Consider the following 72,089-nt stretch of genomic DNA (forward strand, 5'->3'; position numbering starts at 1 on the left):
TTGTCTAAAGATATAAATTTGAAGGTTTTGAGAAGTTTGACCGGAAGTGAACTTTATGATATCAGGGTCAGATTTCGATTCCGGAAGTTAGAGTAGGTCCATAATGTCAAATATGACTTGTGTGCAAAATTTGAGGTCAATCGGACGTGATTTGGTATGTTTTGGCATCGAATGTAGAAGCTTGAAATTCTTAAGTTCATTAAGATTGGATTGGAGGTTGATTCATGATTTTGGCGTTGTTTGATATGATTTGAGGCCTCGAGCAAGTCCGTAATGTGTTTTGGGACTGGTTGGTGTGATTGGACTGGTCCCGAGGTCCTCAAGTAGATTCCGGATGGTTAACGGATCAAATTTGGAGTTTGAAGAAGGGCTTCAGCAGCAGGTATCTAATGTAACCACACCTGTGAGGTTTTGGCCGCAGGTGCGGAGCTGCAGAAGCGGCTAGGAGAGATGCGGATGCGGTTCTGGGCCAGAAGTGAAGAGACCGTTGATGATGTTATGTAGCCGCAAAAGCGGGACCGCACCTGCGGTGGTTGAGGCGTAGAAGCGGAAAGGGAAGCCTGGTGAGAAACCGCAGAAGCGGGTAGTGGGTCGCACCTGCGAAACCGCAGAAGCGGTCAAGTGAGCGTAGGTGCGGAAATGCTGGAGGCAGTGAGTTCCTTTAAATCGGGGGTTGGGTTCATTTCAACCCCATGTCTTCCATTGGTGCCGATTTTGGAGAGCTTCAAGTGGGGGTTTTCATCATCAACGGCAAGGTAAGCTAACCCCACCTATCTTGAATTAAATATATTGATTGTGTATGTATTTTAGCATGTAAATTGGTAGAAATTTTGGGGTTTGAGGAAAACCTAGAAAATTCGTATTCTTGGATTTTGACCACGATTTTGGGTGAGGAATTAAGAGAAAATCATGTATTTGAGTTCGTGAGTTCATGGGTAAACTTTATCTTTGAGAAATTTCGGAATCCAGCCATATGGGCCCGAGGGCAATTTTGTCAACTTTTCGATCATGGTTATGAATTGTTATAAATGGGATTGTGATGAGTAATTGACTATATATTAATAGATTTCCATAATTATTGGATAGTTTTGGAGCATTGTGCATCGATTCGAGTCTTCGGAAGGGCGTCGAATGCCGGTTATGGATCTTCGGAGCAAGGTGAGTCTCCTTTCTAACCTTGTAAGAGGGAATTGTCCCCATAGGTAAAATAATTGGTTATGTGCTACTATTTGTGGGGGCTACGTACGCACGAGGTGACGAGAGTCCGTGTGTAGCTACTATTATGTGTAAGTTCAGGTAGTCTAGGACCCAAAATCATGCTATACTTGGAATATTTGTGACCTTATTGACAGATGAATTGCTTAAATCCTATCGAATTGGTAAATGAATCTCTAAAAGGATATACTTCATTTTTACAAAAATTGTTAAAAGAGAATTGGCTTTTCTTTGGATAATTGTTCCCTGTTGACTTCTTGATTGACTGTCTGTATGTGTTTAATTTCGAAATGGGCCGAATGCCTCGGTAGATTGAATAGATGCATCTATGGTTCGCGCCATTCGACCCTCCGGCAGTGCACAATTTAAATATTGTTGGATCGGGCCATACTACCTCGACATTATTTGCACATGGTTGTATTGCTTGCCTTGAGATTTATAGAAATTGATATTTGCTTTCCCTTACTTGAGATAAATTGATAATTAATAGATTATGAATTCCGAGACTTTTAATATAAAAAGGAACGTTTACCTGTTTCGTGACTTATTTGAATTTACTGTTGTTTTTAATAAAACCCTGATTATTCATATTAATAATATATTACTATTGGACCCCTAGTAAGTGTCGAAGTTGACCTCTCGTCTATACTTCTTCGATATTAGATGGGATACTCATTGTGCAGATGTTGTTTTCGTACTCATACTACACTTGCTGTGCATTTTTGTTGCACAGGTTCATATGTGGCTAGTGGCTTAGTGGCATAACGACATGGTTGATATGGAGACTTAGGTGAGCTGTATTTATCGAGACGACCTGCTGCCAGTAGAGTCCCCTTCAGAGTATTGTACTGTATTTTTTTCATTTCTGTTCACTTTGTATTCGGGACAGTTACCGTATTTTATTTAGTTCCCTAGTAAATGCTCATGCACTTGTGACACCGGGTTCTGGGATGATTATGGGGTATCTTGTATTAACTGCTTAATATTCATATTTGATTTAAAACGATTATGTTTTACTGGTAAAATTGAAGGAAAATTATAGTTTTCAAAATTATTAAAACAATAATTTAATTAAGTATTTTGGTTGGCTTGCTTGACAGCGGTGTCCGGCGCTATTACGACCCTTAGTGGAATTTGGGTCGTGACAATATGGTATCAGAGCACTAGGTTCCCTTAGGTCTCATGAGTCATGAGCAAGTCTAGTAGAGTCTCGCGGATCGGCACAAAGACGTCTGTACTTATTTTCGAGAGGCTACAAGACTGTTAAGAGCACCTCCCTTCTTGATTCCTCATCGTACGGTTTGATTCGTTTGAGGCTTATGCCATTGTTTCTTTCCTACTCAATCTTATGCGACATGAAGTGCCTATTATAAATTGGGAATTGAGAAAATGTAATGGTACTACAGATGTGGTGCGGGATGTTTCTCCCTGCGTAGTTGTTTAGGCTATTGTCGTCACCTTGCAGAAGGTCGTTCTGTCGTTTCAGTTCAGTATCAATATTACCTAAGGTTTTAAGATTTGTCATAAATTGTTGTGATGATTCGTGTGTTGTTATCGCACAATATTGGTGTAATGGTAGAGTGTTTGTCTATGCATTGAAGCATTGAATGCCTTGGAAGGATGTTTACTCAATGCAAGATTCAGAGATTCATAATTTATTTTCCGGCAGAAGAGAGGCAATCGAGCTATAAATGTTCAAGTTTTGTTTGATGGAGCAACGAGACTTGGTATTTTCGAGCGTGATTGAATTTTCATCTGTGACGTGGTATCGTTGTCCTCGATTGAATATGTTGAGTTCGCCGGTGTTATGGTTTTCTTCAATTCTCATTTGGGGCAAGATATTGTGAAATAATAATGGAGAGGCGACTGTCAGTGATCGCGATCTGCGGTGGTTTAGGATTGAATCGGTATATCTAGTGTTGATGGCCCGAGAAAGATGACCTCGGGATTTAAAGTTACTAGCGGTTTGTGGGTTCAAGCGCTATGAAAATGGATTTTATTTAAGGCAACAACTGAGTAGCAAAGGATGAGGAAGGACATGTGGGGAGTGTCAGACAGTGGTTAAAACTTCTAGAAGGCCAAGTATAAGAAGCAAAAGTGGAGTAGTCGATTAAAGGGGTGAGTTCCGCCAAAGTGGGAGAGTGGTGGAGTTGCATGTAGGCTTTGCGGTAGGATGACTACACACTTTAAGGAGAGTTTGGAATGATTTGGGAATTTTAGATATTGGTGATTGGGGCCTACGAATTTAATTTGGAGCATGGGCTATTATGCGGTAGGAGATTTAATATAATGGAAGGGAGTTGCTTGAAACGAAGAAGGATACAACATAACTTTGAATTGGAAGGATGTTGTCGCATATCTATTTGATGTCCACGAGGGGTGAATGGACTTGTGCAGCTAGAGAGTGAGCTCGGACTCAGGATGGGTTATTGATGTCGTAGTGATTGTACCCCATGCAACAGCGTTGGAAGATGTCAGAAAGAGATTTTCACAGGTGGGTTATTCCCTGCGAGTAGGTTAGCGGTTGCGTGGTTGGCGAAGCTTCAGCGAAGGATTTTACTGGCCATTCCGGTAAGAGGTCGAATATGTGAATGTTGATGGAAATTCATAGTGTTCATGAAATGCTAACAGAAGGATCTTGAGGAATTTGGTGGTGGATTGCGCAAGGTTATGTCAATGAGAGATAAAGAATCTTGGCGGGTTCTGGAGTTGTGTAATAGTGGCTTCAAGCTAAGTGGGAGAGTCCCACCGCCTACGGTTGGATTGCATGGTCGTTATTTGTGAGATTTTAATTTTTTGGAATATGGATGGGTTATTTCAGCTAAGGGAAAGGAACATAAGAGGTAATTTGAGCAAAGGAATTGTTAAAGATGTGCTATAGTTGGCCTTATTGACTCATGTTCAGACTTGGGGAAGGGTACATGATTTATGCCTTGTGTAGATGCGAGTTTCAAAGAAAGTGATTTGGCCGGGTGCTTAGTCGAGAGAGTGTTCATGTGCTAGAAGATTCATGGAGTTGATTATGTTCGGGACCAAGTCAGAGTGGGTGGATCTTAACAACGATCCTAGTGAATTCAAAGGATTTAAAAATGCGGTGCTTAAGGGTTCAAGCCCGCAGTATGGTTAAGAACCGATCTTTTGTAGCAGATTATGATAAGAGGCTCGGAATGATCTATGGTGTTTTTGACTTGCAATGTAGCATCGGGAGGGGAAAAAAGGGAAAAAGACTTTGGATTCGTATAGAGATTATCAGAATGGGTACACTAGTTGAGGATGCGAATGTGCGCACAAGGGAGGTATGAAATAGTTCGTGAAATTTGAGACAATGTTGTCTCATGGAATAGGGTCACTCAAGATGAGTGAGGATTTAGATTGGTGATATAAGGAATGGAGCTAATATTATCTCTAAGGCAAGTTAAGAATGAATTAGAGGAAGTTAGATTGGTCAGCCATCGTTGAATTGGCATAGTGGTGGCGGTGCGCGTGAGGCTCGACGGCCGCCGTAATTGATTATATTCAAAAGTATTCTACTGTTATGGCCGGTTATGTGTAGGTAGATCCCGAAAGGGCTATGGTGGCTTAGACCACTACTTAGAGATTTGCATATTTTACGGTTATGAGAATTCACTTGTGTGTTGCTATGGTTCTCCGGAAATGAGCTAAGTGAAAAGTTTCTATATGATAAAGTATTAATCTATTAGTGGTTCCGGAGTTATAATGAAGATCGTGTTCTATCGTATATTGGCATGTTGGGTGCAGGGAGTGGTATGGAATTTGAAGTGAGGATCAAGGTTGCAGTTTGGTGTTGACAAGGATGTCACAAGCTCGGATGAGCAGGAAAGGGGTCTTGATGTTTAAAGCAAGTTGGTATTGTCTTCAATGTTACTTGAGATCGGTGTTTTGTGAAAAAGGCTTTGTGTCCTGGTTAAGGACTCTTGATCGCTTTTCAGCGTTAGTGCGGCCGGTGGTTTGGATGTACAGACCTGTCATCTATTACAGAAGGTTGTGGGAGCGTGCCCCATGGGAAGGTTGTATAAGTGTGGCATGTAGTCACTTGATTGATTGAGGAGTTAAACCAAGTATGAAGATTGTAGTGATGTCGTCGAATTGAGAATTCATGCCTGAAGGGCACTCAGTTGTTAGAGTTGTTGACTGTGGAGGATTACTCCGGTCATGATGGTAGTTCTCTTGTGTATGAGAAAAAAAGGAGTTATTATGGACCTTTGAAAGGTTATTAGCCTAGTTCAGTGCGATCAGAATCAGCTTGAGATATATGGATGGATCTAAATGTGAATATGGGCTCTATATCAGACCAGATGTGTTCATTTCAGCAATGCGCTCCTTATGAAAGAATAGTCGGGGTATTATTTCGTCGTCAGCAATTTCATGTAATGATATATTGCGCCGTATGAGTTGTGAGATGGCTTGGTGAATTTCTTATATGTTGAGGTTCCGCATAGAGATGATGTTATATGAGCATGATGGCTTTCGAGATTTAGATCGTATATCGCACCTCAGTTGTGCTTGAGTTTTGTAGCCTATGGCGCTATATGTCTCCCCAGGGATGGAATTATGCACTTAGCATGCTTGTGACCAATATTTGGTATTTTGTTGTAATGAGCAATCTATCTCGGTGTGTATCTTCTTATATGAATTTTATGTGTGGATCGGGTGGCATGCCGCCATGGTTTTATTGTTTGGATTGGGTTGCGCGCCATAATAGTGTGATGTCGAGTTCAGTTCCCAATATCTGTTTTATGCGTTTTGTTTCCTATTTTTCTAAGGAAAACTCCTATTTGCTGTGTGACCGCGTCGCATGTATGATTCGCGAGTGGGGTGTCTGTTTAATTATGTTGACCGTGTCGCATGTATGATTTGCAAGCAGGGTAATTGGATTTCCTTTTCAGAGTTCGTTTTCCTTTTGCATCGCGTTGGAATTGGTATTCTATTGGCACATTGTGGCATCATATGAGACTTTTGGTCATGTCTGAGTGGTTTATTTGCTGAGCAGTTCCTTCTGGGTGAGACGAGATTATTGGACCTAAGATCAGTGCAATCAGATTATATGAAGAATATTAAAGGGCAAATACCATTATTTGGTGCAGAATAAGGTGATGGTTCTTGTCAGGGGTATAGACTCAATGAATTATTGACTCGACAGTTGGTTGTGAATTTCTACGCGCATATTCCGTCATAGTGGTATTGTAAAAGTTAGAGCATGATATATGTGGGTCGTGAGATGCATTGGGAGTGTCAGATTCATGGAATTTTGACTAATTATGATCAGAGGATATTATTATGGTTGTGTGAGTTGTGCAGGGCATAGTGTGAATTCAGCAAAGGTATGCAATCTTGTATCGGTGCATCGTGGGGTGATTGATGCGGTGTTCATATGTTGAAAGCAGGCCTGGTAGAGAGTTCCGGATGTTGGAACTGGGCTCTAAGCTTATTTGCTTGAATAAAAGAGAACATCTTCATATTTGCTCGAGCTAATGTGCTCAACCGAGTTGTGGTAGCACGGGTAGGTGCATGAGGTGTTAAGCAATGATTTTAGACAACTCCAGCAGTTCTTAGCAAGTTCGAGGACGAACGTATGTTTAAGTGGGAGAGAATGTAACGACCCGACCGGTCGTTTTGAGCTCTAGCGCATCGTTCAGCAGTTTGAGGCCATGAGCAGCTTCACTTTAGGTATTATGACTTGTATGCATGGCGGGAATTGAATTCCGGGGAATTCAGAGTTGATTTGGAAAGAGAATTCTCATTTCGGAAGCTTTAAGTTGAAAGAATTAACTAAAATTGGATTTTTGAGTAAACGACCTCGGAATCAGTATTCGAAGGTTCGAACAGGTTCATATGATGATTTCGGACTTGGGCGTATGCCCGGATTGGGGTATGGAAGACCCGGGAATGTTTCAACACCTATTGTAGAAGTTAGCATTTTTGGAAGAATTTCATAAGTTTGGGTTGAAGTGCATTTTAGTGTTATCGATATCCGTTTGGGATTCCGAATCTAGGAGTAGCTCCGTATGGTGATTCTGGTGTTGGAAGAATGATCAGAAGTGAATTCGGAGGTTCGTGGGTCATTTTGGAGTCATTTGTCTAAAGATAGAAATTTGAAGGTTTTAAGAAGTTTGACCGTAAGTGGACTTTTTGATATCAGGGTTGGATTCCGATTCTGGAAGTTGGAGTAGGTTCGTAATGTCAAATATGACTTGTGTGCAAAATGTGAGTTCAATTGGACGTGATTTGATATGTTTTGGCATCGAATGTAGAAGTTTAAAATTCTTAAGTTCATTAAGCTTGGATTGGAGGTCGATTCATAATTTTAGCGTTGTTTGATATGATTTGAGGCCTCGAGCAAGTCCGTAATGTGTTTTGGGATTTGTTGGTGTGATTCGATGGGGTCCTGGGGTCCTCAGGTGGATTACGGATGGTTAACGGATCAAATTTGGAGTTTGAAGAAGGGCTTCAGCAGCTGGTATCTGGTGTAACTGCACCTGCGAGGTTTTGGCCGCAGGTGCGGAGCTGTAGAAGCGGCTAGGAGGGACACAGATGCAGTTCTGGGCCAGAAGTGAAGAGACCGCAGATGCGATCATGTAGCCGCAGAAGCGGGACCGCACCTGTGGTGGTTGAGGCTCAGAAGCGGAAAGGGCAGCCTGGTGAGAAACCGCAGAAGCGGGTAGTGGGTCGCAAGTGCGGAACTGCAGAAGCGGTCAAGTGACCGCATGTGCGGAAATGCTGGAGGCAGTGAGTTCCTTTAAATCGGGGGTTGGCTTCATTTCAACCCCATTTCTTCCATTGGAAATGATTTTGGGAGCTTCAAGTGGGATTTTTAATCATCAACGGAAAGGTAAGCTAACCCCACCTATCTTGAGTTAAATATATTGATTATGTATGGATTTTAGCATGTAAATTGGTACAAATTTGGGGGTTTGAGGAAAACCTAGAAAATTCGTATTCTTGGATTTTGACCACGATTTTGGGTGAGGAATTAAAAGAAAATCATGTATTTGAGTTCATGAGTACATGGGTAAACTTTATCTTCGAGGAATTTCAGAATCCGGGCATGTGGGCCCGATGGCAATTTTGTCCACTTTTTGATCGGGATTAGGAATTGTTTTAAATCGGATTGTGATGAGTAATTGAGCATATATTAATAGATTTGCATAATTATTGGCTAGTTTTGGAGCATTGTGCATCGATCGAGTCTTCAGAAGGGCGTGGAATGCCGGTTATGGATCTTCGGAGCAAGGTGAGTCTCCTTTCTAACCTTGTAAGAGGGAATTGTCCCCATAAGTGAAATAATTGGTTATGTGATCCTATTTGTGGGGGCTACGTACGCACGAGGTGATGAGAGTCCTTAGTAGCTACTATTATGTGTAAGTCCAGGTAGTCTAGGACTTAAAAGCATGCTATACTTGGAATATTTGCGACCTTATTGACATATGAATTGCTTAAATCCTATCGAATTGGTAAATGAATCTATAAAAGGATTAAACTTCATTTTTATAAAAAATTTTAAAAGAGAATTGGCTTTTCTTTGGATAATTGTTCCTTGTTGACTTCTTGATTGACTATCTGTATGTGTTTGATTTCGGAACGGGCCGAACGCCTCGGTAGATTGAATAGATGCATCTATGGTTCACGCCATTTCACCTCTGGCAGTGAACAGTTTAAATATTGTTGGATCGGGCCGTACGACCTCGGCATGATTTGCGCATGCTTGTATTGCTTGCCTTAAGATTTATAGAAATTGATATTTGCTCTCCCTGACTTGAGATAAATTGATAATTAATAGATTATGAATTCGGAGACTTTTAATATAAAAAGGAACGTTTACCTATTTTGTGACTTATTTGAATTTACTGCCGTTTTTAATAAAACACTGATTATTCGTATTATTGAGATAACATCATTGAACCACTAGTAAGTGTCGAAGTCGACCTCTCGTCTCTACTTCTTCGAGATTAGACGGGATACTCATTGGGTACACATTGTTTTCATACTCATACTACACTTGCTGTGCATTTTTGTTGCATAGGTTCATATGTGGCTAGTGGCTTAGTGGCATAACGGCATGGTTGATATGAAGACTTAGGTGAGCTGCATTTATCGAGACGACCAGCAACTAGCAGAGTCCCCTTCAGAGTATTTTACTGTGTTTTTTTCAGTTCTGTCCACTTTGTATTCAGGACAGTTACCGTATTTTATTTCGTTCCTTAGTAAATGCTCATGCACTTGTGATACCGGGTTCTGGGATGATTATGGGGTAACTTATATTAACTGCTTAATATTCATATTTGATTTGAAATGATTATCTTTTACCGGTAAAATTGAAGGAAAATTATAGTTTTCAAAATTATTAAAACGAGAATTTAATTAAGTATTTTGGTTGGCTTGCCTGACAGTGGTGTCCGATGCCATCACGACCCTTAGTGGAATTTGGGTCGTGACAAAGAGCTCCACAATCGCCGACCCAAAGTGCAAATGAGAGAAAAAAGCCTAAGTTCCAATATCAATGCACCCTTCTGCCCTCAGCGGTTTTTGCTTTTACTGAAATTTCGCCGCTTTTTCGGTTCTGCATCTGTGGAAATTACATCGCAGATGCGGTCCTCACCAAGCTGGTGACCTTCCATTTCTATGAAGCCTTCTTCACATATGCGGGCTCGTAGATGCGTTCGATTCATTGCACCTGCGTCCCTCCCCCATCAGCTCATGTCCGCTTCTACGAATTTCAACTGCTTCTGAGGTATTGCACCTACGCCCCGACGTCTACACCTGCAGACTCAATACACCTTGATAAAACCCGTACCTGCGGCTAGTCAGCCACTTCTGTAGTGCCTCACCTGCGGCCAATTCTTCGCTGGTGCGAAAACACCAGATCCTAGCTGCCTTGAGCAATTCTCCTAAGTTCAAACATGTTCTGCACATTGTCTGAATAGCACCCGAGGCCCCTGGGACCTCATCCAAACATACCAACAAGCTCTTAAACATAACACGGACCTACTCGAACTCTCGAAAAGCATAAAACCACATTAAAACTAAGAATCGTACCCCAAAACCAAATTCAGTCAAATTATGAACTTCAAGTTTTTCCAACTTACTCTGAATGCGCTGAATCTTACTTAGACTAGGAATGATACCAAATTTTGCGTACAAGTCTTAAATCACTATGCAGAACTATTCCCAAGCTTGGAATCCCAAATGGACCTCAATAACTGCATAATCTACTCTAAACCAAATTTAAAGAACTTGAAAACCTCCAATGTGCCAACTTTCAGCATTAAGCACTGAAACACTCTTGGATCATCTGAAACCCGATTTGAACACACGCCCAAGTCCAAAATTATCATATGAACCTAATGGAATTGTCAAATCCCATTTACGAGATCATTTACTAAAAATGTTGACTCAAGTCAAACTTAGCCATCTTAGGCTACTATTAAGGACTAAGTATTGAAGTTTAACCCGAACCTTCCAAACCCAAGTCAACCATCCCTACAAATTATAAAATAGTACTGGCACATACGGGAAATATTATTTAGGGGAACGAGGATCTAGAAAGCAAAACGACCTATTGGGTCGTTACATTTTCTACCTCTTAAACAAACGTTCTTCCTCGAACTGGTCTAGAATCATACCTAGAGTGTTGAATAGGTGTAGAAATATTCTCCGCATGTCCTCCTCGGTCTCCCAAGTTGCCTCCTCAACTGTTGATCCTTCTAGTGGACCTTTACTACAAAAATCTTCTTAGACCTCAAAGGGCGAACCTGCCTGTCAACAATGGCAATTGGCTCCTCCTCATAACCCAAGCTCTCATTTAGATGAACCATGCTATAGTATAACACATGTGACCTGTCGGCATGGTACCCCCAGAGCATAGACATATGGAAGACTGGATGAAATACCGATAGACTGTGAGAAAAAGTAAGCTCATAAGCAACCTCCCCCAACTCACCTCAACACCTCAAATAGGCCAATGAACCTTGGGCTCAACTTGCCCTTCTTGCCAAACCTCACGATTCCCTTCATCGGTGGAACTTTCAAGAGAACCTTCTCGCCCACCATAAATGATAAATCACGAGCCTTCTGATCCGCATAACTCTTCTATCTGGACTGTGTTGTGCGAAGTCGCTCCTGAATCAACTTTACCTTCTCCAAGGCATCCTTCACTAAATTTGTGCCATATAACCTGTCCTCGCTAGTTTGGAACCATCCGATGGGCGAATTACATCACCGACCATATAAAGCATGAAATGAAGCCATCTCGATGCTAGACTGATAACTGGTGTTATAGGCAAATTCGGAAAAATGCAAGAATCGATCCCACTACCCTTTGAAGTCAATCACACATGCTCTAAGCATATCCTCTAGGATCTTAACTGTTTGTTCTAACTACCCGTCGATCTGGAAGGTTGTGCTGAGCTCTACCCAGGTACCCAACTCGCTCTGTACCGCTCTCTAGAAATGTGAAATGAACTGAGGGCCTCTATCTGAAATGATGGAAACAAGCACACCATGCTACCAAACAATCTCCTAAATGTAAATCTGGGCCAATCTCTCGGACGAGTACGTAATCATCACTGGAATGAAGTGTGCCAACTTGGTCAGCCTGTCAACAATTACCCAAATGGCATCAAACTTCCTCAAGGTCCACGGCAACCCAACTACAAAGTCCATAGTAATTCATTCCCATTTCCACTCTGGTATAGTCATCTGCTAAAGTAGGCCACCTGTCCTCTGGTGCTCATATTTAACTTGCTGGTAATTTAGACACCTAAATACATACTCAACTATGTCCTTTTTTCATTCGTCGCCACCAATAATGTTGCCTCAAGTCACGATACATCTTAGTAGCACCTAGATGAACATAATACCGAGAACTCTGTGGCTCCTCTAGAATCTTCTCCCTCAATCCATCAACATTAGGAACACATAGACAACCTTGGAGTCTCAGAACACCATTCTCACCGATAGTAACCTCCTTGGCACCACCCCGTAGTATCATCTCTTTAATAACCAGCAAATGCGGATCATTGTATTGACGAACCTTGATCCACTGAAATAATAAAGTCTGAAACACAACACATGCAAGAACTTGACTGTTAGTGAAGAACTGAATGTCCAAATTCAATGTCCTCTCCTCCGTTGAAATGAATGCCAAGCTACCCATACTCTCGGCCTTTCTGCTCAAGGCATTCGCAGCCACATTCGCCTTGTCCAGATGATAAAAGATGGTAATATTATAGTCTTTTAGTAACTCAAACCACCTGTGCTGCCTCAAATTGAGATCCCTTTACTTGAATAAATGCTGCAAACTACGATGATCGGTGTAAACCTCATAAGACACCCATAAAGATAATGCCTCTAGATATTGAGGGCATGAACTATCACGACCAACTCCAAATCATGTATGGGGTAATTCTTCTCTTAGGGCTTCAGCTGTCGTGAAGCATATGCAATAACTCGCCCCTCTTGCATCAATACACAACCCAAACCAACGCGTGAAGCGTTACAATACACAGTATATATCCCTAAATCAGAAGGCAATACTAACACCGGTGTTGTCGTCAATGCGGTCTTGAGCTTCTAAAAGCCCACCTTGCAATCATCACACCATTGGAATAGAGCACCCTTCTGGGTGAGTCTAGTTAAAGGTGCCGCAATAGATGAGAATCCCTTCAAGAACCGGTGATAATAACTTTCTAACCCCATGAAGCTCCTGATCTCGGTCGCTGTGGTAGGACGAGGCAAACTCTAGACTAACTCAATGTTCCTGGGATCTACCTTAGTACCCTTGCCTGATACAAAATGCCCCTAGGAATGCGATATAATCTAACCAGAACCCACACTTGGAGAACTTAGCATATAGCTTATGTTCTCACAAGGTCTGGAGCACAACTCTCAAATGTTGCTCGTGCTCCTCCATACTACGCGAGTAGATCAATATGTCATCAATGAAGACAATGACAAATGAGTCAATATATGGCCTGAACACCCGGTTCATCAAATCCATAAATTCCGTGGGTTGGTCAAGCTGAAGGACGTCACTAGAAACTCATAGTGGCCATATCTAGTCAGGAAAGTCGTCTTCGTAACATCCGAAACATGAATATTCAGTTGATGATACACAGATCTCATTTCGATCTTAGAGAACACCCTTGAACCCTGTAAATGGTCAAACAAATCATCAATACGCGACAATGGATACTTGTTCTGTCACGACCCAAATTTTCCTCTTTTGGGTGTCGTGATGGCACCTAGTCTTAGAGACTAGGTAAGTCTAACATTTATTGAAACTACAATAATATTTAAATAATATCTAACAATTTGAAATAGAAATCTCTTTAAAAATTTACAACACCAAAACCATAGTACAAGTCATAAGCTCTACAAAGTTTGCTAGAAAACCTCTAAAATACAACTGTCTCGAAATACAGTGAACAATGTAAATACAAAATAACAAGGTGACTCCGAAGCCTGCGAACACAGCAGTAGGTTTACCTTGAGTCTCCACCACAAGATCGGTATAGAAAATAGAGATCGACTGACTCCGCAATACCCAGATCTGCACAAAAATGTGCAGATGTGTAGTATGTGTACACCACAGCGGTACCCAACATGTATCAAGACTAACCTCAGTGGAGTAGTGACAAGGACCAATCAAGACACCTACTGGACTAAATAACCTGAAAAAGTATAAGGGTAGAAACAACAGAGTATGATATCTATATAACGGCTATGCATAATGACAAAATGACATGGAAATTTGCAGTAAGAAAGGAAAACAACAACTAGCAGTGGGACACTATAGTAATGACACAATAGAATAAACGGAACACATGTTAAATCCGATGACCGCAACATATAGGAAGGCAAGTAACAACTCAACCAAAAACGACCGCTTTCACACTAGGTTTTAGCCAATAAACTTCACGAGGCATCGAACCTCCGAATATTCATAATTCATGGGTACAAATTCTGAAACCCTAAGAACTTGACATCCTGTTCCCTCTTTACAAATTTAATACTCAGAATATCAAGATCTATCCTTTTAACCGATGAGAGTAATTAACTATGTGTATGCTTGTGCAAGTGTTCTAACATAGTTCATGCCTGCAAGTAAGTATAGAGAAAATTAACATTACGTAAAATGTGTTCTCCACAATTTTACACAAAATAAAACTCACACAGGTAAGTGCACCACTACACAGATATCAACAACAAGAATGCCCCTGGTCCATCACAAGTCATCACAAATCAATCCTTGATACAACCCACCTTGTCTCGCCATGTGTGCAATTATAAAGTAAGTGCCCTCCTTGTCTCGCCACACATGTATAATAATGTTCCCAACTTGTCTCGACATATGTGCAACCCACAAATATATATTCCGCCTTGTCACGCCGCATGTGCAATTATCAAAAGTAACAAAAGCACGGTAGAAAACATGTGCAACCCAATAACACCCGCACGACAGAAACCTCGTGTATCACAATAACAACAAACCACACGGCAAAAACCTCGCGCATCACAATAACAAGTACAACTGCAACAATGACAATAAATACAAGAGTACGCCGAGTAGATCAACTCAGGGACTTTTGATCAAAGGAATTGGTAGAACTAGTTCACAAGGAATAACCGCAATAGGGAATACTAGGCGTAATAAGAACAACTCAACAAGGGAGAAAATAATATGTAAAAAGGATCCTATAATATACAGTTTCAACAACAAGGGAGCTAACACGAGTCAAATAACTCCAAATAAGGACATGTCAACTAAGATATAGGATATCTAAACTTCTTTTAAGGTTGGGCAATTTATGAAAGAGATACAACACCTTCAATTAAGGATAAGCAGCAGAAAGATAATCATAACCTCAATTAAGGCTAAACAATTACATGAGAGATAATAATAATTTCATATAAAGATAAGAAGTTATGAAAAGATAGCATGACAAAAGAAGAGGTAAAAATCTTCAGTTAAGTCAAATAAGCAACGGGAGTGGATCATGAAGCAATTAAATCCAATTAAAGCAGGTAGGGGTGAAACTAGTAAGTAAGAAACTTAATCATAACAAAAACAACTTCATACTCAGTGAATGTAAGGACCCAAGAACCCTAAAAGGCCAACTTTCCACAAATAAGCCCGAGCACGTACTCGTCACCTCACATACACGAACTACAATCAGCATAGAAGACTCAAATCCTAAGGGTAGTTCCCCCACACGAAGTTAGACAAGATACTTACCTCAAAGAAGATAGATAGATACTCTAAAATGAACTTCTGGGGTGAAATGACCTCTGGACCGCTCAAATCTAGCCAAAATAACTTCAAAGCATAAATAAAACTCATAAGAAACTATTCCGGATCATAAAGCCTCAATCTTCATCGAAATTCAAAAATCAACCCAAAAGTCCACCCCGGGCCCGCACCTTGAAACTCAGCAAATTTCACAAAATCCGAACACCCATTTCGATATGAGTTCAACCATACTAAAATGAACAAATACCGATACCATTTTGTCCCTCAAATAATCATTTTAGATTTTGAAAGTTTTCTTAAAAATTCCCATTTTTCCTCAAGCCAAAATACTAATTAAATGATAAAACTAAAGATAATATCATGGAATATAATAGATTCTAGGTGAAGAACACTTACCCAATCGTTTTGCTTTAAGAAAACACAAAGAATCGCTCAAAACCGAGCTCTAGAACTCCAAATATGGTGAAAATGGCAAACCATCGAAATCGAGTACTATTTATTCTGCCCAGGTCTGAAAGCATCACGAACATAGAAGGTTGATCGTGTTCGCGAAGAAGAAAAAGTGAATCGAACTTAATAACTTTCAAATCTTCCAACTTCTAAAACTCGCACTGAAACCTATCAAATCAACCCGGAATGACGCCAAATGTTTGCAAACAAGTCCCAAATGATATAACAGAATTGTTCCAACTCTCGGGATCGATTCCGACCCCGATATCACCAAGGTCAACTCTTGGTCAAACTTTTCCATCTTCCAAACTTTAGCTTTTCCAACTTTTACCGAAATGCTTCAAATTAACCTACGGACCTCCAAATCCAAATCCGGACGCATGCCTAAGTCCCAAATCACCATACAAAGATGTTGAAATCATCCAAAACCCATTCCAGAGTTGTTTACACAAAAGTCAAAATTTTGGTCAACTCTCACCGCTTAAGCTTCCAAAAGTAGAATCATTCTTCCAATTTGACCCCGAATCATCTGGTAACTGAAGTCGACCACGCACACAAGTCATGACACATAATACGAAGTTACTCAAGACCTTATGCTACTGAACGAAAGTTAAATTCTCAAAACGATCGGTCAGGTTGTTACATCCCCCCCTTCTTAGACAAACATTTGTCCTTGAACATGCCAAGATTCGCCTTGAAGTTATCATTGAATGCATACTTCCAACATAGACCCGCAAGTGACCCCACATCACCCAAATCCACATAAGCCTAATGACACCATCTCAACTATAATTTACCCCTTTCACTAATACCAAAAAGCCTGAGAGTCAAAATTCTCACCTTCCGTTCATCTCCAAAAGATCTGATTCTTACATTCACACCCAGTATCAGTCTCAAATAGCTACAAGAACTTATGCCTACACCCACAAGGTACAACCACACAACGTGACACACAATACATAGGCCCATAATAACATTTCTGATCACAGTAGCTGCCCGAAATCAAATCCAGCACCGGTAATTAGCCTCATATCCGTTAGAACTCTGTTTCAAACCTCCACAACACTGGAAGGCGATGCAAGGAACACGAATACCTCCTAACTATACACCCGAATCATTAAGTCACAGCTAACACCATGGGGCACACACCCCGCAAGCTAAAACTTAAGAAGCACATAACGAAAATGACTGAATATGTAAGGAGAAACACATAAGAGAATTATCAAACAAGCTGGACAGGCACAACTCTCTATCAATACTATTCTACAAATGGATTTACAAGGAAAAATCAAAGCATATGAACAATCACAAGGTTATCATCCTGATATAACTTTCACCGTGGCATACAGCCCGGTTCAAACACATCAAATCACAAGAAATCGTGAGAGTCCCACCCTCAACTCTGAATCACAAGTAGAATATTCATCAAACCATCTGAAACCTTACACTAGATCAATTCCGTCGCAAAATTACAACAAGTACTGGCTCCCACACCGGTGGAGCATCTAAATCATAGATCATAACCAAATTACTCAGGAACCACATCAAAACCTACCGTAATGGACAACAGGAATCCACTACTATTCTCGTAACTCTCAATAACGAATAGAAACAAACGATAGACACGGGATACCACTCATAGAATCTCCCAACAGAGGCAAACATATAAACAAAATACTAAGTCATGAACTCACCCTTGGGTGGAGCAATAAATAGGGGAACTTACCTCGATAAGCAGAACTGTAACAAAACACGAATGACACTCCTCTATATCCAACCGAAAACATACTTGTATGATATCATCTATCGAGATGACCTCAAGTATACTATATGAAACACATCAACAGGTCGGACATCCCTTTCTTGGGCTCCCTCTACACTCTTGAATATCTCGTTGTGGCATATCTGCCCAGTGTTTGGGACAATCTCTCACCATGTGGCTAGTATCTCCATACTCAAAGCAACCACTCTGCTGATGTGGCTGTGGGAATTCTGTGGTATGGGTACTTTGAGACCCATGGGAACCTGAAACACCGTGTGAAGCTTGAAGTGCAAACTGAACTAGCTGACCCACAAAACCTCTACCATGCCGCACCCTAAATCTGAAATAAGGACCAGTGGATCTCTCCGGTCTACGAGGACTCCTCGCCTCCCTATCCTCTCTCTTTCCTAATCTTGCCTGCCCTATCTCTCCTGGCCCTGCTTGACCTCTCTATCCTGACCTCGTCTGCCCTCTCTCTTCTGGCCTTGCCTGTCCTCTCTCTCCTGGTCTTACATATCCTCTATACGGCGAGTGATCCCTACCACCTATTTAAATGAAACATTAGACTCCAACTCATGAGACATGCTGAACCAAATATCATGCCTAAGCCCCTCAATGAACCTATGGACTTGCTCCCTAACTGTAGCAACCAAAGCAGGGACATGTCTGGCCAAATCATTGAATCTAACGGCATACTCTGATACTGACAAAGTGCCCTGGCACAACTGCTCAAGCTCCATGCGCCATGTATTTTGAAGGGACTGAGGTACAAACTCTCTCAAGAATATCTCTGAAAACTGTACCCATGTAAGTGAACCTGCATCCTCTGGGCTACCCAACTTATATGCCCGCCACCACTTATAAGCCGCTCCCTTAAGCTGGAACATGGTAAAAATAACCCACTCGTCCCCACAATACCCATAGTGCGTCGAATGCGATGGCACTCCTCTATAAACACTACGCACCTGAAGCCAAACCATTGAAAGTAGGAGGATCATATTTCTTGAACCTTGCAAGTCTAACCTGCTCTTCCTTAGATGTTGTTGCTCTAACTACAAGCTGAACTGGAACCATAGGATGTGTCGCCATGGCACCTGGAACCTGACCAACATGAACTCGTTGCTCTAGAGTGTGGGCGGCGGGAGTCTGAGTTCCTCCCCTAGTGTGTGAAGTAGCTGGTGCAACCAGAATCAACCTTGCCTGAGCTAATGTACCAAACATGCTCAGGAACTATGCTAAGATTTCCTGAAGTCTGAGGGTAACAATAGGTGCCTCCGGTACCTGTCCCCCAATCGGAGCTACTGGCGGTTCCTCAACTGCTACTTTGGTAGGTGCTCTAGCTGCGGTACGTGCTCCTCGTCGACCTCTGCTTCTGCCTCTAGCGACACCTGCTCCGGGAGCAGCGTCATCAATAACTCTAGCTTGTATCCTCACCATCTATGAGAGAATAGAATGATAAATGTTCAAACTCTGAGATCAATAAGATCGCACAATAGGAATGAAAAAAGTGAAACTGTCCTAATAGTTCTGTAGCGTCTCAAAGATAACCACAGATGTCTCCATACTGATCCTTAAGACTTTACTAAACTTGCTTATGACTCATAGCACCTACGAACCTAGAGCTCTGATACCAACTTCCCACGACCCAAATTTCCCCCGTTGGGTGTCGTGATGTCACCTAGTCTTAGGAACTAGGTAAGCCTAACATTAATTGAAACAACAACAATATTTAAATAACATCTAACAATTTGAAATAGAAATCTCTTTAAAAATTTACAACCCCAAAACCGAAAGTACAAGTCATAAGCTCTACAGAGTTTGCTAGAAAACCTCTAAATACAAAATAAGAAGGTGACTCCGAAGCCAGCAAACAGAGCAGCAGGTTTACCTTGAGTCTCCAGCACAAGATCTGTACATCAAGCTAGTGATGGACTAATTCCGCAATACCTGGATCTACACAAAAATGTGCAAAAGTGTAGTATGAGTACTCAACAGCAGTATCTAGCAAGTATTAAGACTAACCTTAGTGGAGTAGTGATGAGGACCAATCAATACACCTACTGGACTAAATAACCTAAAAATGTATAAGGGTAGAAACAACAGAGTACGATATCTATATAATGGCTACGCATAATGACAAAATCACACGAAAATTTATAGTAAGAAATGAAAATAACGACTAGCAGCGGAACACCATAATAATGGCACAGTAGAATAAATGGAATACAGTTTAAATCTGGTGACTGCAGCATAAGGGAAGCCAAGTAACAACTCAACCAAAAACGAGCTTCACAATATGTTTTAGTCAATAAACTTCACTAGGTACCGAACCTCAGAATATTCACAATTCATGGGTCCAAATTCCGAAACCCTAAGTACTTGGCATCCTGTGCCCTCTTTACCAATTTAATACTCAATAATATCAAGATCCATCCTTTTAACCGATGAGAGTGATTAACTATGTGTATGCTTGTGCAAGTGTTCTAACATAGTTCATGCCTGCAAGTAAGTATAGAGAAAATTAACATTACGTAAAATGTGTTCTCCACAATTTTACACAAAATAAAACTCACACAGGTAAGTGCACCACTACAGAGATATCAACAACACGAATGCCCCTAGTACATCACAAGTCATCACAAATCAATCCCTGACACAGCCCACCTTGTCTCGCCATGTGTGCAAAAATAAAGTAAGTGCCTGCCTTGTCTCTCCACACGTGCATAATAAAGTTCCCACCTTGTCTCGCCACATGTGTATCCCGCATATATATATATATATATATATATATATATATATATATATATGTATGTATCATGTATTTCATGTCAGTAGCCCTCAGATCAAAAGTAACAAAAGCATGATAGAAACCTCGTGCAACCCAATAACACCCGCACGACATAAACCTCATGCATCACAATAACAACAAACAACACAACAAAAACCTCTTGCATCATAATAACAAGTACAACTAGAATGACTATAAATACAAGAGTACGACAAGTAAATCAACTCAAGGACTTTCGATCCCAAGAAATGGTAGAACTAGTTCACAAGGAATAACCGCAATAGGGAATACTAGGCGTAATAAGAACAACTCAACAAGGGAGAAAATAATATGTAACAACGATCCCATAATATATAGTTTCAACAACAAGGGAGCTAAAACATGTCAAATATCTCCAAATAAGGAAATGTCAACTAAGATATCTAAACTTCTTTTAAGGTTGGGCAATTTACGAAGGAGATACAATAAATTCAATTAGGGATAAGCCGGGGAAAGATAATCATAAACTCAATTAAGGATAAACAATTACAAGAGAGATAATAATAATTTCAAATAAAGATAAGCAGTTATGAAAACAAAGCATGACAATAGAAGAGGTAAAATCTTCAGTTAAGTCAAATAAGCAATGGGAGTGGATCATGACGCAATTAATTCCAATTAAAGCAGGTAGGGGTGAAACTAGTAATTAAGAAACTTAATCATAACAAAAACAACTTCATACTCAATGAATGTAAGGACCCCAAGAACCCTAAAAGGCCAACTTTCCACAAAAAAAGCCCGAGCACATACTCGTCACCTCGCGTACGCGGACTATAATTAGCGTAGAAGACTCAAATACTAAGGGGTAGTTCCCCCACACGAAGTTAGGCAAGATACTTACCTCAACGAAGACAGACCGATAATCTAAAATGAACTTCTCGGGTAAAATGACTTCCGGACCACTCAAATCTAGCCAAAATAACTTTAAAGCATAAATTAAACTCATAAGAAACTATTCCAGATCATAAATCCTCAATCTTTGTCAAAATTCAAAAATCAACCCAAAAGTCGACCCCTAGGCCAGCACCTCGGAGCTCTACAAATTTCTCAAAATCCCAATACCCATTCCGATACGAGTTCAACCATACTAAAATTATCAAATTCGGATACCATTTCGTCCCACAAATCATCATTTTACATTTCAAAATATTTCAGAAAAATTCCCACATATCATCAACCCAAAACACTAATTAAATGATAAAAATAAAGATAATATTATGGAATATAATAAATTCTAGGTGAAGAATACTTATCTAATCGTTTCTCTTAAAAACCCACAAAGAATTGCTCAAAATCGAACTCTAGAACTCCAAAAATGGTGAAAATGGCAAACCATTGTAATAGAGTACTATTTATTCTGCCTAGGTCTTAAAGCATCACAAACACGGAAGGATGTTCGCGTTCGCGAAGAAGAAAAAGTGAAGGCTTCTAGAAGACCCTACGTGAACACGAGCAAAAGGCCGTGAACGCGAAGAACAAAAAAATAGGAACATATGCGGACGCGTAAGGGGACTCACTAACGCGAAGGGTATATGACCACCAGTGCCAGTGCCTGGTTTCTACTACGCGAACGCAAGAAGGCAGCTGCGAATGCGAAGGAGGGAAAATGCAGAGTTTCGTGAATATGAGAGGAAGAATGCAAATGCGAATGCGAAGAAGAAATATTTCATCCTCAAAAATAAAACTACGCGAACGCAATGAAAGTGACATGAACGCAATTAAGGAAACCAGTTGGCAAAAAACAGCAGTCCAAAAATAGAAGGAAATGGCCTATCTGGGACCCTATTTAAACATACCAACAAGTTCCATAACTTTACACGGACTCGCTCACGGTCTAAAATCACATCAAACAACACCGAAACTATGAATCACAACATGAATCGAACTTATGAACTCTCAAATTTTCCAACTTCTAAACTCGCGTCGAAACCTATCAAATCAACCCGGAATGGTGTCAAATTTATGTAGACAAGTCCAAATGATATAACAGAGCTTTTCCAACTCTCAAAATTTCATTCCGACCCCGATATCATCAAGGTCAATGCTTCTTCAAACTTCTCAATCTTTCAAACTTCAACTTTTCCAACTTTTGCCAATATGCTTCAAATTACCCCAAGAACCTCCAAATCAAAATCTGGATGCACGCCTAAGTCCCAAATCACCATACGAAGGTGTTGAAATAATCCAAAACCCATTCTGAAGTCGTTTACGCAAAAGTTAAAATTCCGGTCAACTTTCACCGTTTAAGCTTCCTAAACTAGAATCTTTCTTCCAATTTGACTTCGAATCATCCGGTAACTAAACTCGACCATACACGCAAGTCATAACACATAATACAAAGCTATCCAAGACCTTACGCCGCTGAACCGAACTTAAATTCTCAAAACGACCGACCGGGTCATTACATGTTCTTAATGGTAACTTTGTTCAACTGGTGGTAATCAATGCACATCCGTATCTGACGAAACCCTTTGCTAACAACTACTTAAGAAGTTCTTTCAACACCTTAAACTCTTTTGGAACCATGCGGTATGGTGGAATAGAGATAGGTTGGGTACCTGGTGTCAAATAAAAAAAAATCTATATCATGATCTTAGTGGCATGCTTGGTAGATCAGAAAGAAACACATCGGAGAGCTCCCTGTCACGAATCCAATTTCCCTTTGTAGGATGTAGTGACGACTCCTAGTCTTTAAAACTAGGTAAGCTTAAATGACATGTGAAAATAGTAAATAAAAGCTTAGAATTTCAAAATTCCAACAATATTGAAAATAAAACTGTAAACCCAATACGTACAATTCCTAAAACCCGGTGAGATACAAGTCACAAGCTCTAGATATAACGCTGAACAATCCTATACGTCACTATCTATGAAAGTGTAAATAAATAAGGAAGAACAAGATAGAAGGGGACTATAAGGCCTGCGGATGTGGGTAGGTGTATCTTGAAGTCTCCAAAAGCAAACTCAGATCTAGTACCAGGACTGATATGACGTACCTGGATCTGTACAAAACGTGTGCAAAAGTGTATTATGAGTATACCATAATGGTACCCAGTAAGTGCCAAGCCTAACCTCGGTAGAGTGGTGACGAGGTCAGGTCAAGGCCCTACTAGAGATAATAATAAATAAGACAAAAGACATAATGATAATGACAAAGGAAGTGAAACAATAAAGAATTTAAGAAACGTTAACAACACAGAATCAAGGCAGTCAATACAACCCGAAAGGAAGAAAAGAATTTTACATGTTAAGGAAACAACAACCAAACAAATACAACAAATAGAGAAATATCAACAAGGGCACTCCCGAGGTACCTTCTCGTAGTCCCAAATCATAAAAGTAACTCATAGGCTTGCCTTATATCACCGCGGGGCCTTTATATTTAGTTTTGAAATTATTTTTCTCGAAATACCACCCCGCATTTTAGCCCACCTTATCACACCACATGGCTTCTAGTAGTTCCCTACTAGCCACACGTATCAAGCCCACCTTATCTCACCGCATGCGTTTCAACACCCAAACCTTATACCACTGCATGCGTATCAATAATAATAACGACACAACCGAAACCTCATGCAAATAGAAACAACAACACGACAGAAACCTCGTGCAAACAATAACAACAGTCACATCAACAATAACATGAATGCCAAAATATAACAATTAAATAAAATGACATTTCATAACTTACACCTTGCCTCAATAGAAAACACGACCTTTGCAACTCAACAACAAGATATTTAAAGGAAAATATTTTCAAGTAAGGAATTCCACAGTTAAATAATGAATAGAAATTAAGAAAGCAAGTAATTCCACTAAACATGTAGTAGAAGTTTCAAATAAGAGATAAGGCAAGTAAACACGTGAAATCAGACTAAACATGGTGACTACAACATGCTAAAGTGACTCAATTATGCATGAAAAGGAAACTATGTAGCTAAAACTGGAATTTTAATATTTAGCTCGTTTACGCACTCATAACCTTATGTACACGACCTCCACATATCACAAATTATCACAACAGTACCAAATCCTAAGGGGAATTTCCCCCACACAAGGTTAGGCAAGTCATTTACATCAAACCACGCTAATCAATCAATTGGAAGGCCTTTCCCTTGATTTTTCGACTTCGAACGGCTCGAATCTAGCCAAAATAATTTCATATTATAAATATAACTATAGGAAACTAAATTAAATAATGAAATTATGATTTTAGCAAAAAATTAAAAATCGCCTCCAAAAAGTCAACCCGGGCGTGCGTCTCAGAACCCGACAAAAATTACAAAAACCAAATACCCATTCGATATCGAGTCCAATCATACAAGAATTACACAAATCCGATACCGAAATCTTGCCCTGAATTAGGCCTAAGATGTTTCCTCCATTTTCCCCCAATTTTCAATCCAAATCCCTAATTAAATGATGAAATCAAAGATATAATCATGGAATTTAACTAAAACTAAGTAACAATCACTTATTCCAACAATCCCTCTGAAAATCTGTCGAAATTTTGCCTCAAATCGAGCTCTCTAAGTCCAAATTATGAAATTTGAAATAAACCCTCTATTTTGGAACGTTAGTCTATTCCTAGTGATTTACACTATGCGATCATGGAATTTCCTTCGCGATCGCGAAGAACGAAATTCCATCAGCTCAATAAATATTATACGGGAATGCATAAGTGTAATGACCCGGCCGGTGATTTCATGAGTTAGTGCTCTCTTTCCCCCATTTATGCTTCTTTATGTGTTTTTCAGCTGTATTGACTTGGGTTCGGAGTGGGTTTGTAGAGGAATGAGACAATTAGTCTCTTTTGAGTAAGCTTAAGTTGGAAAAGTTAACTAGATATTGACTTAGGGGTAGAAGACCTCAGAACAGAATTCTAATGGTACGGATAGCTTCGTTAGGTGATTTGGGATTTAGAAGCATGATCAGAATGTATTTTGGAGGTCCGTGGTAGATTTAGGCTTGAATTGGCAAAATTGGAATTTTGGCCTTTTTCGGTCAACAGTGGAAATTTTGATATAGGGGTCGGATTGGAATTTTGAAAGTTGGAGTAGGTCCGTTGTTTCATTTGTGATGTGTGCGCAAAATTTCAGGTAATTCGGATGAGGTTTGATAGTTTTTGCATCGTTTGCGGAATTTAGAAGTTTGGAAATCCTTAGGCTTGAATCCGATGGTGATTTGATGTTGTTTTGAGTGTTCTGAAGGTTGGAACAAGTTTGAATGATGTTATGGGATGTGTTGGCATGTTTGGTTGAGATCCAGAGGGCCTCGGGCGAGTTTTGGGTGGTTAACGAATCATTTTGGACGTTGGAAAGATAGCAGATTTTCTGGTATTTTTGTTGCAGAGATTTGTTCTTCGCGTTCGCGAAGGGGAGCTTGCGTTCACGAAGGTGTGGCCAGTGGAAGGATCGCAAACACAAGGAGTTGAACCGTTCGCGAAGAGGAAAGATGGAATAGCTGGACCCCAAGGATTTCTTCTACGCGTTCGCGTAAAGGACAACGCATTCGCGAAGGTTCTAGCATGTGAAGGTACGCGTTCACGAGAGGGTACTCGCGTTCGCGAAAGAGGAAATTTGAGTAGTGGAATTTTGTATTTTGCGAATGCGAGGCTTTGACCGTGTTTGCGAAGAAGGGCGCACCTGGGCAGAAAGTTTGAGTTCAAAATCGAGGGTTTTGGTCCATAATCTCAAAATTAATTAGAGAGCTCTAGAGATCGAGGGTTTTGGTCCATAATCTCAAAATTAATTGAGTTTGAGTCAATCTCGGGATTTTTCAGTTACATTGATTATTTTCGCTTGGGCTTTGTTCCTTTAGCATATATTGATGATAATATACTGATTTTGGTTAGATTTGGAGTATTTAGAGGTCGATTCGAGAGTCAATGGCATCGCAGGCTAGAGTTTGGACCGGTTTGAGGTAAGTAATGATTGTAAATGTTGTATTGAGGGTACGAAACCCAGGATTTTACTTTGTTTCACTAATTCAAGGTGACACACGCGCTAGATGACGAGCGTGGGTTCATGCACCGTTGGGGATTGTGACTTGGTCCGTCCTGTACGATTATTAAGTCATGTATTTGATTGAAAACTATTTGATACTATTGTATTTTGGAAGGCATTACTATGTTTTGGGCTAAATGCCATATTTGGACCTCGTGCTAACTGTTTGGACCCTTAGGGGCATTTTACTACTATTTCCTCACTATTTTGGTTTAACATCTACACTCAGTCATGCTATATTACTCATTTCATAACTTTGTTTTGATTCTATAAATGATATTTTGGGCTGAGCACCCTGTTTTACTATTAGCCCGAGTGGCTTGAGAGATTTCTGACTAAGTGAGGCCGAGGGCCTGTGTTGTGAGGATATTATGGGATCGGGCTGCATGCCACATCATGTTGTACTGATTGTGATATATGAGAGGCTGAGGGCCTGATTTATTATGCCAAGAGATGACTTGTGATAGCGCTTGGGCTATCAGAGCCCCTCCAATGTTTGAACACCCCCAATGAGTACGGGTACCCAGTGTGAGTGATGCGATGCTGCCCTAGGGGCTATTATTGATTGATGTTGTTGCCCAAGGGGATGATTACGAGTGATTGTGAGGTAGCCTGAGGGGCTGGTTCTATTGATATTTTGTTCGAGGGAGATTTATGGAATAGGTTTTGCCCGAGAGGCTGTTTATGTTTCTATCATTTTGACTCACTATTTCTTCACTTATTTGAAATTATTGAAAGATGTTTTAAAAGAAAAGGTTTTACTGAAATTAAGTTTGTTTTTACAATATAATTGAGTTATGTACTGTTTTGGAAATGCACTATAATTGTTGTAGTGTTGTGACATGGAATTATCTGTGTTCTTACTGCTCAGCTTTCATTTACTTTTATTACTTACTGAGTTGGCGTGCTCACATTACTCCCTGCACCTTGTGTGCAGATCCAGGAGTTGCGGGTCGCGATAGTGAGCATTGATCATCCTTTCAGCAGGATTTTGGAGTCGACAAGGTAGCTACTTGGCGTTCGCAGCCTTGTTCTTCTCCCTCATATCTTCCCTAGATTTTATTAGTATTATCTTATAGACTTTGTTAGACTTTATTGTACTTAGATAGAGTTGTAGTTGCTTGTGACTTGTGGCACCCCGATGTCGGGCTTGTGTATTCTTTTTTCACTAGTTATTTAGACTTATGTCATGAGATTTCTTGTTAATTAATGGCTTAAAAATGACTTTTATAGAAAAATGGTTTGATTTGGGAATTTTGTTGGCTGGCCTAGTTTCATGATAGGTGCCATCATGACCGGGTCGGTTTTAGGTTCTTGAGAAGTTGGTATCATAGCCTAGGTTACATAGGTCTCACGAGTCATGAGCAGGTTTAGTAGAGTCTCGCGGATCGGTACGGAGACGTATGTACTTATCATCGGGAGGCTGCAGAACCATTAGGAAAAACTTCACATTCCTGTATTCATGTCATGCGAATATGTTGATTCTGGTAACTAAATTTCTATTATTCTATTCTCTCACAGATGGTGAGTACACGTGCTACCGGTCAGGACGGACGACCACCAGTACCACCAGTTTGGGCCACTAGAGGTCGAGGTCGCTATCGAGGCTGTGGTAGGGGCAGGGGTGTATCCCGCACAGCAGCTAGGGCAACACTTGCAGATCCACCAGCCGCCCTAGTTCCGGAATAGGTCCCAGTTGTGGATGCTCCAGCGGTACCAGCTCAAGCACCGATTGTGCCTATTGTTATCGCAGGCCTTTAGGAGGCCCTGGCCCAGACTCTATCAGTGTGCACTGGCCTGGCTTAACTAGTCTCTGTTACTACGGCCGCACCTACTTCTCAGGCCAGGGGAGGCACTCAGACTCCCGCCGCTCGCACACCTAAGCAGGTCATGTAGGGACTTTAGAACTGGGGCATCTCTAGCCTAGTCGGTTATAGCTGCTCAGGACTGTGTAGCTCCTGTGATGCCAGAGGACAAGTAGCGCATATTGAAGAGGTTTTGTAGACTTCAGCCTCCGGAATTTAGTGGTGTTGAGGGTAAGGATGCACAGGGTTTCTTGGAAAAGTGTTAGAGGATGCTTTAGACCACAGGTATTCTAGAGATCAGTGGGGTCTCATTCTCTACTTTCCAGTTCTTCAGGGCTGCACTCAGTTGGTGGGAGGCTTATGAGAGGTGTAGGCCGGTTGGCGCCCCTTTCTTGGCAGCAATTATTTGTTCTCTTCCTAGAGAAGTTCGTACTTAAGTCTCGCTGGGAGGAACTGTGCAAGCAGTTCGAGCAGCTTCGTCAAGGTGATAGGAATGTTACACAATATGAATTGTAGTTCTTCGAGTTGGCTTATCATACGGTCTGGTTGGTTCCCACAGACCGAGAGAGGATTTGGAGGTTTATAGATGGCCTCAGTTTTTATCTTCGGTTGCTTATGACCAAAGAGAGAGTATCCGGTGCTACCTTTGATGAGGTTGTTGATATAGCTCGATAGATTGAGATGATTCGTGCTCAGTAGAGAGTTGAGAGGGAGGCTAAGAGGCCTCGTGGTCAGGGAGGATTCAGTGGTACTCCTCATGAGGGTCAGTTTCAGCACGACAGAGGTCGTCCATTCAGGCATGCTCAGTTAGCTCACCCAGTTTATCGTGGGGCATCATCGGGCCATGGTTCTCACAGTTCTCATCAGGGCCATTCCTCACTTTGTGCCCTTCTAGCTTAGAGTACATCCCGTGCTCCATCAATTCAGGGCTCTTCCATGACAGGTTCTTCTACTAGTCATCCCGGTGCTAGGGGTTCCCTTTAGTCCCCATCTCCAGTACCAGGGGGTTGTTATAATTGTGGGGAGTTATGGCATATGTGGAGACAATGTCCTCATCGTCTTGGGGGTTCATCTCAGCAGAGGAGTTAGCCACCGACTTCAACACCAGTTACTTCACCACCCACCCACCCAGCTAGGGGTGGAGGGTAGTCAACTAGAGGTCGCCCTAGAGGGGAGGTCGATTAGGTAGTGGTCAGGCCTGTTTATATGCACTCCCAGTCAGAACTGATGCTATTGCTTCAGATGCTGTGATTACAGGTATTGTCTCAGTTTGCTACAGAGATGCCTCTTTGTTATTTGATCCTTGTTCCACTTTTTCATATGTGTCATCATATTTTGCTCGTTATTTGGACACACCCCGTGAGTCTCTTGTTTCATCTTTTCGTGTATCTACTCTGTTGGGCGATACTGTTGTTGTGGACTGCGTATATCGGTCGTGTGTGGTGACTATTGGGGGTTTGGAGACATGAGTAGACCTTCTATTGCTTTGTATGGTCGATTTTGATGTGATATTGGGCATGGATTGGTTATATCTGTGTCGTGCTATTTTGGACTGTCATGCCAAAATAGTGACATTGGCTATGCTGGGTGTGCCACGGATTGAGTGGAGAGGTTCGACTAATTTTGTCCCTAGTAGGATGATCTCATTTTTGAAGACCCAGTGGATGGTTGGTAAATGTTCTCTTTCTTACTTGGGCCTTTGTAAGGGATGTCAGTGCAGAGACTCCTAGTATTGATTCAGTCCCGGTAGTGAGGGACTTTTCGGATGTGTTTCCTGCAGACCTACCAGGTAAGCCACCGAACAAGGATATTGAATTTGGTATTGATTTGGTGCCAGGCACTCAGCCCATTCCTATTCTACCGTATCATATGGCACCAGCGGAGTTGAAGGAGCGCTTCAGGAACTCCTTCATAAGGGGTTTATTCGGCCTAGTGTGTCACTGTGGGGTGCGCCTGTTCTTTTCATAAAGAAGAAGGATGGCACTATGATGATGTGCATTGATTACAGGTAGTTGAACAAAGTTACAATCAAGAAAAAGTATCCTTTGCCTCGTATTGATGATTTATTTGACAAGCTTCAGGGAGCGAGAGTGTTCTCCAAGATCGATCTTCGTTTAGGGTATCACAAGTTGAATATCAGGGAATCGGATATTCTTAAGATAGATTTCAGGACCCGATATGGTCATTATGAGTTCCTTGTGATGTCTTTTCGGCTGACCAATACCCCAGCAACATTCATGCATCTGATGAATAGCGTATTTCGGCCTTATCTCGACTCGTTTGTCATTGTATTCATTGATGATATTTTGGTGTACTCGCGTAGTCAGGAGGAACACGCGGATCATTTTAGAGTGGTATTGCAGCTGTTGAGGGAGTAGAAGCTTTATGCAAAGGTCTCCAAGTGTGAGTTTTGGCTTAGTTTAGTAGCTTTCTTGGGGCACGTGGTGTCCAGTGAGGGTATTCAGGTTGATCCTAAGAAGATAGAGGTTGTTCAGAATTGGTCCAGATCGTCCTCCGCCATAGAGATTCACAGCTTTCTTGGTTTGGCGGGTTACTACCATCGGTTCGTTCAGGGATTTTCATCTATTGCATCACCCTTGGCCAAATTTACTCAAAAGGGTGTGCCATTTAGGTGGTTGGATGAGTGTGAGGTGAGCTTTCACAAGCTCAAGAATGCCTTGACCACAACTCTAGTTTTAGTTTTGCCATCAGCTTTAGGTTCATATACAATGTATTATGGTTCTTCGAGAGTGGGAATTGGGTGTATGTTGATGCAAGAGGGTAGAGTGATTGCTTATGCTTCTCATCAGTTGAATCCCTATGAAAATAACTACCATGTTCATGATCTAAAGTTAGCTGCCATTGTTCACGCGTTGAAGATTTGGAGACATTATATGTATGGTGTGTCTTGTGAGGTGTTTACTGATCATCGTAGCTGCCAACACTTGTTCAATCAGAAGGATCTCAATTTGAGGTAGCAGCGAGGGTTGGAGTTGCTAAAGGACTATGATATCACTATCTTGTACCATCCCGGGAAGGCTAGTGTAGTGGCCGATGCTTTGAGTAGGAAGGCGACGAGTATGGGCAGTTTGGCATATATTCCTGCTGGGGAGAGACCTCTTGCAGTCGATGTTCAAGCCTTGGCCAATCGGTTCATGAGGTTGGATATTTCGGAGTCTAGTCGGGTCTTAGATTGTGTGGTTTCTCGGTCATCCTTGTTTGATCGCATCAGAGAGTGTTAGTGTGATGATCCTCATTTGCTTGTCCTTAAGGACAAAGTTCAGCACGACGATGCCAGAGATGCGAGTATTGGTGATGATGGGGTATTGGGGATGCAGGTCCGGATATGTATGCCCAATGTAGATGAGCTTTGGGAGTTGATTCTGGAGGAGGCCCATAGCTCGCAGTATTCCATCCATCCAGGTGCCGCGAAGATGTAACAGTATTTGAGACAACATTACTGGTGGAGAAGAATTAAGAAAGATATTGTGGGATTTGAAGCTCGATGTCTCAATTGTCATCAGGTGAAATATGAACATCAGAGACTGGGTGACTTGCTTCAGCATATAGATATTCTATAGTGGAAGTGGGAGCGGATTACCATGGACTTTGTAGTTAGGCTCCCACAGAATTTGAAGAAGTTCGATGCTATTTGGGTGATTGTGGATTGGTTGACCAAGTCCGCGCACTTCATTCATGTGTGTACTACCTATTATTTAGAGAAATTAGCAGAGATTTATATCCGAGAGATTGTCCACTTGCATGGTGTCCCGGTTTCCATCATTTCAGATAGAGGTATTCAGGTTGAGTTGAGCATAGCTTTTCACCCTCAGACATACGGGCATTCTGAGCGCACTACTCAGATATTGGAGGACATGTTGCGTGCCTGTGTCATGGATTTGGGGGGTTTATGGAATCAGTTTCTTCCGCTCGCGGAGTTTGCATATAACAACAGTTATCAGTCGAGTATTCAGATGGCTCCATATGAGGCCTTATATGAGAGATAGTGTAGATCTCTAGTTGGTTGATTTGAGCCAGGTGAGGCTAGACTTTTGTGTACAGACTTGGTGCAGGATGCTTTGGACAAGGTGAAGGTGATTTAGGAGCGGCTTCGTACAACGTAGTCAAGACAAAAGAGTTATACTGACAGGAAGGTTCGTGATTTCAGAAATATATTGGCGATCTATCTCATGTTGTGGATTTCAGCACAATTTAGTTAGACGGTAATTTGACTTATAATGTGGAGCCAATGGCTATTTTATAGCGGCATGTCCGAAAGTTGAGATCAAAGATATAGCTTTAGTGAATGTGTAGTAGAAAGGTCAGCCCATCGTGGCCTACCTTTCGCGATCGTATAAGAGAAAACCAGAACTGAGAGACACCAGAACTTTAGCCATGCCTAAATGATCTGAATTGTGTCGAACAAGGTCCAATTACACTCGAGGCAACTAGAACCTCAACAAAGCATACCAACAAGTCCCAAAACATCATAAAAACATGCTTAAAGCATCAAATCACATCAAATAACAACATCGATTCAATCCTAAGAGCTTATGAACTTCCAGATTTCGAAACCAACGCCGATTCATACCAAATCAACTCTGATTGACACCAAAATTTGCACACAAGTCATAATTGACATTTAGGACCTATTCCAACTTTTAGCATCGGTATCTAACCCCTATACAATAAAGTCCACTCTCAGACTTGTGTGAAACGACTCTGTAGTTTTGATGGTTCCAATAGCTCCGTATAACACAGTATAACACAAAAGAGGAAATAAATAGAGGAATACACTCAAAATGACCGGCCAGGTCGTTACATCCTTCCCCTCTTAAAATAAATGTTCATCCTCGAATGAGTATAGAAATATACCTTAAGTGGTGAAAAGATAAGGATAACGGCTACACATATCATGTTCGGTCTCCCAAGTCACCTTCTCCACTAGCTGACCCCTCCACTAAACCTTCACTGAAGCAATATTCTTTGACCTCAACATTCGAACCTGCCTATCCAATGTGGGCACCGACTCCTCAATATAAGACAAATCCTTGTCCAACTGGACTAAGCTGAAGTCTAACACTTGAGACAAATTGCCCTGATACTTTCAGAGCATAGAAACATGGAACATTGGATGAACTGTAGCTAGACTAGGTGGTAGTGCAAGCCTGTACCGCCTCTCCAATCCTCTCCAGTATCTCAAATGGCCCGATATACCTAGGGATCAACTTTCCCTTCTTCCCGAATCTCATAACACCCTTCATGGGCAAAACCCGGAGCAAGACCCACTCCCCAACCATGAATGAAATGTTTGATAGTAGGCTATATTTACGTATTTAAGTCACTTATCGCACTCTAATTTACTGCACTATTATTGTGTTTGAGCTTTAATCACTAGTGTTTTGCTCTTATTGTGTGTTTTATGACTTGAAGGAGTGATTAGGAGTTATGTAGATGTTGTGGAACTAATTCGATCTATTTGGAGCATTAAAGTCTGAGTAAAAGCCCAAGGGATTAAGCCGAGATCGTGTTCGGGGGTCGAGGATCAATTATGGATGCCAAAATTCAAGGAAGAAGCAACTACTGAAGAAATGCATTAGTGCGAGGTACTGTCACGGCCCAATTTCCATTTAAGGTCGTGATGGCGCCCAACACTACTGTTAGGCAAGCCAAAACTGATCAAACTAGTGGTTTCCTGTTTAAATAAATTACTAAGTGAATGTTAGTTCCTCATTTATTAAAAGATTTAGAAACTTTGCAAATGGAACACAATTAAACTGAAGCAAATGAATACAAATCATGTAAACAAATCCAAAAATCATAAGTCTACCAGTGTGTGCCAAGACTTAGTGTTCCAAGTGTATGGGCAATCTAGTAGAATATACAAAAGAATGCTAGGCTACTATTTGAAAGGAAATAGACAAGAAAGATATAACATAAAGAAGACTCCAACAGCTGCAGAATGGCTCAGTAGGCAGCTCACCATGAAGTCTCGAGATCGGGGTCAAATATGTCGGTCGGACTGGTGACCAAATGCACCTGCCTGAAATCCTGTACAATTAAATACATAAGTGTAGCATGAGTACATAAAAATATGTACCCAGTAAATATCTAGTCTGACCTCGAAGAAGTAGTGACGAGGGGTCGTCTCCGACACTTACTAAGGGCCAACAATATAACAACACAAAATTCTAATTAAGCATGATATACAGAGATAACAATAAAACTCAGAACAAGAAATAGCTGAACAATTCTTTCATCATATTTAGGAACCCAAAACACTTCCTTTGTTTAAAACAAATGATCTCTCAAGCAATGAATTTATACACGTTATAAAAAAGACTTCCAGTTCTATTATCACACACATATTCCATCGAGGATGTTCGGCCCAATCTAACATAAATGCAAATTGTGCACTGCCGAGGGTTGAACGGCCCGAACCATAGATGCATTTAATTACCCTCACTCGCGAATCATACATGCGACGCGGTCAAATATAAATTTATCAATAAATCATAATCGTTTCTTCTTTCTTTTCAAAATACAAAAGAATTCATCTTGAAGCTTTTAAATGCTTAAAAATCCTTAACTTAGTTCCATTTGATACAATGAAACTAATATAATCATGTAATGGTGTCCACAAAGCATGGGGTAAACCTAAGACTACCCGAACATAAATAGGAATAGTAGCTACGTAAGGACTCTCGTCACTTCGTGCGTACGTAGCCCCCACAAATAAAACACATATTAATTAAGTTCACCTATTGGGAAATTTCCCTCTTACAAGGTTAGAAAAGAGACTTAACCCGTCTCAAAGCCTGCTTCCAAATTTAAGAATGCGCTCAGACCTTCAAATCGGAGCCGAACAATTCAATATTATTCAAATAGTGCAAAAACTAATCAATATATGTTCAAATGTTTATATTCTAACTATTTAAGGGATTACCCAACCCTAAATGTAAAGTTTCTAAAATTCATCCCAGGCCCACGTGCCCGGATTCCGGAAAATTTTAAGAAAGTTATCACCCATAATCTTAGGAACATAAACATATGATTTTCACTAAGTTTCATAATCATTTTCGTGGTAAAATCTCATTTTTATCAAAACTCTAGGTTTTCACCTAAACTAATGATTTTCACTAATTTACACGTGATAATCTACCCATAAACTGTGTATTTAACTGACATTGTATAGGAATTCCTTACCTCAAAGTGTTAGGTGAAATCCCCTCTCTAAGAGCTCCAAGAATCGCCCCAAAATGAAATAAATGAGCTCAAAAATGCCTAAGTCCCGTATTAAATGAAGTCCACTACCTCCAGCGATTTCCGCATGTGCAGTCATAGGGCCGCATCTGTGCCCTCGCTTCTCCGGAACTCTCCAGGGTCGGCTAGCGTCGCATCTGCGGAAGGGTTTTTGCTTCTACGGTCCCTCTTCTGCGGATAGATGAACCGCACCTGCTGAAAATGGGATGCCTTTCCTTGGCCGTGTTTGCGAGGCTTTGCTCGCACCTGCGGTTGGCCAAGCGCAGCTGCGATTATGATAGATATAGGGAGCTTCATCTCTTTCTTCAAGTTTCCAACTTACTCCGAGCCTCGTCCGATTGACACTCAGGGCCCCTGGGGCCCTACCCGGACATACCAACAAGTTTGGAATCATAAAACGGATTCGCTCGAACTCTCGAATGCCCAAAACAACTTTAAAACTAAGAATCACGCCCTAAAACCAATTAAATCAAACTTAAGAACTTTATGTTCTTCAATTTACTTTCAATGCACCTAAACATACTTAAACTACCCGGAATGAAACCAATTTTGCGTGCAAGTTTTAAATGACTTATGGAACTATTCCCGATCTCAGAAATCCATTTGGACCTCGATATCGCCAAAACCCGCTCCAAACCAAATTTAAAGAACTTCTAAAACCTTAAAGAACCAACTTTTACTATTAGGCGCCAAAATGGTCTCGAGTCATCCAAAACATGATCCGAACTTATGCGCAAGTCCGAAATCATCATACGAACCTATTAGAACCGTCAAATCTCATTTCCGAGGTGGTTTACACAAAATGTTGACTGAAGTCAAACATGGCCTTTTAAGCCAACCTTAAGAAACCAAGTGTTCCGATTTCAACCCGAACTCTTCCAAATCCCGAACTAACCATCTCCGCAAGTCATAAATCAGTTAAAGAAAGTAGGGGAAGTCTCATTTAGGGGAACGAGGTTCTAGAAAGCAAAACGTTCGGTTAAGTCATTACGTTGTTCACCTTTTAAACAAACGTTTATCCTCGAATGGGTTTAGATTCATACCTGAAGTGTTGTATAAGTGTGGATATATGCTCCGCATGTCCTCCTCGAACTCCCAGGTCGCCTCCTCGACTGGTTGGCCCCTCCACTTGACCTTCACCGTGGAAATCCTCGTGGATCTCAACTAGCAATCCTTTCTTGCAACAATGACAACTGGCTTCTCCTCATAACCCAAGCTCTCATCTAGCTGAACAGTGCTGAAGTCTAACACATGTGACAATTCAGCATGATATCGCGGGAGCATAGACATGTGAAAAATCAGATGAACCCCTGATAGGCTGGGAGGTAAAGCAAGCTCATAAGCAACCTCCCCAACTCGCCTCAACATCTTAAATGGCCCAATAAACATTGGGATCAACTTGCCATTCTTTCTGAATCTCATAATCCCCTTCATTGGCGAGACTTTCAAGTGAACTTTCTTGCCTATCATAAATGACACATCACATGCCTTCTGATCCGCTTAACTCTACTATTTAGACTGTGCTGTGCGAAGTCTTTCCGGAATCAACTTTACCTTTTCCAAGGCATCCTTTACCAAATCAATGCCATATAACTTAGCCTCACCAAGCTTAAACCACCCAATGGGAGAACGACATCACCGACCATATAAAGCCTCGAATGGAGCCATATCGATACTGGACCAATAACTGTTGTTGTAAGCAAACTCGTCCAAAGTCAAGAAATGATCCCACTATCCCCCAAAGTCAATCACACATGCTCTGAGCATGTCCTCCAATATCTGAACTGTCCGCTCTAACTTCCTGTCGGTCTATGGGTAAAACACAGTGCTGAGCTCTACACGGGTCCCCAAATCACTCTATATGTCTCTCCAAAAATATGAAGTAAACTGAGGGCCTCTATTTGATACGATGGAAACAGGCATAACGTGCAACTGAACTACACTATCTGATATGATGGAAACAAGCACACCGTGCAACCGAACTATCTCCTGAATATAAATCTGGGCCAACCTCTATGAAGTATAAGTAGTCACAACCGGAATGAAGTGTGCCTACTTGTTCAACCTGTCGACAATGACCCAAACTGCATCAAACTTCTGCAAGGTCCACGGCAACCCAACTACGAAGTCCATAGTAATGCGCTCCCATTTCTACTCTGGTACAGTCATCCACCCAAGTAGACCACCTGGCCTCTTGTGCTCACACTTAACCTACTGGCAATTTAGGAACCTAGCTACATACTCGACTTTGTCTTTCTTCATTCGCCGCCACCAATAATGTTGTCTCAGGTCACGATACATCTTCGTAGCACCTGGATGAATGGAATACCAAGAACGGTTTGCCTCCTCTAGAATCTTCCCTCTCAAGCCATCAACATTAGGAACACATAGACGACCTTGGAATCATAGAACACCATCCTTATTGATAGAAACCTCCTTGGCACCACCCTGTAGCACCGTCTCTCTAAGAACTACCAAATACAAATCATAAAATTGTCGAGCCTTGATCTACTCCAATAGTGAAGACTAAGCAACAACACATGTGAGAACCCGACTGGGCTCTGAAATATCCAACCTCACAAGTTTATTAGCCAAGGACTGAATGTCCAATGCTAGTGGCCTCTCCTCTACTGAAATGAATGCCAAGCTACCCATACACTCTGGCTTTATGCTCAAGGAATCCGCGACTACATTCTCCTTGCCCGGATGGTAAAGAATAGTGATGTTATAATTCTTCAGTAACTCGAGCCATCTACACTGCCTCAAATTGAGATCACTTTGCTTGAACAAATGTTGTAAGATGCGATGATCGATGTAAACCTCACATGACACCCCATAAAGATAATGCCTCCGGATATTAAGAGCATAAACAATCGTGGCTAACTCGAGATCGTGCACAGGTTAATTCTTCTCATAAATCTTTAGCTGATGTGAAGCATATGCAATAACTCGCTCTTCCTGCATCAATACACAACCTAAGCCAATACGTGAAGTGTCGCAATACACCATATACATCCTCGAACTGGAAGGCAACACTAGAACCGGTGTTGTAGTCAAAGCTGTCTTGAGCTTCTGGAAGCTCACCTCACAATCATCAGACCAATGGAATGGAGCACCCTTTTGGGTCAATCTAGTTAGAGGTGCTATAATGGATGAAAACCCCTGTACAAATTGATGACTAATAACCTTCTAACCCCAGGAAACTTCTGATCTCAGTCACCGAAGTAGGATGAGGCCAACTCTGAACTACCTCAATCTTCTTGGGATCCACCTTAATACCCTCTCCTGACACAACATGCCCCAAAAATGCCACAAACTCGAGCCAAAACTCACACTTGGAGAACTTAGCATACAACTTCTATTCTCGCAATGTCTGAAGCAACACTCTCAAATGCTGCTCGTGCTCCCGCAGGCTATGTGAGTAAATCAAGATGTCATCAATGAAGACAATAACAAAGGAATCAATATAAGGCCTGAACAACCGGTTCATCAAATCCATAAACTCCACTTGGGAATTAGTCAAGCTGAAGGACATCACTAGAAACTCATAATGGTCATATCTAGTATGGAAGGCAGTCTTCGCAACATCTGAGTCTCGAATCTTCAGCAGATGGTACCCTAATCTCAAGTCGATCTTAGAACACACCCTAGCACCCTGCAACTAGTCAAACAAATCATCAATACGCGGCAACAGGTACTTGTTCTTGATGGTAACTTTGTTCAATTGGCAGTAATCAATGCACATCCGCATAGTCCCATCTTTCTTCTTCACAAATAACACTGGTGCACCCCAAGGTGATATACTTGGTCTGACGAACCCCTTTGCTAGCAACTCCTCAAGCTGCTCCTTCAACTCTTTCGGAGCCATACGGTATATGGTACAGTGGGATAGATATAGGCTGGGTACCTCGAGCCAAATCAATGCAGAAATCAATATCGTGATATGGTGGCATGCCTGGAAGGTTAGAAGGAAACACATTGGCGAATTCCCGGACCACTGGCACTGAATCAATCGTTGGAGATTCTACGGTAGTATCCCGAACATAGCTAGATAACCCAAACAACCCTTCTCGACTATATGTCGAGCCTTTAGAAAAGAGATGAGCTGGGTAGCTACACTAATAGAGGAACCCTTCCACTCTAATATCGGAAACTCTAGCATCGCTAAAGTAACAATCTTGGCATGACAATAAAGGATGACGTGATATGGGGATAACCAGTGCATGTCCAGGATGACCTCAAAGTCGGTCATATCAAGTAATAGAAGGTCCGCACTACTCTCGTAACCACAGAATATGACCATACAGGACCGATAGATCCAATCCACAACCATAGAATTGCCCATATAAGTGGACACATAAACAGGAATTCCCAAGGACTCACGAGGAATATCCAGGAAATGAGCAAATAGAGATGATACATATGAATAGGTAGATCCCGGATCAAATAACTTCAAAGCATCCCTACCGCAGACAGAAATAATACCTGTTATCACAGTGTCTAAGGATACTACATCTGGTTTGGCCGGAAAAGCATAAAATCTAGGTGGAGCACCGGTAGGCTAGCCTCTACCTGGATGAATATTAGCTGGCTGACCTCCCTCTACCTGGCCTCTACCTCTGGGATGGCTCCTACCAGCCTGTCCCCCACCTTTGGGTGGTCGGACGACTGATGGTGCAATCATGGGCTGATGACCCCCTGTTGTACCACCTTACCCTTAAGTCTGGGACAAGTTCTCTTCATGTGACCTGGATCTCCACACTCATAACAACCTCTTGGAAATATAGACTGTTGTCCTGAAGTCTGACCCTAATGGCCTGAATACCCACTAGATGAACCCTAAATGGATGATGGGCGGTATGAACTTTTTGGCATGGCACTGGAATAGGCACTGGAAGAACCCTGATGAGCTAGTGGGCGATAAGAACTCTCTGGCATAACAGTAAAATAGGGTCATGCTGGAGCACCCTAAGGAGGTGGTGGTGCTGGATATGTAGGACTGCTAGGCTGACCCCTCCCAAACTGGCCTCTGCCCCTAGCTAGGGCACCTCTAACTCTCCAGAGAATCGGGCCCTCTTGTTCTGCTGCATCTACTCTCTATGCCTCTGGTAGTAGCCCTTAATCCTCCGAGTAATCTCCACCACTAGATGATAATCAATACCAATATCAACCTCCCAGACCATACTAGCCCGAATACTGGGGTGCAACCCCCGTAACAAATCTCCGCACTCTCTCTTGGTTTGTAGAAAGTGTCATAAGTGCATGACGGGACAACTCAGAAAATCTTGCCTCATAATCAGTCAGTAACATCTAACTCTGCTCGAGCTGCTCAAACTTACACCACAACTCTTTCCTCCAGGAGGGTGGAATATACCTATCTAAGAAAATGCGCGTAATAGAAAACATCTCTCTAGGAAGACTGTGAATAGTAACACATTCACTATTCACCGGACCATAACTTCGGCGTCTGGCAGTGGAAAATTACAAGATTGGTGTCAAAAGAACCTCCTACGCTTTGCGCACAATCCTCAATTGGTTTCATAGTCAAATTCATAGCCAATTGTTCTAGATCTTAATTTTTTTTCTGCGTGCACTGTAGCATCGAGATTTCCCAGAATTCTTCATTCAAATACAGCGATTCAGCTAATTCAAGTGCTACTTTTCAACACAAATGCTTGTTTTGATAACGTGGATTGATTTGAATTAGCTTCTTTTTAATTCATATTTTTTACAGTTTGGACAGTGAAATTGGATTCACAGCCATAGGTAGTAAGTAAGTGAAGTTATTTCGTTACAGTTTCTCGAGCAAAGCTGCTGCACCTTTCTCATGTAATTAATGTGCTAAAGAATTACAACTGTAATGACTACACAGGCAGGTGGCCAGCCACCTTTTGTGGCTACGCTGCCTACCCAACCTCATACAAACATTGGACAAACATCAGGGAACACAAATATCAACAAACAACCGATGGATTACTCCAAAATTCTGAAACATTGCACTTTAAATGCTGCAATGCATGAGCAACAGGAAGTTGAGCCAATTCCAATTCGTCCACCTACACTATTAAATGGAGAGCATGTTATTCAGTTCACAGAAGCAGAAGTAGAAAGAATGGATATCATCGAAGGATTACAATATGCAATAGTTGGCAGATGTTCTTATGGCAGCCCAGAAATTCAACAACTACGCAAGTTAATACCTATTCAATGTGGAATTAAAGGTGAGTGTAACATTGGATTTCTAAGGGATAGACACATTTTTATTAGAATGACGTTAAGGCAGGACTATCTTCATTTCTCATCAAAAACTCATTACATAAAGGACATGGATGGCTATCAGTATCAGCTTAGACCTTTGATTTATGACTCAAAGTTTAGAGCAGACGAAGAAAAACCCAAGGCAATGACTTGGATCTCATTCCCAGGTCTATTGCCAACCTTTTTTGTGAAGGAATGTCTATTTTCTCTAGCTACAGCAGTAGGTAAACCTATGCATCTGGACATGGCAACTATTAATAAAACTAGACCAAGTTGTGCTAGGGTAAAGGTACTAGTAGATCTACTTGCAGATTTGCCTAAAAAGGCGAGGATGGACATATTCAATGAAGCTAATGGAACAACAAGAACTGAATGGGTGAGAATTCAATATGACATGATGCCTAAATATTGCAGACATTGTAAACTTCAAGGGCATGACCAATTTGAATGTTGGAGAATAAACCCTGAACTATATGTGGAGAAGGAGAATGCTAATCAAGCAGATACAGCTAAGAAGCAGGATAGAGGGAACTCACAGCCTATAAAGTTTTTATCTAGTGGAAAGGTCGTGGGCAATGTGAATGTTATAGCAAAAGAGCAATGGAAGGAAGTGAAGGACAACAGAGTTAGAAGTGTAGTAAATCAAAATACTAGTCCCAATAATAATGGAATGGAGATAGAACCAAATAAGCAGCTTGAAAACAACAAGAACAAGGAGGGTACAAGCAATATAGATAGACAAGCAGAAGCACAAAGCAACAGTGGTAAGGAATTGGTGGCAGTAGACAACGAAGATAATGATCATGTTCAAGTAGCTAACAAGTTTGCAATACTACAAGGGATGGATGAAGAGGAAGAACCTGTTAATCAATTGGCAATGGTGGCAGCTAATGCAACAACTAAAAGTCCAGCAAATCATAACCAAGCAGCTACAAAGCAAAAACCAAAACATATGGTCAATAATGAGGGTAAGCTAGATCCAGTAGCACAAGCCTTTCATGTTAACTCATCGAGTACTCGTTCGACTACTGGTCTAGTCAATGGAAATGAAGCATCAAAAGAAAAAAATAATACTGCACAATGGGTAGAAAGAAGTTTCATGGATAAAACAGGAGATGGAATAGTGAAGATCAATAAATCATGCAAGGAAATCCCATTACAAGATACAATTGTGAACAAGGAACTTAATAAAACTCCAAATACTAAAGCAGAAGGATCAAAATCATCTACATTTAAAGAAAGAGTGCAAAACTGTGGAGGCAGGCTATGGGATGCACAAAGGGAATACGATTCAGAGGAGAATGAAGTACCACTAGGAGCACAAGCTGATGAGGAACCAAATTAGAAGGACAAACAAGAAGATGAGCAAAGTGTAAATGGGGAACTCCATGCAAATGACAACAATACAGATGGTAATTATTTAATAATGGGACATTCACAAATTGGTGAGCACAACAATAATTATCAGTTAGCAGAAGTCACAGAAATTAGAAATTATGAAGTAAGATGCCTAGAGATAAATGATCCGAGAGGAAAAGAAGACGATAAACTTCTGAAAAACACAACACAACAGAGTAGGAGAAACAGCCAAAACACAAAACAGAAATAGTACATGTTACTGGTACATTGGAGTAAAAGTAGTTGCAGCTTCTAAAAAAAGGAGAGGAGAAGGCCTTGGTCCCTAAAAAGAATGCAGGTGGAGCTATGTCGGGGAAGGAAGACAATGAAGAAGAAGAAGAACCTGGCAGATCAGGATAGGACATGGATCACGAATCAACTACTCAACACCTTATGAATGCTGCAAGGCAAGGCGACTTATCACCTACGCAAGTGGAAAAGGCAAAATCAGCAGCAAAAGGTAAGAAGAAGCAACAAAAAGATAATTTTGCAGCACCAAAACCTGAGGTGCACACAAGGAGAACGATGACAAAATCAAAAAAATAGTGATGAATACTCTCATTTGGAATATAAGGCCAGTCAACACACACTAGGCCTTTGAAAGGTTGACAAAAATGCACAGGAAAAATCACTATGAATTTGTAGTATTAATGAAGCCAAAGCAACAAGCAAAAGAAAATGGAAAGGTACTGAAACAAGATAGGACTTCCACAAGCAATTTCAAATGTTTCCAACAAGATCTGGGCATTCATAGATGAGGTATTTGAGGTAACTGTCATGTACAATATGGTGCAACAATTAACACTACAATTATTTCATACTGTATCGCATGTAGAGTTTGTTCTAACATTGATATATGCTAATTGTGATGCAATTGAGAGGATAGAATTATGGGATTAATTATATGCAATGGCAAGGGATATGAATGCACCATGGCTAGTGGGGGGAGATTTCAATGTAATATGGGACGAAGAAGAGAAGTTTGGTGGGTTACCTGTGTCATTGAATGAAATTGATGATTTTCGACACTGCGTCAACCCTTACAATCTCTTCGACCTTGGATTTAAAGGTAGCATATTCACATGGTGGAATGGGAGAGCAGACGAAGACTGTATATTCAAAAGGCTAGACAGATGCTTGGCCGATTTTCAATTCCAACAAACATTTCCGGGAATAGAGGTGCAACATTTGTCAAAGACTGGTTCCTATCATAGTCCAATGTATCTGAAGTGTGATATTGAGACTCCACCAATAAAAAAGCCTTTTAAGTTCTTGAATTTTTGGGTGGAACATGCAACTTTTAAAGATGTGGTGAGAGAGAACTGAACAGCTGATTTCAATGCAAATCCTTTTATGATTTTTAATCACAAGTTAAAAAAATTAAAGAAAGCCCTTTCATTGTGGAGTAAGGCTACGTTTGGAAATATTTTCCAAAAGATAGCAAGCATGGAGGAGGTAGTGATGGTTCACGAAGCAGAATTTGAAGCAAATCCTACAGGGATGAACAGGGAAAGGCTACAAAAGGTTCAGGCAGAATTGATCAAATGTCTTGCACTAGAGGAGAAATATTGGCAACAAAAGGCGGGCATGACTTGGTTCAAGGAAGGGGATAGGAATACTAAGTTCTTCCACGCACAAGTGAGAGGTAGGAGGAAGAGACTTTAGCTTAACAGAATGCAATATAGTGGAGGAACATAGATTGAAGAAGAAAAAGAAATTGCAGAAGAGGCTATCAGATTTTACAAGGAACAGTTCGCAGAAACAGCTATTCCTTCTTTATTTGAGATCGTAGACCATATTCCTAATCTGATTAACAATGAACAGAATGCAGAATTGATTAGGCAGCCAACAAAAGAGGAGGTTAAAGTGGCAGTATTTGGACTTAATGGTGATAGTGCTGGAGGGCCAGATGGTATGACAGGCAAGCTATATCATTCTTGTTGGGACATAATAGGGGATGACCTGTTTGACATGGTGAGGGCTTTTTTCAATGGTCATGAGCTACCAAAGTGTGTAACACACACTAACCTAGTTCTGATACCTAAGAAAAAAGAAGTTACCACTTTTTCTGATCTAAGACCAATAAGCCTCAATAATTTTTCAAATAAGGTTATATCGAGGGTCGTGCATGAAAGGCTAGTGAAATTTCTCCCAAATCTAATATCGGAGGAACAGTCAGGTTTTGTTAAGGGCAGGAATATTGTAGAAAACATCCTTCTAACTCAGGAGATAGTCATTGACATTAGGCTTAGAACTAAGGCTGGACCTAATGTCATCCTGAATCTAGATATGACCAAAGCTTATGATAGATTATCTTGGCTATTCCTAACAAAGGTAATGAGAAAGATGGGATTCATAGAAAGGTTGATAGGGATTGCCTTTGGATTAGTTTCAAACAATTGGTATTCTATTCTAATCAATGGTCAAGCTCATGGTTTCTTTAAGTCCTCAAGGGGAGTAAAACAAGGTGATCCTGTATCTCCAACTTTGTTTATCTTGGCAGCAGAAGCATTATCTAGGGGCCTAAATGCACTTCATACTAACCTATATTTTTGTGAATTTGGAATGCCAAAGTGGAGTCCAAAGATCAATCATTTGGCGTATGCATATGACATGATTATTTTCTCATCCTCAGATGAAACTTCTCTGATGCTGATTATGCAAGTGTTGAATGCATATGAAACTGCATGGCAGCTTATTAACAAGACCAAATCAGATGTGTACCTGCATCATTCAACACACATGGATGTGATCATCAAGGTGGAAAGGATCACAGGCATTCATAGGAATGAATTTCCTATCATATACCTAGGTTGTCCTATTTTTTATGCAAGGAGAAAGTTGGAATACTATCATCCACTAATTACTAAGGTAATGGACAAAATGCAATTCTGGCAGGGCAAGTTATTATCAGTAGGGGGCAGGGCAGTTCTCATATCACATGTACTGCAAAGCATGCCTATGCACCTACTATCAGCTGTAAACCCTCCAAAATATGTGATAAATAGGATGCACAAATTGTTTGGTCAGTTTTTCTGGAGCAGCTCTGTAGGAGGAACTAGTAGGCATTGGGCTTCATGGAATACCTTATGCATGCCAGTTGAGGAAGGAGGAATAGGTTTCAGGTCACTGCATGACGTAGCAAAGGCATTATTCAGCAAGTTATGGTGGAATTTCAGAACAAAACCAAGCCTATGGAGCTCTTTCGTATGTCAGAAATACTGTAAGAAAATGAATTCAGTAGTTGTTCCATAGAAAAGGGGGTCTCACATTTGGAGAAAAATGCTGGAATGCAGAGATCTGATTGAACATCAAATCTTTTGGCAAACAAAAAAGGGATCCTCACTTTTTGGTTTGAAAACTGGACAGGTCTTGGGGCACTATATTTTTTAGTTCCTTAAGACTTTGGAATTGATGAAACAGTACAAAATGTACATGAGGTTACCTTAGATGGTGGGTGGGATGTGGACAGGCTATTTGAAATGCTTCCTGAAGACTTAGCAGTACACATTCTAGAGAAAATCAAACCACCTTCACCTCAGCAGGTTCTTGACGTGCCTCGTTGGATGCTGGAAACAAGAGGATATTTCAGTGTTAAGTCAGCATGGGATTATACGAGAAGAAGAGGCGAACCAAGAACAGCTTATAGGATGATTTGGGTAAAGGGACTGCCTTTTAAAATAGCATTTTTCATGTGGAAAGTGTGGAAAGCAAAGTTACCTTTAGATGATTTCTTGAAAAAGGTAGGCTACTGCATGCCATCAAAATGTTGGTGTTGTGTACAGGCTGATAAGGAATCTCTTCAGCATTTGTTTTTAGATCAGAAACTGCAAAGACAACTTGGAATTATTTTCTATCGAGGGCAGGAATAGCTGTGGAAGGACTTAATTTACACCAAGCAATCACAAAATGTTGGACTGCAAATGTGCGCTTAAGGCTCAAACCGGTAATGCAAGCACTCCCCTTATATGTAGTATGGGAACTCTGGAAAAGAAGAAATAGCATGAAGTATGGTGATGATGTGACAACTAGCAGGGTGATTTATCAAGTTTCATCAAATCTCCAGGCATTGGTGAAAGTGAGAAAGCCTGAGATGGACATGGTACCTCACAAATGGAAAGATCTTCTAGCCATGATGGAAAATTTCACTCCCAAACTTAAGGTTACCAAAGTCATGTGGGAACTTCCAAGTATAGGATGGATAAAGGTTAATACGGATGGGGCATCAAGGGGAAATCCAGGTAGGAGCTCAATAGGTTTTTGTATAAGAAATGAAAATGGTGACATAGTCAAGTCAGTAGGAAGGGAGATTGAGGAGACAACAAACACAGTAGCTGAAGCAAAGGCCATGGTAGAAGCACTAAGGTTCTGCAGATTTCAACAATACCCTCATGTATGGCTTCAAACTGACTCAATGTTATTAAAAAAGATAATGGATGGGATCTGGAAACCACCATGGATCATATTTGAGCAGGTGGAGGAAATGATGCAACTAATGACTGGGGGCAATTACACAGTTACTCATATTCATACAGAGGGCAACAAGTTGGATGATCATTTGGCTAATTATGCTTTAGATCATGGAGAAATAGAATGCCAACAATTCTGGCATCTAGATGAAAAGGGAAGGAGGTTGGTTAATGAAGATAAGATGCAATGTCCAAGTCTAAGGGTGAAGGTGGACAGGAGATAAGAAGCAAAGAGAAAAGGAATAGCAGGAGGCATGTCAACTTAAACGACCAATATATTCAAATCCTAAGGGAGGAGGGTATCTCTAGCGTGCAGGTACAACTACGCTATTTTAAAGAACAAAAACATTTCAGTAAACAAGATGGGCAAGCGATATTATGCTCAGTAACAGATAGCAATTTTATTGAAATCTGCATAAGCACGCTAGGGAATTGGCATAGAGGGATGCGAGGAAACTTTTCATGTAAGCACATGGTTTTTTGTGAAAAGCGTGAAGCATGTCTCCTGGTCTGGGAAGGGAACAACAAAGCACAAGTGTGCATGGTTGCAAATACCATAACTAGAGCAGCTGGGACGTGAATTTGGGATTAAAATACAAAAAGGGAGGCACGCATGCTCTCACATAGAAGGGCACGCTGGAAGGTAGAGCATGTTGGACATGGATGCTTTTGATACTTGAGCATGCAATACTTTAGCTCAATTCGAAAAATGGTAGAGCGTGTCCATGAAAGTTTGCACACTGGAATTGATTCTATCGAAGCTGGAGATGACGCATGGCATGCGCATGGGTTGGAAAGCTGTCCAGCAAGAAAGCACGCGCATGGGGTTCTTGACATTGTTTTCAATAAACTGCACGCTGCATCGTGGGCTTTAATTCAAAATAATCCTAGACAATGAATTGTTCCTCTCGATGCTGGAGATTTCGCAAGAGGTGAGCGTGACTTTGAAGAAAGGCGCCCAGCATGAAGGCATGCGCATTGGGTCTTGACAACAAAAAGCTGGGACATGTTTTATTGGGAATGCTTATGGTAGCATTCAAAACAAAAGCAGCTGGGGTGTGCCTTTTTGGCACGACATTTTAAATTACAACAGGGATACAAACCTTTTTTCACAAGGAATTGAAAGCTGGAAATGAAATGCATACTGGACAAGGAATTGGAATTTGCTATTTTGGTCATGCATGTTTTATCACAGTGTTGGAGATGAAAGCATGGCATACGCATGGGGTGAGCGTGACTTGAAAGAAATGTGGTCATACTGGATGCACGACTGCATCATTTCTGGGATATCGCATGTTAAGACAGGTCATGTATGCAATTGTATTAAATGCAAGCATTATTTCGATAAGCCAGGTCTGTGTTCGACAATAACTGTAATTAAATCATAGGATTCCGGCTCTATGTTTTGACAAGAAGAATAGGATGCACTAACAACACTCTTGGGCAAGTTTACTCGAAGAACTTGCTCGAATAGAAGCATATCTCAGTGGGATGGACAGTTTATTTAGCATCAGACTTTGGAAGGTAAAGCTCAAGGTGCACTCAATAGGACCAACATCTGGTGGATCAGGAGGGCTTGCACAAGCATACACCATCAAGAAAGTTGGGCAAAATCAAGAATTCAAATGCACAATTTTGATAATAAGCTATTTGTTAAGTTCAAATTTTATTCCTTTCATTTTGTAGGATATCATCACATTGTATTTTGATTTGTAATTTTGTTATATAAAAAACTAGCCCTAGGCGCTTGCCTAGCAGTTTGCCAAAAAAAAGTCATGGGTGGAGAACCCACTGGCCTGCCAAGAATATAAGACTACCACCATCTGCGGGCGCTGCCCTCTAACTGGAAAGTAGTGAAATCTACCCCATGCGACTCTAATATCCTTATGTTTGTGCAGTCTGTCCCTGCACCTATCAATGAAGTCCTAGGGATCCTCATGTCACTCGCCTAGGAAGACAGGAAGGTGTAGCCTAGTCCATCTGTCCAAGAGCTTCGGCGGCTCGCCGGCCATAGCTGGTCTAGGCTCAGGTACAGCCGTTGCAACTGGCTGGGGTCTACCCACGGGTAGTATACCAAGAGTCTAATATACTGCAGCTGCATGCGGAGGAGCCTGAGCAGTAGGGGTCTGTGCTCCCCTTCTCGCTTGAGATGTGGTTGCATCTGCTGGAAATAAACCAGCCTGGGTCATAGAATCCATAAACCGCAGCATACAGCCCATGACCTCCTGAAAACTCGAATCTGACATGATATCGGGGCTGGCTCTACTACGGGCACCTCTCCCTACTTCTCAATAACGGGATCCTCTAATGGATTCGTTGGTGGTGCAACTAGGGTAACTCTGGGACATCCTCATCCTTTACCTCGAGCCGGTGCCCTCCCTCGGCCTCTGCCTCGACCTCTAGTAATGGAGGGAGCCGCTTCTCCCGGGTCCGAAATGTTGCGCGCATTCTTACCATCTGTTGGAGAATAAGAGAAAGGAATTTAGTACACCATCAACTACACGATAGGAGATGAATAAAAAGTAGTTTCCTAACACCCTATAGCCTATCAAAGACAAGTATATATGTCTCTGTACCGATCCACAATACTCTACCAGGTCTGCCCATAACTTGTGAGACCTACGTGAACCTAGTACTCTGATACCATATTGTCACGACCCAATTTCCATTTCAGACCATAATGGCACCAACACCTTTGTTAGGCAAGCCAACACTGATCAAACTAGTGGTTTCCCATTTAAATAAATGGCTAAGTTGATGTTACTTCCTCATTTATTGAAAGACTTAGAAACTTTTCAAATGGAACAAAATTAAACGGAAGCAAATGAATACAAATCATAATCATGTAAACAAATCCAAAAATCATGTCTACTAGTGTGTGCCAAGACCTGGTATCACAAGTATGTGGGCAATCTAGCAGAATATACAAAAGAATGCTAGCCTACTGTCTGAAAGGAAATACACAGGAAAAATATAACATGAAAAAGACTCCAGCTGCTATAGAATGACTCAGAAGGCTGCTCACCGTGAAGTGTCAAGATGGGGGTCAAATCTGCATGTCAGACTAGTGACCAGATGCACCCGCCTCAAATCCTGCACAATTAAGTACATAAGTGTAGCGTGAGTACATAAAAATATGTACCCAGTAAGTATCTAGTCTTACCTTGAAGAAGTAGTAACGAGTGGTTGACTCTGACACTTACTAAGGGCCAACAATAAACTACACGAAATTTTAATTAAGCATGATATATAGAGATAACAATAAAACTCAGAACCAGAAATAGCCGAACAATGCTTTCATCAAATTTAGGAACCCAAAACACTTCCTTCATTTAAAGCAAATGATCTCTCAAGCAATGAATTTATACAAGTTATAAAAAGGACTTCCAGTTCTATTATCACACACATATTCCACTGAGGACGTTTGGCCCGATCCAACATAAATGTAAATTATGCACTACCGAGAGTCGAACAACCTGAACCATAGATGCATCTAATTATCCTTCTCTCGAATCATACATGCGACGTGGTCAAATATAAGTTTATCAATTAATCATAATCCTTTCTTTATTCTTTTCAAAATAAAGACAAATTAAACTTAAAGATTTTAAAACCCTAAAAATCCTTAATCAAGTAATGGTGTCCACAAAGCATTGTGTAAACCTAAGACTACCCGGACATAAACAAGAATAGTAGCTACGTACGGACTCTCGTCACTTCGTGCGTACGTAGCCCCGACAAATAAAACACATATCAATTAAGTTCACATATGGGAAAATTTCCCTCTTACAATGTTAGAGAAGAGACTTACCTCGTCTCAAAGCCTACTTCCAAATTCAAGAATGCGCTCAAACCCTCAAATCAGAACTAAACAATCAAAAACTATTCATATAGTGCAAAAACTATCAATATATGTTCAAAAGTTTATATTCTAAGTGATTAACCAACCCTAAATGTAAGGTTTCTGAAATTCACCCCCGTGCTCACGTGCCCGGATTCCAGAAATTTTCCAAGAAAGTTATCACCCAAAACCTTAGGAACATAAATATATGATTTTCACTAAGTTTCATAATCATTTTCGTGGTAAAATCTTATTTTATCAAAATTCTAGGTTTTCACCTAAACTAATTTTTTTCTCTAATTTACACATGATAATCTACCCATAAACTATGAATTTAACTCACATTGTATAGGAATTACTTACTTTAAAGTGTTAGGTGAAATCCCCTCTCTAAGAGCTCCAAGAATCGCCCAAAAATGAAATAAATGAGTTCAAAAATGCGTAAGTCCCATATTAAATGATGTTCGCTACCTCCGGAGATTTCCGCACCTGCGGTCATAGGGCCGTATCTGCGGAAAAAAGTCCGTTTTTGCGGAACTCCTCTAGGCCAGCTGGCGTCTCATCTGCGGAAGGGTTTCCGCTTATGCGATCCCGCTTCTACGGTGGATGGGCCGCACCTGTGGAAACTGTGCTGCCCTTCCTTGGCTGCTTTTGCGAGGCTTGGTTCGCACTTGCGGCTAGCCAAGCACAGGTGTAGTTATGATTGATCTAGGGATCTTCAAATCTTTCTCTAAGTTTCCTATTTTGTCCGAGCCTCGTCCGGTTGACACTCGGGCCCCCCAGTCCCGGCCCAAACATATCAACAAGTTTGGAATCATAAACAGACTCAGTCAAACTCTCGGAAAGCCCGAAACAACTTTAAAACTAAGAATCACACCCCAAAACCAATGAATCAAACTTAAAACTTCAAGTTCTTCAATTTACTTCCAATGCGCCGAAACATACTTTAACTACTCGGAATGACACTAAATCTTGCGTGCAAGTCTTAAATGACATTATAGAACTACTCTTGATCTCAAAATTTTGTTTAGACCTCGATATCACCAAAACACGCCCCAAACCAAATTTAAAGAACTTCTAAAACCATTAAGAACCAACTTTCACTATTAGGCGCCAAAAAGATCTCGGATCATCCGAAACCCGATCTAAACATAAGCCAAAGTCTGAAATTATCATACAAACCTATTGAAACCTTCAAATCCTGATTATGAGTTCATTTACGTAAAATGTTGACTGAAGTCAAACTTGGCCTTTTAAGCCAACCTTAAGGAAACAAGTGTTCCGATTTCAACCCGAACTCTTTCAAATCCCGAACTAACCATCACCGCAAGTCATAAATCAGTAAAAGCAAGTATTGGAAGTATCATTTAGGGGAACGAGGTTCTATAAAGCAAAATGACCGATCATGTCATTACAGGCACTGTTCGACGCATTAGTGCAAATTTTTGTCAGAATTTCCAAAGTTCAGAGACTGGGTTTTAGTGGTTTGACAGGAAAAAGAATCAGTGCAACGCACCGAGTGACGTGGAGTGCGACGCATGAAAAGTAATAAGTTTGCAAGTTTTTCTAATTTGGCTAGGAAAGGGATATTTATTTTAGGCCCAACCCTACTTGGTATAAATACATGTAAATACATTATTTTGAGGGATCGAATAAACTTTGATATACTTTAGACGTAAAGAGAACACACCACGGTTTGAGGAGGGTTCTAACATTTTTCTTCTGTTCTCTTTTCTTAATTTTATAGTTTATTAGTTTTAGAGTTGTAGGGTGCTACATGAACGTTGTCGTTTGAAGCTTGAATTGTTCTTGTTATTTTACTATATTAGTTTAATTATTCAATCTTACACTTAATTATTTGATTGCTTGATCACCAATTAAATACTCTCTATGAATCTAGGATTGAACTCGGAAGAGGGAATTCTAGATTGCATATAAGATTGAGTAGAGCAAGATCTTAAACTCGAGTATCGGGAACAAATTTGCATTTACGATAGGAATATACCTAATTGACTTGCTTGGTTATTATAAGGAAATTATAAATGCATTTGTTAATCCTAATTCTATAGGAATATAGGCGTTATGTTAACTTGAATAGGCGAGTTGTACTTCTAGAGAAGGCTACGAGCAATACTAACCTCGTCAATCAATAAACTAGATAAATTAATTAGACAATTTAGGTATAAAACTCAAAGGGATTGTTAGCTAACCCATAACTCTAGAATATTTTCTCCCTTGAATTTGTCTTTAAGCTTGTCGTTTTTTTCTTAAATCTCTTAATTTGTTACTCTAGATTAATTTTAGTTAAATATTTATACTTTATGATTCGTTTGAATATATTAATTGTGTGGTTTAATTTAGTTGATAGTTAATCACTAGTCCCTGTGGGTACGATATCTGGACTTACAATCCTATATTACTTGTCGACCACGTATACTTGCATGTTTGTTTGGGATCAACAAGTTTTTGGCACTGTTGCCGGGGACTTAAAAATTAACTAGTCTACTAGATTAGATTTTTACTTTTTGTCTATTCAAGTTTAAATTTTAGCTTAGTTTATTGTTTTATTACATTTTTTACATGGAATCTTGGAACGAGAATTGGTCGATTATTTATTATTTTTATTTTGGTGATCCATGTCCATATTGTGGAGCACCGTATATATGGTAAAATTGTGAATCTCAATCTTATGTATGAAACTTTTGTAATTTGTGTGGTTGTCAAGGTGTCTATTGGGATGGTTGTCCTAATTCTTATTATCCGTCTCAGAGCTCTTATTATAATATTTCTAATAATATTTATGAGTTTGATAGGAGAAATAAAATGGCAGATATGGAATGCGTTGCTCGTATTATGGACATGATGAGGCAAGTACCCACGCAATAAGATGAAAATCAAAAGGCTATACAAAAAATTAGTGCAACAATCATGAAAATGAAGGTCAAGGGGGAAAATTGGCTAAAGAGAGCGAGTTCCCACCAGATGATAATTTTAAAGAAGCAGATGTAGTGAGTCAATCTTGGATAGAGGAACAAGCTCAGCTAATAAAATTTCATGAGTCTTTCCGTGATGGTCTTTCAAATATAACAGAACAATTGATAGAATGAAGAACTGAGCTCAGACAATAGATAGACCAATTTGGCTAAGATATCCAAGACTTGCAGGCTCAGTTGAATAAAAGGTTGAGGCATTTGATGCCCTATAACCAATTGTTATAGATGCTAGCCAACTTATGGAGCAAAAAAAGGAATCTCAACTATTCGACCAAATTATTAATGATGACAAGGTTGACAAAGTATGCAAAATTAAGGATGTAAAAGATAATGCAGTTTTGGAGTTGGGGCATGTTGGTCCTCATTCTAAACATTTTTCTAAATTATCTTTGGATGGAGACATAGAGATCGAGCTTTTGGGGAGATGTATATATGAATAGCAAGACCCTTACATTCTAAAATTTGCCACACCAAAAAGGCAAAGCGACATGCCTCACTTAAGAGCCAAGAAGTGCAAGAAGCGATATCTATTGCTTCGTTCTTCTATTTTCACACCAATGCCCCAAGAACTTGACAAAAACGTTGATGCAAAATTGAGGGAGAAATTCATGTCCTCAAAGTGGAGGAAAAAGTGGTAAAAGTGATAGCGTCATGCCATGACTATAAATAAAGCGTTTGTTAGCAGGCAACCCAATTCTATTTTTTCTTTTCTTTTTATTTGTTTCTTTTTTATTGTGTTATTTTTTGTAGTGTTATTTTTATGTTTTGTTGGAGTAGGAGCGTTGAGTCAAGGCAAATAGGCGTGTGCTAAATTGAGCAGGTGGTTAGAACTAAGTATGAGGTACCCGCACAAAGGATCATACCTGGGAGAAGTCTAAGTATCCTTTGAGCTGCTTATACTTCGACCTTCGACCTATCAGGGAGTCTCTTTTACCTTCTTGTTATTTATTTTATAAATTGAGGACATTGCAAAATTTTAAGTGTGGGGTGAGGAGATTTTCTGGGTGATTTGCTATCTTAGCTTAGTTGTAGTACTTGTTCTTAGAGTAGTAGTTTTTGCTATAAAAAAATAAGAAAATTGGGACTTTTCCCGATGACGGATCTCCTAAAAAGTTTTCTTGATGTATTTAAGTCGAAAGAAAAAGGACAAAAAGATTTTCTTTATAGGTAGTGTAGTAATTCCCCCTTGGTTTTTCTTTTTTCCACGGTTCCTTTCCAGCGATTTTGTTTGAACTCGGTCTAATTATTTTTTTCAGGAGTAGGAACCATTGAGCTATTATTTGAATTGAAACAATATCTCTTGACTTTGTTATGCCTTGAGAATAGTGAGTACTTTGGTTGTGACACTTAAGCTCAGTTTTTGACTCTTGTTTAAGTACCTTAAATTGTATGATCTTAACTTTTATTAACTGCTTTGACTAGAGTATTGTGATGAGTCAAATCCTGAGTGAGTTATGTGTCATGTGCGTGTAATGTTTTATGTTATTCAATGCATTGCATTTGATGTCTAGAACTTGTCCCGTGTGTTTGCAAAGTGAAATAGTAGTTTTGTTTAGTCTTGGAAGTGATATAGGTGTTTCTTTATTGAGCCAGATATATATAGTTTACCCGTCTAATTATTATGTATCATAGTTAAGTCTTTGAACATGCAATCCTGTTTCTTTGACAACCACATTACAAGCCTTACCCATTTGTTTGAATTGACCATCTATTTAAACCTTGTAGCTCTCGTGAGCACTTGAATTTTTATGAACTTTCTAAAAGTTAAAGTGTGGGGTATTGGTTTGGCTTTGGAGTGGAATTACTGAAATAAGGAGAAATGTGCATTGTTTTGAAAAAAGTAAGAGCTACTTGAATTGAAAAAAAGTAGTTGTATTGTTGTGCAAATATCCTTGATAAGTGGTAAATCTTGATGTAATTATGCTTAAAAAGTAGGGAGTTGATGTATATTGATGTGAAGGTGAAGTTTGGTTTGACATAATTGTGGGGGTTTTAATGGTAAATGGTATGTATTAAAAGTTCTTAGCGAGGTGTAGTCACTATTATATCTAAATGTATCCTACCCCTCCTGCAACCTACATTACAATTAAATAAATTCCTACTTGATCCTTGACTGAATGAACTCAATTAGTAGAGATGTACACTAATGGCAAGCCTATGGTGCCACTTTTATTGCATATGACTGTTGTTTATGAGAGTGAGAGAATTCTTTCTATCTTGAGTTCGTGATTGTTCTTAAACTGTACTGTGTATGGAACTACTCTCTATTGTTGTATGAGGGCACTTGATTCATGAGGGAAAGGTAATGTTATTGACCTTTGTATTAGAGTAAGCGAGCAGGTTGTGAAATATGTGTGGTTCTTGAGAGTTAAATCTTTAGGCGAGGATGTTACATTAAGGTGCTTAATCTATTTTAAATATTCTTGGAGTAATGAGTTAGGAGGATTGTTTAAAAAGATTGTGTCTATATAAGTGTAGTTTGATTGCTCGAGGACGAACAATGGTTTAAGTGTGGGGTGTTGATGGTAGGCTATAATTACGTATTTCAGTCACTTATCGCACTCTAATTTACTGCATTTTTATTGTGTCCGAGCTTTAATCGCTTGTGTTTTGTACTTATTGTGTATTTTATGCCTTGTAGGAGCAATTTTGAGTTATGTAGATGTTCTGGAACTAATTTGAGCTATTTGGAGCTTTGAAGTCCGAGTAAAAGCCCAAAGGATTAAGCCAGATTTGTGTTCAGGGGTCGAGGATCAATTCTGGATGCCAAAATTCAAGGAAGAAGCAATTGCTAAAGAAATGCACTAGTGCGAGGCGCGGTGCGATGCATTAGTGCAAATTTTATTCAGAAATTTTCAAAGTTCAGAAACTGGGTTTTTATGGTCTGACAGGAAAAAGCATTAGTGCAACGCACTGGACGACACACAATGCGACATATGAAAAGCAATAAGTTTGCAAGTTTTCCTATTTCGACTAGTAAAGGGAGATTTCTTCTTGGCCCAACCCTACTTGGTATAAATACATGTAAAAACTTTATTTTGAGGGATTGAACATACTTTAGACCTAAAGAGAACACACCACGCTTGGAGGAGGCTTCTAACAAGTTTTTCTTCGCTTCTTTTCTCTTCTCTTCTCTTAATTTCATAGTTTATTAATTCTAGAGTTGTGGGGTGCTACATGAACGTTGTAGTTTGACGCTTGAATTGTTATTATTATTTTATCATATTGGTTTATTTATGTAATCTCGTGCTTAATTATTTGATTGTTTGATCACCAATTGAATACTATCTATGAATCTAGGATTAAACTCGGGAGAGAGAACTCTAGATTGCATATAAGATCTAGTAGAGCAAGATTTTGAACTCGAGTATCGGGAACAAATTTGCGGTTAGGATAGGAATATACCTAATCGCCTTGCATGGTTATTACACCAGAATTATGAATGCGTTCTTGTTAATCCTAATTCTGTAGGAACATAGGCATTAGGTTAGCTTGAATAGGTGAGTTGTACTTCGGGAGAAGGCTACGAGCAATATTAACCCCGTCAATCAATACACTAGATAAATTAATTAGAAAATTTAGGTAGAAAACTCAATGGGATTAATAGCTAACCCAGAACTCTACAATATTTTCTCCCATTGAATTCGTCTATTAGCTAGTCATTGTTTTATTTAATCTCTTATTTCATTACTCTAGATTAATTTTAGTTAATATTCATACTTTAGGAATCACTTGAATAAATTAATTATTTGATTTAATTTAGTTGATTGTTTATCACAAGTCCCTATGGGTACGATATCTAGACCTACAATCCTATATTACTTGTCAACCACGTATACTTGCGTGTGCGTTTGGGAGCAACAATGTCGCAAACCTTTCGATCCGCATAACTCATTTGTCTAGATTGGGCTGGACGAAGTCGATTCTGAATCAGTTTAACCTTATTCAAAGCATCCTGAACCAAGTCTGTACCCAATAGCCTACCCTTGCTTGGCTCAAACCAACCCACTGGAGACCGACACCATCTACCATACAAAGCCTCATATAGGGCCATCTGAATGCTCAACTGGTAGCTATTGTTGTAGGCAAACTTCGCAAGTTGCAAGAACTGATCCCAAGAACCCCCAAACTCCATCACACATGCACGGAGTATATCCTTTAATATTTAAATAGTGCACTTGGACTAACAGTCTGTTTGAGGGTGAAATATTGTGCTCAACTCAACCTAATTACCTAACTCATGTTGTACGGCTCTCCAGAACTGCAATGTAAACTGCGTACCCCGATCAGAGATGATGGATATCGGCACGCCACGAAGCTTGATAATCTCATGGATATAAACCTTAGCCAGCTGCTCAGAAGAATAAGTAGTCACCACTAGAATGAAATAAGCCAACTTAGTCAACCTATCCATAATCACCCCAACTGCATCGAACTTCCTCTGAGTCCGTGGGAGCCCAACAACTAAATCCATAGTAATTCGCTCCCATTTTCACTCTGAAATCTCAAGCTTCTAAAGCAATCCACCTGGTCGCTGATGCTCATACTTCACCTGCTGGAAATTTAGGCACTAAGCAACATACACCACTATGTTATTCTTCATCCTCCTCCACCAATAATGCTGCCTCAAGTCCTGATACATTTTTGCGAAGCGAACTATGAGCCTCCTGGAGAATCAACTAACACAAACTATCTACATTGGGCACACATAGCCTTTCCTACATCCGTAATACACCGTCATCTCCAATAGTGACCTCTTTGGCATCACCGTGCTCAACTGTGTCATTAAGGACAAGAAGATGGAGATCATCATACTGATGCTCTCTGATAAGATCATGAAGAGAAGACAGAGAAATCACACAAGCCAAAACTCAACCCAGCTAAAAAACATCCAATCTAACAAACTAGTTGGCCAAGGCCTGAACATCCAATGCTAATGGCATGTCCGCTGCAGGTAGATATGCTAAACTGCCCAAACTCTCCGCCTTGCGACTCAAGGCATCAACCACCTCATTGGCCTACCTGGGATGATTTAAAATGGTGATATCATAGTCCTTAAGAAAATCTAACCACCTCCGCTAACGCAAGTTATGATCCTTCTATTTGAACATATGCTGCAAACTCCGGTGATTGGTGTAGATCTCACAAGGAACATCGTACAAATAGTGCTGCCAAATCTTCAAGGCATGCAAAATAGTTGCTAACTCAAGGTCATGGACTAGATAGTTCTTCTCATACTCCTTCAACTGTCTAGACACATAGGCAATCACCCTACTGTCCTGCATCAAATCCGTGCCGAGTCCAATACGCGACTTACCATAATACATAATATAAGACCATAAACTTGTAGGCAATACCAACACTAGGGTTATAGTCAAAGTAGTCTTGAGATTTTAAAAGCTCTCATCACACTCCTCGGTCTACCAGAACGGAGCACCCTTCTGGGTCAATCTGGCCATAGGTACTGCATTAAATGAGAAACTCTCCATAGATCGATGGTAATACCCTGACAAACCAAGGAAACTCTGAATCTCCGTAGCTAAAGACGGTCTGGGTCAACTCTGCATTGCTTTGGTCTTCTTTGGATCTACCTTGATCTCCTTATTCGACACTACATGCCCCAAAAATGCTATTGAATCATGCCAGAATTCACACTTTGAAAATTTTACATATAACTTCTTCTTTCTCAAGGTTTGGAGCATGGTCCTCAAGTGCTGCTCATGATTCTCCAGGCTACGGGAGTACACCAGAATGTCGCCAATAAGCATGATGATGAATGAGTCAAGATATGGCTGAAATACATTGTTCATCAAGTGCATGAATGTTGCCAGGGCATTGGTCAGCCCAAATGACATCACAAGGAACTCTTAATGACCATACCGAGTCCTGAAGGTAATGGGTACATGTTCTTCACTGTAACCTTGTTCAACTAGCAATAATCAATACACATGCGCATAGAAACATCCTTCTTCTTTCCAAACAAGACTGAAGCACCCAAAGACAACACACTAGTCCAAATGAAGCCCTCATCAAGCAACTCTTACAACTTCCCCTTTAATTTTTAACTTTGTTGGGGCCATATGATAGGGTGATAGAAATGAGCTAACTTCCCGGTAACAAATCAATGCTAAAATCGGCATCCCTATTGGGCGGCATGCCTAGAAGATCTACTGGAAATACATTTGAATAATCCCATCCCTCACTACTGGAATTGACTCCATGGTAGGTGTATCAACACTGATATCCCTCATGAAGGATAGATAAGCATTACACCCCTTCTCAACCATATGCAGAGCTTTTAGAAATGAGATAACCCTGCTAGGAACATAATCTAAAGCACATCTCCACTCTAACCGTGGTAATCCTAGCATATCCAACGTCACGATCTTGGAATGACAATCAAGAATAGCATGATAGGGCAACAATCAATCCGTGCCTAAAATAATATCAATGTCTACCATACTGAACAACAATATATCGACTCTGGTTTCAAAACCACCAAGAACAACTAAACACGACCGATACACACAGTCAGTAATAATAGAATCTCTCACAGGTGTAGACACATAGACAGGAGAACTCAAAGAATCATGGGATACACCCAAATATAGAGCAACAGAAGATGACACATAGGAATAAGTGGAGCCTGGATCAAATAAGACGGATGCATCTATATGACAGACCGGAACAATACCTATGACGACTAAGTCAGATGCAATTGCCTCCGTCCTAGCAGAAAGAGCATAATAACTAGCCTAGCCTCCCCCTATAGGGCGACCTCTACCTGCTTGACCTCCACCTCGAGCTGGCTATGTAGGTGGAATGGAAACTGGTGCGGTAACCATAGCTTGAGGACCTAGTGGAACATATGGATCCTGAGTAGTCTATAGAGGTGCACCCCTCCTAAGTTTGGGGCAATCCGTCACCATGTGATAAGTGTCACCACACTCAAAACAGGCTCTCGGAGGATGTGGCTGTTGTGGCTACCTTGGGCCTGATCAGTTAGACTGACCGTTAAAATCATCCCATGCAGGAGGTGCTCTAGAACGATAGTGCATAATAGGGAGCTTGAGGCTTAGGAGTGGCTAGAATACCGTTGGAGGCTTGAAGTGCTGAATGAACAGGGCGACTCAAATAGACCTTACCATGATGAGTTGAAACTAGGGCACGCGTACCATTGTATGTACCAGAATCTTGAGGCCACTTGGCCTCCCTCTCCTCTCTCTCTCCTGAATCAACATACCTTCCAATCTCCTGGAAGTCCCCGCTACCTGTTGGTTTGCGATGTCCATCTCCAACTCTCAGGACATACTAAATATGATATCGGGGTTGAGCCCATTGATAAATCGGCGGTCTCGCTCTCTAACAGTAGCAACCAAGGATTGTGCATGCCAAGAAAATTACTGAGTCGGACTGCATACTCTGACACGGTCATAGAACCCTGGCGCAACTGCTCAAACTCTACGCGCCATGCATCTGTGAGACTCTGGGGAACAAACTCCCTCAAAAACATATCTAAGAACTAGGTCCAAGTGAGTGAAGCTTCATCGGCTAGACTACCCAACTCATATGCTCTCCACCATTGATAAGCTGCTCCCTTAAGTTGGAGCATAGTTAAAACAACCCCACTAGACTCCACAATACCCTCTAGCACGGAGGATACGATGGAACTCCTCAAGAAAACCTTGGGCATCCTCTAACACCAAATCACTAAAAGTAGGAGGGTGGCACTTCTTGTACCTCTCTAACCTGAGTTGCTCCCCGTCAAAAACTGTAGCCCTAACCTAGGGCTGAATTGGGGCGACCGGTTGTACTGGTATGACCTCTAGGACCTGGTCAATCTAGACCCGCTGCACTGGGGTGCGAGCAGCAGGAGTATGTGCTCTTCCCCAGGCCTGAGATGTCGTAGGAGCAAGTGGGATCAACCCTGTCTGAGCCAAAGTGCTGAACATGCTCAGAAACGGAGCGAGAGTCTCTTGGAGAGCTGGTGCAGTAACAGGCGTCTCAGGTACCTGCCCCCCAACTGGAGCTATTGGTGGCTCCTCTATAGCATTTCATACATATGCTTTGGATGCACCACGTGGACTTCCTCGGCCTCTACTCCGACCTTTCATGGCTCTAGCAGGGGGCGCGTGTGTCTGATCATTCAATCCAACTATACATGTCCTCACTATCTGTGAGAGAATAGAAACACGAAAATTTAGAATCCCAAAGTCAACAAATTTCGCACGATAAGGAACCAAAGAAGTGAAGATTTTCCTAACAGTTCCATAGCCTCCCAAAATATAAGTACAGACGTCTCCATACCGATCCGCATGACTCGACTAAACCTTCTTATGACTCATACACCTATGAATCTAGAGCTGTGATACCAAATTGTCACGACCCCAGTTTATCTCCTTAGATGGCATGATGGCTCCTAGTCTTTAAGACTAGGTAAGTTTAAACAACATGCGGAAACAATAAATAAAAGCTTAGAATTTCAAAACTCCAATAATATTGAAAATAAAAATGTAAACCTAATACGTACAATTCCTGAAACATAGTGAGATATAAGTCACAAGCTCTAGATATAGTGCTGAACAATCCTATACATCACTGTTAATGAAAGCGTAAAGAATTAAGGAAGAACGAGATAGAAGGGGACTCCGAGGCCTACGTACACGGGCAGGTGTATCTTGAAGTCTCCAAAAGCAAGCTCAGTGCGCTAGTACCGGGACTGATACAACGTACCTAAATCTGCACAAGACATGTGTAGAAGTGTATTATGAGTACACCACAATGGTACCCAGTAAGTGCCAAGACTAATCTCGGTAGAGTAGTGATGAGGTGAGGTCAAGGCCCGACTTGAGATAATAAGAAATAAGACAGAAGACATAATGATAATGACAAGAGCGTGGTTTCGGGTTGATTTTGAGTTGGTTCGAGGTATGTGACTTGCCTAACCTTGTGTGGTGAACTCCGCTTAGGATTTTTGCACTGTTGTTATATGAGTGCCGTGTACGTGAGGTGAAGAGTGCATACACGTGCTAATTGTTGAAAACCCCTATTTTCATTAAGTAAATATCTGTATTTTCTTTTAATTGAGCAATACTTTTACTTGAAGACTCCTGTTTAGCTTAGGAAAAACATGTTTATGTGACCTAGTTGTCTTACCTGTTTTAACTGCTTATGTGGATTCTGTGCAGCATGTTTGGAGTAGAAATTCCAGTTTATTCTCGAGTAAAACTGTAGATTTCCATCTTATGACTGTTGTGTGTTTACTTTGGGACTACGGATCAGTATTTCGGGAGATCCCTCTGCACATTATATTTAGGACTACGGGATGACATCCCGGGAGTTTCCCTTGTACTTGATATTTACTTTGGGACTATGGATTGATATTCCGGGAGATTCCCCTGCAGATTTATGATTTGAACTATGGGAAGATATCCCGGAAGATCCTTTGCACATTTACATTTGGGACTACGGGACGATATCCCGGGAGATCCCCTGTTGCTATATCTATGTTCTGATTCCTCGTCACTACTCGACCGAGGTTAGGCTTGACACTTACTGCATACCGCTATAGTGTACTCATGCCCTTTCCTGCACATGTTTTTTATGTGCAGATCCAGGTACTTCTGCTCAGCCGTTCTATCAGTGAGGCGGCGATATCAGAGACTTTAAGGTACATCTGCCACGTCTGCAGACATATAAGTCCCTCTCTATTCTCCCCTTTAGCTTTAGACTTCCTGTATTTACTTTTATTTTTACATTCCGGAGTTAGAACACTATGTGGTTTTCTATAGCTTGTGATTTCATGGATTCCAAGTTTTGGGAGTTTGATTCAGTTTTCAGAGTATGTATTGTATATGTCGAGCGGCATTTCTAAACTCTTTTATTATGTTTTAACCCGTAACTTGCCACCAGTTTCGTATTTCATTTTCTTTTTCCGCAATTTATTAGGCTTACCTAGTCGTAGAGACTAGGTGCCGTCACGACAGTTCACAAAGGCAGAATTTGGGTCGTGACAGGTTGGTATCAGAGCTCTAGGTTTATCGGAGTCATGAATCACAAGCCGGTTTATTAGATTCTCGCGGATCGGTATAGAGATGTCTGTACTTATCTATGAGAGGTTATATAACTGTTAGGGAAATTTCCACTTCATTTGATTTCCTTGTCATGCGAGATTTTTGATATCACAATTCTAAACCTATGTCTTTTATTCTCTCACAGATGGTGAGGACACGTGTTACCAGAGATAACCAGGCACTCGTGTCCCATGCTAGAGCCATTATAGGTCGGGGTAGAGGCCAAGGACGCGTATGTGGTATAGCCAAAGCACCCGCGTGAACTACCATAGAGGAGCCACCAGCAGCTCCAGTCGAAGCCCAGGCACCTGATATGCCTACTGCTACTAATATTCCAGCTCTTCAGGAGACCCTTGCACAATTCGTAAGCATGTACACTACTCTAGCTCAGGCAGGGTTGATTCCACTTGCTACAGCCACATCCCAGGCCAGGGAATGAGCACAGACTCCCGCCGCCCACACCCCAGAGCAGTGGGTCCAGGTTGATCAGATCCCAGAGGTTATACTGGTATCGTATGTAGCCCCAGTTCTGCCCGAGGACAGGGTAGCGGCTTCAGAGGATGATCAACGAAGGCTTGAGAGGTTCAAGAAGTACAAGCCTCCTATATTTAGTGGTCTAGGATCAGATGATTGATGACGTCCAAATCCACTACTAAAAAGTAAATGGACACAGTCGCATGCATATAATATACCCAACTATGAGTCAGGGTCGAATCCCACAAAGATCAATATGTAGGCGATTAGGAATGTAAGAGAATTATCACTTGTCGCGCAATGCCAAACACTTAGATTTTTGTTGTGAAAATATTTATATCTAAATGCAAAAATACAAACTAACCTAGAAAGCAAGTAAAATGATCAATGGATACAAGTATGGATGCATTGGGAATTACACTCAAGTAACGATCCAATGTATTTCACGATTTTACAAATATAAGCGAGTTTATGTTAATTAGCCACTGATAATAATTCTTAATTAGCTTCTTTCGAAGACTAACAAGACTTCCTAATTGAATTATTCCTAACTCATTTAAGAGGATAAACACACCCGGATATGGCTACAAGTAGTTCAATCCTATCCCTAGGTAGAATCTATAAAATGAGGGTTAAAACCTCAAGTTCTTGTTAATTAATCTTTCCCAACCCCAAATTATCTTTTCCAAAATTAATTCGGAGTTAATGGGCGAGTTCTAGGGTTATCTAATCCCTTTGAAAACATTAAAGAACAAGAATAATTAATGAAACAATAGCTCACTTCATATATAATTGAAAATCATTCAATACATAAGCACAACATGGTATTTGATCCACACTTTAAATATGAATATTTCTATAAATAAGATTCAAGTGTTGGAAATAAATACTACACACTTAAATATTTGATACAAAGCAAGAAAATGAAGAAATAAACATAAATGGGTAATAAATCCATACCCACAAGCTTGAAATCTACAAAACCCAAGTGTGTGTGCAAAATCCTAGCTTCCACTTTGTTATCTCTAGTCTTTAGAACTGAAAATATGCCAAAGATATTTTACAAATGAGTTGGTTAGGATATTAAAGGGTTTGGGGCCAAAAAATGTGAAGTTACAAATGTGCCCAAAACTAAAGAACAATTTTCGCATATGCGAACAAAAGTTCGCAATTGCGAACTATGGCTACACTATTTACTTTCGCATTTGCGAAGAGGACTTCGCATTTACGAAGGTTGACTGCACTAGTTGACCTCGCATTTGCGAAGTCTTCTTCGCATTTGCGAAGACTGCCTGAGTTGCCTTCCTTCACAATTGCGAGACTCTTCTCACAATTGCCATCACTGAGATCTTCGCAATTTCCAGGATTATGTCGCATTTGTCAACTGAAGCCCTTTTCCAGATTTTCCTCTTTTTAGCTTCTTTTTGACTCGTTTCACTTGGTTTCCTCAAGATCACCTCTAAATCACATAGAACCTGTAATATAGAAGTAAATGCCATTAAATGCATGATTTTATCACAAAACATAGCAAAAATATAGGCTTAAAGACAAGATAAGTTGGTAAAATACCAACTTATCAATGATGTCCTGGGATTTCTGGAGGAGTGCTACCATATTCTCCGCACTATGGGTATATCAAGATCGAGTGAGCTTTCTTTCACTGCCTTCCAACTTCGAGGAACAGCCTATCAGTGGTGGCGTACTTATGAGTTGGATAGCCCAACTGAGGTAACCTCCCTTACATGGGCCCAATTTTCAGATATGTTTTTGAGGGAGTATGTTCCTCAGAGCCTCAGGGACATATGGCGTGCAGAGTTTGGGAATTTGCGCCAGGGTACTATGACTGTTTCGGAGTATGCTGTCCGTTTTACTGATTTGGCTAGGCATGCACCGGCCTTGGTTTCTAAGGTTCGAGAGAGGGTTTGCCGGTTTATTGAGGGGATCATTCCCAGCATCAAGTCTAGCATGGCTCGGGATTTGGGGATGTATATTTCTTATCAGTAGGTGTTGAGCATTGCTAGGAGAGTAGAGGGTATGTATGCTCAGGATAGAGAGGAGAGGGAGACCAAGAGGTCTCGAGAGTCGGGCCATTATTCTAGTGCCCGTGCCCCAGCTGCAGTTCGTCATGATAGGGGTTATATGAGTCACCCTTTTCATTCAGCTCTTCCAGCAGCTAGTAGTGTTCCAGCTCCTCCTAGACCTCATGAGCCTTATTGTGCACCTCCAGTATCTAGTGCGCCTCCTATACGGGGCGCTTTCAGTGGTCATTCCAGCAGACCTGGACCGAGCCAGACATAGCCACCACATCCTTCTATAGCTTGTTTTGAGTGTGGAGACACATTCCATATGGTGAGAGATTGCCCCAAACTTCAGAGAGGTGCACCTCTACAGACTTCTTAGCCACAACGTGCTCTGTAGAGTTCCCAAACTATGATCACAACACCAGTTGCTTCCCCATCTACCTAGCCAGCTAGAGGTGGAGATTAGGGAGGTAGAGTTTATCCTAGAGGGGAGGGGGGTAGGCCAAATATTATGCCCTTCATGCCCGTACTGAGGCTGTCGCCTCCGATTCTATCATCATAAGTATTGTCCTGGTTTGTAATAGAGGTGCATCAGTTTTATTCGATCCAGGCTCCATTTATTCTTTGTGTGTTCTTATTTTGCCCCATATTTGGGCGTATCTCGGGATTCTTTGAGTTCCCCTTTTTATGTTTCTACTCTTGTGGGAGATTCTCTCATTGTGGACCGCGTTTATCAGTCGTGTTTGATTGGTCTTAGTGGTTTTGAGACCAGAGCCAATTTTTTATTGCTCAACATGATAGATTTTGATGTTATTTAGGCATGGACTAGTTGCCGCCCCATTATGATATTCTTGATTGTCATGCCAAAACCGTGATGCTGGCTATGCCAGGTGTACCGCGAGTAGAGTGGAGAGGTACTTTAGATCACTCTTTTAGTAGAGTTATTTCATAAGCTCAGTGAATGGTTGAGAAGGGGTGTGATGTGTATCTAGCTTATGTGAGAGATATCAGTATTGATACCCTACAGTTGATTCAGTCCCAGTAGTGAGGGATTTTCCTAATGTTTTTCCAACTAATTTTCCGGGTATGCCACCCGACAGAGATATTGATTTCGGCATTGACTTGTTGCTAGGCACTCAACCTATTTCCATTCCTCCTTATTGTATGGCTCCTCTTGAGTTGAAGGAGTTGAAGGAGCAGTTGCAGGAATTGCCTGACAAAGGTTTTATTCGGCCCAGTGTATCACCTTGGGTGCTCCTGTCTTGTTTGTGAAGAAAAAGGATGGTTCTATGCGTATGTGCATTGATTATCGCTAGTTAAACAAAGTTACAGTGAAGAACCGGTATCCTTTGCCTCGTATTGATGATTGTTTTGACTAGTTACAGGGTGCATAAGTGTTTTCTAAGATTGACTTGCGTTCTGGTTATCATCAGTTGAAGATTGGGGAGCCAGATATCCCGAAGACTGCTTTTAGGACTCGATATGGTTATTACGAGTTCCGTGTTATGTCATTTGGGCGGACCAATGCCCCAGCAGCCTTTATCATTAGATGCACAGTGTGTTCCGGCCATATCTTGACTCGTTCGTCATTGTCTTTATCAATGATATTCTGGTATACTCCCAGAGTCGGGAAGATCATGAGCAGCACCTGAGGACAGTACTTCAGACTTTGAGAGAAAAGAAATTATATGTGAAGTTCTTGAAATGTGAGTTTTGGTTGGATTCCATTGTATTCTTAGGTAACGTGGTATCGAATGAACGGATCAAGGTGGATCCGAAGAAGGTGGAAGCGGTGCAGAATTGGCCCAGACCATCCTCGGCTACAGAGATCCATAGTTTTCTTAGCTTGGCCAGTTATTACCATCGGTTTGTGGAGAGATTTTCATCTATTGCAACACTTATGACCAGGCTGACCTAGAAGGGTGCTCCGTTACAGTGGACGGAAGAGTGTGAGGAGAGCTTCCAGAAGCTCAAGACAGCTTTGACTACAGCCTCAATATTGATATTGCCTATAGGTTCGGGGTCTTATATTGTCTATTGTGATGCCTCGAGGATTGGCCTTGGAGCGGTATTGATGCAAGATGGTAGGGTGATTCCTACGCGTCCAGATAACTACAAGTGCATGAGAAGAACTATCCTGTCCACGATCTCGAGTTAGCTGCTATTATTAATGCCTTGAAGATCTGGCGTCATTATTTGTATGGTGTGCCTTGTGAGATTTATACTGATCACCGGAGTTTTCAGCATCTGTTCAAGCAGAAGGATCTTAATTTGCGCCAGAGGCAGTGGTTAGAGTTGCCGAAGGACTATGATATCACTATCTTGTATCACCCAGGCAAGGCCACTATAGAGGTCAATGTTTTGAATCGCCGGGCGGAGAGTTTGGGGAGTTTGGCTTATCTACCAGCAGTGGAGAGGCCCATGGCTATGGATGTCTAGGCCTTAAACCAGCCAGTTTGTGAGATTGGATCTTTTGGAGCCCAGACGGGTTCTAGCTTGTGTGATTTATCGGTCTTCCTTGTGTGATTGTATTAGAAAATGTCAGTGTGATGACCCTTATTTGCTAGTCCTCAAGGACAAAAGTTCTGTATGGTGATGCCAGAGATATGACCATTAGTGATGACAGGGTATTAAGGATGCAGGGTTGGATATGTGTACCCAATGTTGATGGGCTTCGGGAGTTGATTCTAGATGAGGCCCATAGTTCGCGGTATTCCATCAATACGGGTGCCGCGAAGATGTACCAGGATTTGAGACAGCACTAGTGGTGGAGGCGGATGAAGAAAGATATAGTTGGGTATGTAGCTCGGTGCCTCAATTGTTAGCAGGTGAAGTATGAGCACCAGAGACCGAGTGGTTTGCTTCAGCAAATAGAGATTCCGAAGTGGAAGCGGGAGCGTATAACCATGGACTTCGTAGTTGGACTCCCATGGACCTTGAGGAAGTTCGATGCCATTTGGGTGATTGTGGATCGGCTGACCAAGTCCACGCACTTCATTCCTGTGTGTACTACATATTCTTCAGAGCGGTTGACAGAGATTTATATCCGAGAGATTGTTCGCCTGCATGGTATTCTAGTTTCCATCATTTCAAATAGAGGTACTCAGTTCACATCACGGTTCTGGAGGTCCATACAACATGAGTTGGGTACTCGAGTGGAGTTGAGCGCAACATTTTACCCTAAGATGGATGGACAGTCCGCTCGCACTATTTAGATTTCTGAGGATATGCTTCGTGCGTGTGTGATGGAGTTTGGAGGGTCTTGGGATCAGTTCTTACCACTGGCAGAGTTTGCCCATAATAACAGTTATCAGTCCAACATTCAAATGGCACTGTATGAGGCTTTGTATGGTAGGCGGTGTCGGTCTCCAGTGGGTTGGTTTGAGCCGAGCGAGGCTAGATTATTGGGCACAGACTTGGTTTAGGATGCCTTGGAGAAGGTTAAGGTGATTCAAGGACAGGCTCTGTACAACTCTGTCCAGATAAAAGAGTTATGCGGACCGAAAGGTTCATGATGTTTCCTATATGGTTGGAGAGCGGGTCTTGCTTCGGATTTCACCTATGAAGCGCGTTATGAGATTTGGGAAGAAAGGGAAATTGATTCTAAGGTTTATTGGTCCTTTTGAGGCATTGAGACGTGTTGGGGAGGTTGCTTATGAGCTTGCCTTACCTCCCAGCTTGGCAGGAGTTCATCCGGTATTTCATGTTTCAATGCTCCACAAGTATCACGGTGATCCATCACACGTGTTGGATTTCAGTTCAGTCTACCTGGACAAGGATCTATCTTATGTTGAGGAGCCAGTGGCGATATTGGACAGGCAGGTTCGAAAGCTAAGGTCAAAGAATATTTCATCAGTGAAGGTTCAGTGGCGGGGTCAGCCAGTCGAGTAGGTGACTTGGGAGACCGAGCAGGATATGCGCAGCAGTTACCCTCATTATTTCACCACTTCAGGTATGCCTCTATGCTCGTTCGAGGATGAATGAATGTTTTAAGAGGGGGAGTGTCGTGCCTCCTTTTTCCTCGTGGAGTCCAGGTTTCGACATTTTGGGGACAACTTCTTTCCTTTTGGGAATTGGGTATGAGATTTGAAGAGTCGCCACCTAACATATTAAGGTGTGTTAGGGCACCAGAACAAATAACTCATGTACTAGTTTACATCACCAAAGATTGGGTAAGGGTTCAAAATTACCTTGAGGGGAAGGTGTTAGGCGCCCCTCGAGGTCCACAACGTTGGGTCCCGGCCAAACTCAATTTAAGAGAATTAGTCATAAAGCAATTTAAACAAATAGAGATTATTTAAAACGGGAATAAAGGGGGTCCTAGGTTTATAAGCCTATAGGACCACTTATGTGCAATACTTGGTAGCCTTTCTCAAATAGAGGTATTACGCGTAGTATTAGCGCACAGGTCATCATATCCTTTACTACCCGATTACCCTCCCCTTAATTATTACCTAAGCGTTCTAACATTATCAAATACGTATCCCATATGTGCACTAATCGTCCCTTCCTGTGGCCCTAGAGGTCTTTAGGACCTCTATTTAAGGTGGTTTTAGACTCACCTATGGTGCTTAAAAGGAGAAAACTAAGAGACAAGCAGAACAAGTAGGACTGTCACATAACAGATCACTTAAGGGGGGCTCATATTTACCTCCACAAATAGTCAAACAAATGCATGCTATTCAAACAAGTAGTTTTAAAACGATTAGGGTTCTATAGGTAAGATATCTAAATGAGCACAGAATATGCAACAATTTTATTAAGGAGAGGCAGTGAATACTTATCAGTTTGCCTACTAATTTTTATCACTTACTGAAGCTAGGCCCGTTTATAAGCAGTCAAACAAACACAGTTTTAATTGTCATACAGGCTTGCCTAGGTGATAACCGGGTAGAACCCTATAGACATGGTATCTAAGCTGTAAACTAGTTACTGATTTTAGTAGGCTAATTTTATCTTAAATCCT

The sequence above is a fragment of the Nicotiana tabacum genome, chromosome 8, assembly GCF_000715075.1.
Source record: "Nicotiana tabacum cultivar K326 chromosome 8, ASM71507v2, whole genome shotgun sequence".
In the NCBI taxonomy this organism is placed as follows: domain Eukaryota; kingdom Viridiplantae; phylum Streptophyta; class Magnoliopsida; order Solanales; family Solanaceae; genus Nicotiana; species Nicotiana tabacum.